Source organism: Mustela erminea, chromosome 8 (genome assembly GCF_009829155.1).
Source record: "Mustela erminea isolate mMusErm1 chromosome 8, mMusErm1.Pri, whole genome shotgun sequence".
Classification (NCBI taxonomy): domain Eukaryota; kingdom Metazoa; phylum Chordata; class Mammalia; order Carnivora; family Mustelidae; genus Mustela; species Mustela erminea.
In genome coordinates, this window is record NC_045621.1 from 78,705,957 (window position 1) to 78,778,045 (window position 72,089).

A 72,089-nucleotide genomic window follows, 5' to 3' on the forward strand; every position below is an offset into this window, starting at 1 on the left:
AATTTATTGGGCGAAAATCTTTTAAATAAATAGATCTCTATATATGTAATATAGAGATAATAATATGATATATGCTATTAGAAATATATAATATAATCCCTTAAACTCCCATTATCTTCCTGCTCAGGCTGGAAATGGACAAATATAAGCAACTTGGCCAATATTTCAGGAAAGAAGAGACTTATCCCATAATATTCTACTTGTATTTATAGGTTTAATGTAGGGAGGTGAACCAGAAACATCTTTGTTACTATGCAAATATAAAGATTCCCTGATTAGAAATAGAAGCTTCCAGAGTCCAATAGATGGTATCAGTCTGTTCTAATGAGCCAACTCTGACCAACTGAGATAGATCCTTTTTTAGCTACTGAAAAGAAGGATGATGATGTTAGTGAATGAATTTCCAGAGCCATCCACATTTCCCTTTTGTTAAGCAAAAGTACTTCTATTATCTCTGATTGGCTACAGGTCTGGAAATGGAACATCGATAAGATCCCACTCAACTCAGTCAGTTAAAAAAACACATGTCTGAAGTGAGAAATTTGCATTATGACTCCCTTCCTAGACTACTTGCAAAAGTTTTGTAAGATATCTGTCCATAACCTAATACCCCTGGCCCCACCCACATCCTTGATTTGGATCTGAGATTCAAATGTTTGACTTACTGGGCACAAGTCAGTTTATCTGTCCTTTGTCCAGCATTATGAGTTCCACAGGAATCCTAGGATCACCATTTTGTAATCAGAAGCAATATCCATGGCAGAAAAGGGCAGACCTAGTACCATCTGACATAGTCAGTATCTAAGTTCATGTCTCTCTCCATGTGTCCCCTTTCTGAACAATATGTTCATCCATCTGCTGAGGTCATATAAACCATCCATTAATAAACTGCAGTCAAAGCAGACATTATATGAACTATTTATTCATTCATGAGATCAAAGTAAGCAAGAAAAATAGATAAATGAACTATTACTCTTTGGAAAAAAGGAAGAAAAAAAGGTTTCTTCTTAAATTTTTCCAACTCCATGACTCTTAAGTATCTAGAAGCTCATCAAGGCAGAGGTCAGTATGGCCAGGTAATTCTTTTTTTTTTTTTTTTTTAATTTTTAGGTTAATAGTGGCTTCCTTATGCATAAAACTAAGATTTTCATTGGTCAGCCCAATCCTTTAATGTGATGTTATTACTATAGAGGCATTGAACAAGGATATAATAAGCTGTAACAGAGAAAACTGCATGAACTTGATTGGTTTTGTTAGTCTGTGGCAGCTTTAGGAAACAAAGTGAGTTCTGGAGAAGAACAGTCGTGATGGTAGCACATTATCAATGCATTTAGGACAACTGATCTGTACATTTGAAAATGCATTAGGTAGCAATTTTTATTTGTGCATGTTATAATTTTTAAAAAATCCTCTGAGATGTTCTCTTTTAGATGTGCTTGCTTCAAATGAATGTATATATTAGCAACATAACATTTAAGCTAATGAGCCCGTTTTGTAATATTTTCTATAGGGAGGTGATCCACATAATTGCATATTTATAATCCATCCATGGCTAGGTCAAAGGCCTACAGCTAGGACATAACATTTAGAACACAGTGCTGATTCATGAATCTGTGTAAAGGTCTATTTCAAATTCTTTCTAAGCTTCAAGAAACACATATCAAATATCCAAAAGCTGAGTTTTACCAGTGACTTATAACCATTAAGAAGAGTGAATGTAACATTCCACTGGATTTGTCCATCTTGGAGGCAAGCTGATTTATCAGTAAGCCATAGGTGTCAAGTTTTGTGGGTGAGGCCCCCAACCAGGCCACTAGTAAGGAAGCAGATAAAACTACCTCTTTGCCTAATAGGTAGACACTCAAAAGTGGCTAAAGTATTTTACTGGGGACATGGGTTGAGATACTAATTGGACATACCATTCTAATTTTTCAGGGAGTTGGAGTTGTCCCATCTCAGAGGATTTTTTAAAAATTATAACATGCACAAATAAAAATTGCTACCTAATGCATTTTCAAATGTACAGATCAGTTGTCCTAAATGCATTGATAATGTGCTACCATCACGACTGTTCTTCTCCAGAACTCACTTTGTTTCCTAAAGCTGCCACTCTATGCCCATCAATAACTCCCCATTTCCCTGAGCCCCTGGCAACTACCTTCTTGCTTTTTGTCTTTATGATTTTGACTGCTACCTTATAAAATCGAAATGATACACTATTATTCTTTTGGTGACTGGTTTATTACATTCAGCTTAATGTCATTGTGGTTCATCTATGTTATAGCATACTTTAGAATTTCCCATTTTTTAGGATGCCTAATATTCCACTGTATGTATAGCCTACATTTTACTTATATTTTTAATCCATTAATAAATGCCTGTGTCCCTTAAACATTTTAGTTGTTTGAATAACGCTGGTCTAAACATGGATGTACAAATATCTCTATGAGAATCTGCTTTCATTTCCTTTGGGTATATACCCAGAATTAGAACTTCTGGTCATGTGGCAGTTTTATTTTCAATGTTTTGAGGAACGAATATAATATTTTCCACAGCTGCTATACCATTTTACATTATAAACAACAGGGCACAATGGTTCCAATTCCTCCATGTCCCTGACAACACTAGTCATTTTCCACTTTCTTGATAGTCACCATCCTAATGGGTATGAGCTTGTAACTCACTGTAGTTTTGATTTATATTTTCATAGTGATTAGTGATGCTGAGCATCTTTTCATGTGTTTATTGGCCATTTATATATCTTCTTTGGAGAAATGTCCATTCAAGTCCTTTGCCTTCTTCTTTAATTGAATTGTTTGTGGTTTTGTTCTTGAATTTTAGTATTCTCCATATTTTGGATGTTAGCCCAGTATTAGACACATGACTTCTAAATATTTTCTTTCATTCTGTGCGTTGTCTTATTACTCCATTGATAGTGTCTTTAGATGTACATTTTTTTAAAAAAATTTTTCATGAAGTCATTTATCTATTTTTTCTTTTGTTGTATATTACCTTTGGTGTCATATCCAAAAAACCATCAGAACATCTGAAGTTGTGAAGTTTTTGTCTTATGTTTTCTTATAAGAGTCTTATACTTTTAGGTCTTATGTTTAAGCCTTTGATCTACTTTAAATTTTTTTAAAATTTAATTTATTTAATTTTTATTATTATGTTCAATTAGCCAGTATATGAGTTAATTTTTATATATGGTGTTAGGTAATGGTATGGTTTAATTCTTTTGCATATGGATATCCACTGTTCCTAGTACCATTTGTTGAAAGGCAGTTGTTTCTACCATTGAATGGTCTTAGTACCCTTATAAAGAATCGTTTGACTATATATGTGGAGGTTTATTCCTAAACTCTCTCTTCTATTCCATTGGTCTATACATCCATAATTATGCCAAAACCACATTTTTTAATTACTGAAGCTTAGTAAGTTTTGAAATCAGGAAGTATTAGTCTTCTAGCTGTAATCTTCTTTTTGAAGATTGCTTTGGCAGTTTGGGGCACCTTGAAATTCTGTGTGAAATTAAGGAAGAGGTTTTATATTTTTGGTTTTATATTTATATTTATATATTTTAGGTTTTATATTTATATATTAGGAAGAGGTTTTTATTTGGTAGAGGTTTCATTGAACCTATAGATGACTTAGTTTACCATCAACTTCCAGTGGAAAGTACAAAATTCCAGAGACCAGTGATATCTATGAAGTCTTTATGCACTGTTCCTGATAACCTGAGTCTTGCACATACATCTGTAATTTCTTGGGGCACAAAGGAGAAAGAATAGTGTAGTACAAAGCTTGATTTACTATATCTGGACTACTTTGAATTTTTTTTGGGGGGGGCTACAGGGGCTTTCCTGTCAACTTTGGCCTTCTCCAATATCAGTTGATTACAATGGCTATTGCAAAATTCTCAGTAGATGTTTTCTTTAAAATAACCTAAAAGGCCCAATAAAATGTTGAGACTCTTTTTGTGAGTGTTTTTTTTTTTTTCTTGTGACCCTAGGACCAGCAATCTATTTCTGAAATTCTTTGGCTTATGGCCCAATTGCCATAAAATCATTACTTGAATGTCAGGGAATATATTTTTGTTTCTTCTCTCATTCAATGCTCATGTTCTTAGTCAGCTATGCTTGGTGGCATGCAAACAACATGAGCCATTGTAAAAAAGATATCCTTGTATCAAAATGCTTGTCTATCCACCACTCACTCACACTGTGCTAGTTTGGTGTTGGACCAAACAATTGATAATATGTTGGTGGCATGACTTGCCAGGTGAAGGCAAATCAATTTTGTGTTTCTTCTCAGAATTATTATAAAATCTATAACATTAGAAATATCCAAGTGTGTAATCCAAATGCAACTTTTGACAGGAGTTTTAGTCATTGCTACAAAATCATGTTCTCAGAGAAAAGGCAGCTACTACATTTATCTAAGCCTTCATTATCCACCCTATGATTCTAAACAGTAGTGCCTTCTGTGGGGCACACAGGCCGTTCTAACTCTGTGGGAGAAAACTCAACAATTTTTATTTTCCTGGTGGGAAAATTATGTCATTTACTCAGTTGTGGTTAGTTTTGTTTGTATATAGACCTTCCCTGCTCATGTTTTATGCTGACTTTCTCTGAATCAGACATTGGACACCATGATTGCATTTAATAAAAGCACTATAAAAATATCTGGGACTTAGTCCTTTTGCCTGTTTATCCCAACTTCATGTTTTTCTAACGTCCAGTCAGAGTCTTTTTATCCACTTTTTCATTATCTTGGCTACTGTTTTGAGGAGGTTCTATAGGTCACAAGTTAGCCAACTTACTTTATCCCTTTAACTTATCAGTCCACCAATTTTGTGGGTTTTTTGTAAACACCCGAGAGCATGACCTCCTTTGTTTTCACTATGAGGAGTCTCATCTTTCTAGGTTCTCACATTTGTACTTCATCTACTCTTTTAATTGTTTGTTTTGGAAAGTAGATGTCAACTTTCTTCTTTCCCAGTGACTTAATTATTTTTGTTTCTCATGGCTGATAGGCTCATAATCTGTTACCCTACTTATTCTAAGATTGAAGGAAAATTTTTTGAGGATCTGATAAAATCTGCCCTCTTGGTCTTAGTTGCCCCTCACATGCATGAGCTTTGAAGAAACACCTTAAGAATTCCTTTGTAGTAGGACCCTGAACTAGTAGACACCAAAACCTCATTGCCCCTATTTTGTTTGTGAACACTTGGCTACTGTCTTACTCATGTTCTCCTACTACGCTTAGCAGTGAAGTTTCTTACTCCCATGGTGGACTAAATAACATTGTCACTATATTAATTATGTGAAATAAAAAAAAAAACAAGACAAGATAGGATCTTTAGCTTTATTGAAACTAATTTTCATATAATGGGTTAAGGCAAAATAATAATGGCATATAGTAAAATATAAATGAGGACTTATTAAGAGGAAAACCTTATAAGCAGAAAGTAGTAAACAACACTCATCCCCTTCTGATGTCTCTTAAATCCAGAACTTAGGCTGGGCAAGGATATGTGTCTAACAGGCAATATTCCAGTAAACAGATGTCTTACCTGTAAGCATTCAGAGTGTTCTAACATTGACCATGTGTACCTTCTTTACTCACTAAGATAAGACTTACAATGCATTTGTTAAATCAAAGTTTTTAAAGTCACCAACTGCACTGTAATTAGCTTTAGTGATTTACCTGTGCTTCTAACTCGTTTCAAATAATTAGCCAATATTAAGGCAAAATAGTGTTGCTAATGTCTTTCAAAGATGTTTGTTTGTTTCCACATAGGTGGAATATATATACATATGTATATGTGTATGTATATATATATATATATATATATATATATCCTTTTAACCTTTTAAGATATCAGGAGCTCTGGAAGCACAAAAAAAGAACAAAATGGGTAAAAATTCTAGAAAGAAAGTATTTCACTTTTATTTAGATTTCATTTAGATTTTATTTAGATTTCAGAAGGTCAACAAAATCTAAGTAGGACTGATAAAAAGAAAACTGCACCTAGTCACTGATAATCACACTATTGAAAATCAAAGACAAAGAAAAATATCTTAAAACTGCTTCAAAAGGATAAATATAAGATCAATGGCTGAATTTTCAATGGCTTCAATGGAAGACAGGAGTGAATTGCATGGCATTTTAAAACTATGAAATTATAATTTTAAAAGCCCATTACATAATATTTCAACCCAGTTGAAATCACCATCAACAATGAAATGAATAAAGAAGACTGGGAAAAAGCTGAAGCTGAGAGAATTAATTTCTAATAAGCAGGCACTGTAGGAAACACTAGATGGGATTTTTTTTTTTTTCAGGCTGAATAAAAATGATACATATAGAAGCACGGAGCTACAAGAAGGAAAGGACGTTAGAATCAGTAAGATGTGAGGAAATACAAAAGACTTCACTGTTTAAAGGAAAAATATTAAAAAACATCTTGAGGGATTTAAATTTATGCAGAAATACCATTTTTCTTTTTGTCCCACTGTTTTCCATTGCTTTTTTCCACTTTCCTATAACCTATCAATTACTGGAAATATTTCAGTATTCTAATTCATGTATTTGCTTTTTTATATATATACCACTTTTCATTATTTTTAATTTCTTACTTTAAAATTTCTATATTCATTTTTATAATTACTCTGTGCCATTTTATGTTAAACATAGGAACCTTGCATTACTGCTCCCATTTTTTATGCTATAGGTGTTATAGGTCATCATTTTTGCTTTAAACAATCCTGGAATTTTAAAGAAATTAAGAGAAAAAATATTATTTTTCAACTTTACCTAGATATTTACCATTTCTGAACCTCTTCATTCCTCTGAACATCTGAGCTTGAATCTGTTATCAATTCAGAAGGAATTCCAATAGAATATCTTATAATGTAGGTTTGTTGACAACAAATCATCTTTGGTCATTTATTGGAAAAAATTTTTTTCACCTTTATTTTTGAAGGATACTTTCATAAGATAAAGATTCTTGAGTTGTTTGGGTGGCTCAGTCAGTTAGGCCTTTGGCTCAGGTCATAATCTCAGGGTCCTGGGATGGAGAGCCCTGCCTAACATTCCCTGCTCAGTGGGGAGTCTCCTTCTCCCTCTCCCTCTGCCCCCTGCCTGCTGCTCATGCTCTCTCTCTCAAATAAATAAATGAAATTTAAAAAAAAGATAAACAATTCTTTTTTTTTTCTTTCAGCATTTTAAAGACATTGTTCCACTGTCATCCAGCCTTCATAGTTTCTGATAAAATTCTCTAGTAATTTTAATTGTAGTTCCCTTGTGGGTAAAAATGTCATTTGTCTCAGGTAGCTTTTAAGAGTTTTGCTTTATCTTGGTTTGTCTACAAACAAAGTTTTGCAAAGTTTGCTTTGCTAGGGTACAGAGTTGACCACCCCTCAAATGGACAGAGGACATTCATGATAATGCAAGTCACACAGCGAGGTTTATTTCCAGCAAGCTGGAGTTCAAGTATCTGCCCAGTGCAGCGAGTTTCAACAAGGACCCCGAGCACTCAAAGCCAAGGGTTTATATAGCATTTTCAAAGCACTTAACACACAGTAATTTTCCATAGCTACATTCATATCAGGCACCCCACTCTGATGGTTTACTTTTGCATCAATCCTTGGTGGTTTAGTGAGATAAGCTCTTTACCAATTCATCTGGTCTGTGACGAATCCGCCCAAATTCTGGTGCTTATTATTGACTTGTTTAAAACTTGTTGTTCAAAACTTGTTTTTCAAGCTTCCCCTAGTATCTCTTCCCTCAACTCAGTAAAATGGCTTCCCGGCCTTTGAGATGGCTGTTCTCATGTTAACCCATTCTTACATTCCTCCCTTTAGCTGTTTATAATGAGGAATCCTGCTCATTGGTAGGGCAGTCATAGGGGCCCTCAGGAGCAGGCAACTCTCATACTGCTGTCTTATGACCAGGAGCTGGATGGTATTAACATGATCTTTTACAAAATTCAGAATGCAAGGGCCAAAAGTTAGAATCAGCACAAGCAAAACAAATGGGCCAACTAAGGTAGAAACCAAGGTGGTGAACCAGGGGGTCCTATTAAACAAGCCTCAAACCAGTTCTCCTGTGCCTCCCTCTCCTTCTTCCTCTTGGCTAACCCTTCTCTCACCTTAGCCATGGATTCTTTTACTACCCCAGTATGGTTGGCATAAAAGCAGCATTCTTCTCCTAATGTGGCACATAGTCCCCCTTGTTGGAGGAACAACAAATCAAACCCCCTTCTATTTTGGAGTACGGACAGGGAGGTGAGAGATTTTTCTAAATGACTTATAAAGGTCTCTATTCCTTCTATATCTTCATCTATGGCCGCTCTCAGGGATGACATCCCTGCTTGTTGAGTGACCAGGGAGGCTATGCCTGTTCCGGCCCCAGCTACTCCCAAACTGAACAGGGTAGCAATGGTGGTGCAGTGAAAGTCTTTCTCTTATTCCTTAGGCTCAGGTCTTGACCCCAGTGGGAATACATGCTTTACTCAGGTTGGTAGATAATGCGGGGCATCACAGTCACCAAGACACAGAACTCCTTAGTGGCATTAAGGATCAAGGTTGAGAGGCATGGGGTGAGGCCAGTCCTAGAACATACCCACCATCCATTACTTTCTGGGGTTTCATGGTCCCTTTTTTTTAAAAATTTTTTATTTTTTATAAACATATATTTTTATCCCCAGGGGTACAGGTCCGTGAATCAGGTCCACAGCACTCACCAAAGCACACCCCCCTTCTACCAAGCCCCCTCCCCCCAAAAACCCTCAGTTTATTTTGTGAGATTAAGAGTCACTTATGGTTTGTCTCCCTCCCAATCCCATCTTGTTTCATTTAATCTTCTCCTACCCACTTAAGCCCCCATGTTGCATCACCACTTCCTCATATCAGGGAGATCATATGATAGTTGTCTTTCTCCGCTTGACTTATTTCACTAAGCATGAAACACTCTAGTTCCATCTGTGTTGTCGCAAATGGCAAGATTTCATTTCTTTTGATGGCTGCATAGTATTCCATTGTGTATATATACCACATCTTCTTGATCCATTCATCTGTTGATGGACATCTAGGTTCTTTCCATAGTTTGGCTATTGTGGACATTGCTGCTATAAACATTCGGGTGCACGTGCCCCTTTGGATCACTACGTTTGTATCCTTAGGGTAAATACCCAATAGTGCAATTGCTGGGTCATAGGGCAGTTCTATTTTCAACACTTTGAGGAACCTCCATGCTGTTTTCCAGAGTGGCTGCACCAGCTTGCATTCCCACCAACAGTGTAGGAGGGTTCCCCTTTCTCCACATCCTCGCCAGCATCTGTCATTTCCTGACTTGTTGATTTTAGCCATTCTGACTGGTGTGAGGTGATATCCCATTGTGGTTTTGATTTGTATTTCCCTGATGCCGAGTGATATGGAGCACTTTTTCATGTGTCTGTTGGCCATCTGGATGTCTTCTTTGCAGAAATGTCTGTTCATGTCCTCTGCCCATTTCTTGATTGGATTATTTGTTCTTTGGGTGTTGAGTTTGCTAAGTTCTTTATAGATTTTGGACACTAGTCCTTTATCTGATATGTCGTTTGCAAATATCTTGTCCCATTCTGTCAGTTGTCTTTTAATTTTGTTAACTGTTTCCTTTGCTGTGCAAAGCTTTTGATCTTGATGAAATCCCAATAGTTCATTTTTGCCCTTGCTTCCCTTGCCTTTGGCGATGTTCCTAGGAAGATGTTGCTGCCGCTGAGGTCGAAGAGGTTGCTGCCTGTGTTCTCCTCAAGGATTTTGATGGTTTCCTTTCACACATTGAAGTCCTTCATCCATTTTGAGTCTATTTTTGTGTGTGGTGTAAGGAAATGATCCAATTTCATTTTTCTGCATGTGGCTGTCCAATTTTCCAACACCATTTATTGAAGAGGCTGTCTTTTTTCCATTGGACATTCTTTCCTGCTTTGTCGAAGATTAGTTGACCATAGGGTTGAGGGTCTATTTCTGGGCTCTCTATTCTGTTCCATTGATCTATGTGTCTGTTTTTGTGCCAGTACCATGCTGTCTTGATGATGACAGCTTTGTAATAGAGCTTGAAGTCCGGAATTGTGATGCCACCAACGTTGGCTTTCTTTTTCAATATCCCTTTGGCTATTCGAGGTCTTTTCTGGTTCCATATAAATTTTAGAATTATTTGTTCCATTTCTTTGAAAAAGATGGATGGTACTTTGATAGGAATTGCATTAAATGTATAGATTGCTTTAGGAAGAGTAGACATTTTCACAATATTTATTCTTCCAATCCAGGAGCATGGAACATTTTTCCATTTCTTTGTGTCTTCCTCAATTTCTTTCATGAGTACTTTATAGTCTTCTGAGTATAGATTCTGTGCCTCTTTGGTTAGGTTTATTCCTAGGTATCTTATGGTTTGGGGTGCAATTGTAAATGGGATTGACTCCTTAATTTCTCTTTCTTCTGTCTTGTTGTTGGTGTAGAGAAATGCACCTGATTTCTGTGCATTGATTTTATATCCTGACACTTTACTGAATTCCTGTACAAGCTCTAGCAGTTTTGGAGTGGAGTCTTTTGGATTTTCCACATATAGTATCATATCATCTGCGAAGAGTGATAATTTGACTTCTTCTTTGCCGATTTGGATGCATTTAATTTCCTTTTGTTGTCTGATTGCTGAGGCTAGGACCTCTAATACTATGCTGAATAGCAGTGGTGATAATGGACATCCCTGCCGTGTTCCTGACCTTAGCGGAAAAGCTTTCAGTTTTTCTCCATTGAGAATGATATTTGCGGTGGGTTTTTCATAGATGGCTTTGATGATATTGAGGTATGTGCCCTCTATCCCTACACTTTGAAGAGTTTTGATCAGGAAGGGATGCTGTACTTTGTCAAATGCCTTTTCAGCATCTATTGAGAGTATCATATGGTTCTGGTTCTTTCTTTTATTGATGTGTTGTATCACATTGACTGATTTGTGGATGTTGAACCAACCTTGCAGCCCTGGAATAAATCCCACTTGGTCGTGGTGAATAATCCTTTTAATGTACTGTTGAATCCTATTGGCTAGTATTTTGGTGAGAATTTTCGCATCTGTGTTCATCAAGGATATTGGTCTATAGCTCTCTTTTTTGATGGGATCCTTGTCTGGTTTTGGGATCAAGGTGATGCTGGCCTCATAAAATGAGTTTGGAAGTTTTCCTTCCATTTCTATTTTTTGGAACAGTTTCAGGAGAATAGGAATTAGTTCTTCTTTAAATGTTTGGTAGAATTCCCCCGGGAAGACGTCTGGCCTTGGGCTTTTGTTTGTTTGGAGATTTTTAATGACTGTTTCAATCTCCTTACTGGTTATGGGTCTGTTCAGGCTTTCTATTTCTTCCTGGTTCAGTTGTGGTAGTTTATATGTTTCTAGGAATGCATCCATTTCTTCCAGATTGTCAAGTTTGTTGGCGTAGAGTTGCTCATAGTATGTTCTTATAATAGTTTGTATTTCTTTGGTGTTAGTTGTGATCTCTCCTCTTTCATTCATGATTTTATTTATTTGGGTCCTTTCTCTTTTCTTTTTGATAAGTCTGGCCAGGGGTTTATCAATTTTATTAATTCTTTCAAAGAGCCAGCTCCTAGTTTTGTTGATTTGTTCTATGTTTTTTTTTTTTTTTTTTGGTTTCTATTTCATTGATTTCTGCTCTGATCTTTATGATTTCTCTTCTCCTGCTGGGCTTAGGGTTTCTTTCTTGTTCTTTCTCTAGCTCCTTTAGGTGTAGGGTTAGGTTGTGTACCTGAGACCTTTCTTGTTTCTTGAGAAAGGCTTGTACCGCTATATATTTTCCTCTCAGGACTGCCTTTGTTGTGTCCCACAGATTTTGAACCGTTGTATTTTCATTATCATTTGTTTCCATGATTTTTTTCAATTCTTCTTTAATTTCCTGGTTGACCCATTCATTCTTTAGAAGGATGCTTTTTAGTGTCCATGTATTTGGGTTCTTTCCAACTTCCTCTTGTGGTTGAGTTCTAGCTTTAGAGCATTGTGGTCTGAAAATATGCAGGGAATGATCCCAATCTTTTGATACCAGCTTAGTCCTGATTTAGGACCGAGGATGTGATCTATTCTGGAGAATGTTCCATGTGCACTAGAGAAGAATGTGTATTCTGTTGCTTTGGGATGAAATGTTCTGAATATATCTGTGATGTCCATCTGGTCCAGTGTGTCATTTAAGGCCTTTATTTCCTTGCTGATCTTTTGCTTGGATGATCTGTCCATTTCAGTGAGGGGAGTGTTAAAGTCCCCTACTATTATTGTATTATTGTTGATGTGTTTCTTTGATTTTTTATCAATTGGTTTATATAGTTGGCTGCTCCCACGCTGCAGGCATAGATATTTAAAATTGTTAGATCTTCTTGTTGGACAGACAAGTATGTTATAGTGTCTGATTGAGTATGATATAGTGAGTATAATATAGTGTCCTTCCTCATCTCTTATTATAGTCTTTGGCTTAAAATCTAATTGATCTGATATAAGGATTGCCACTCCTGCTTTCTTCTGATGTCCATTAGCATGGTAAATTCTTTTCCACCCCCTCACTTTAAATCTGGAGGTGTCTTTGGGCTTAAAATGAGTTTCTTAGAGGCAACATATAGATGGGTTTTGTTTTTTTATCCATTCTGATACCCTGTGTTTTTTGACTGGGGCATTTAGCCCATTAACATTCAGGGTAACTATTGAGAGATATGAATTTAGTGCCATTGTATTGCCTTAAGGTGACTGTTACTGTATATGGTCTCTGTTCCTTTCTGATCTACCACCTGTAGGCTCTCTCTTTGCTTAGAGGACCCCTTTCAATATTTCCTGTAGAGCTGGTTTGGTGTTTGCCAATTCTTTCAGTTTTTGTTTGTCCTGAAGCTTTTAATCTCTCCTTCTATTTTCAGTGATAGCCTAGCTGGATATAGTATTCTTGGCTGCATGTTTTTCTCATTTAGTGCTCTGAAAATATCATGCCAGCTCTTTCTGGCCTGCCAGGTCTCTGTGGATAAGTCAGCTGCCAATCTAATACTTTTACCATTGTATGTTACAGACTTCTTTTCCCGGGCTGCTTTCAGGATTTTCTCTTTGTCACTGAGACTTGTAAATTTTACTATTAGGTGACGGTGTGGGGGCCTATTCTTACTGATTTTGAGGGGCGTTCTCTGAACCTCCTGAATTTTGATGCTTGTTCCCTTTGCCATATTGGGGAAATTCTCCCCAATAATTCTCTCCAGTATACCTTCTGCTCCCCTCTCTCTTTTTTCTTCTTCTGGAATCCCAATTATTCTACTGTTGTTTCGTCTTATGGTGTCACTTATCTCTCGAATTCTCCCCTCTTGGTCCAGTAGCTGTTTGTCCCTCTTTTGCTCAGCTTCTTTATTCTCTGTCATTTGGCCTTCTATATCACTAATTCTTTCTTCTGCCTCATTTATCCTAGCAGTTAGAGCCTCCATTTTTTATTACACCTCATTAATAGCTTTTTTGATTTCAACTTGGTTAGATTTTAGTTCTCTTATTTCTCCAGAAAGGGCTTTTATATCTCCCGAGAGGGTTTCTCTAATATCTTCCATGCCTTTTTCGAGCCCGGCTAGAACCTTGAGAATTGTCATTCTGAACTCTAGATCTAACATATTACCAATGTCTGTATTGATTAGGTCCCTAGCCTTCGGTACTGCCTCTTGTTCTTTTTTTTGTGGTGAATTTTTCTGCCTTGTCATTTTGTCCTGATAAAAGTGTATGAAGGATCAAGTAAAATACTAAAAGGGTGGCAACAACCCCAGGAAAATATGCTTTAGCCAAATCAGAAGATTCCCAAATCGTGAGGGGGGAGAAAGGGGATAAAAAGAGGTTCAAAAAGAAAGAAAGAAGAAAAAAAGAAAGAGAAGAAAAGAATTAAAAAAAGAAAACGAATAAAGAAAAGTATAAAAAAGAAAAAAATATATATTAGATAAACTAGTTAAAAAAACGTTAAAAAAGAAAAGGGTAAAAGTTAAAAAAAAATTAGCAGAAGAAGAGAAAAAAAATGAAAAAGAAAAAAATTAAATTAACTGCAAGACTAAAAAATCACAAGGAGAAAGCCATGAGTTCTGTGCTTTGCTTTCTCCTCCTCTGGAATTCTGCTGCTCTCCTTGGTATTGAAACCGCACTCCTTGGTAGGTGAACTTGGTCTTGGCTGGATTTCTTGTTGATCTTCTGGGGGAGGGGCCTGTTGTAGTGATTCTCAAGTGTCTTTTCCCCAGGCGGAATTGCACCACCCTTACCAGGGGCCGTGCTGAGTAATCCGCTCGGGTTTGCTTTCAGGAGCTTTTGTTCCCTGAGCGCTTTCCGTAGAGTTCTGGAGGACGGGAATACAAATGGTGGCTTCCTGGTCTCCGGCCCGGAGGAGCCAAGAGCCCGGGGCCCCACTCCTCAGTGCACCCTCAGAGAACAATGCCCAGTTACTCCCATCTGCCTGACCTCCGGCCATGCTCCGAGCTCACCGAGCCTGCGACCGGTTCAAGGTAACCCCGAGCTGTGATCTTACTGTTGGCTCCGTCTGTGTAGCCGGCTTTCCCGTTCTAATTCCCGCAAGCTCTGCGACACTCAGACACCCCCGATCCTTTTGTGACCCTGTGGGACCTGAGGCCACGCTGACCCCGCTTGGGCTTCGCCCCGGTTTAGCCTCTGGAGCGATGTCCCTCAGCGGAACAAACTTTTAAAAGTCCTGATTTTGTGCTCTATTGCTCCGCCGCTTGTCGGGAGCCGGCCCCTGCCCCCGGGGTCTATCTTTCAGTCGCTTTGGATTCACTTCTCCACCAGTCCTACCTTTCAGAAAGTGGTTCTTTTTCTGTTTCTAGAATTGCTGTTCTTCTTCTCTTCCATCTGCCGATGGATTTGCAGGTGTTTGCAATCTTTAGATAAGCTATCTAGCTGATCTCCTGCTAGCTGAAGTAGTCTCAGCCTGCTACTTCTCTGCCATCTTGACTCCTCTCACTGTCCCTTTTAAAGTGTCTCTGATACCTGGGTTCTTGATAGGGGCGGGAGGAGCCAATACCTGATTTGGACCCACAGAAGCCATGTTTTTCTGTGCCTCGTGGAAAACCAGTTTAATGTTTAACAGTCTGCTTGGGTAAGGGCTGACGCAGGAGAGCCAGCCCATATCAAGCTGAAAACTCCAAGTCACTCTGGACACCCAGGAGTTTTCCCTTTCTGCCTGCTCCTGGTTAAATTGTACACGCACATGGGGTGCCTTGTTGTCGGGGTCTTTGAAAGTGAAATTAACTAAATCCCGATTCCTGACAGCCCACTTCCGGGCCCATTATTAGAGGTCACACAGCCCCAGCTCTTACAGTAAACTCTCTCTAAGTCACCACAGGTCTTCCAGTTATTTCTTAAATTGCCAGGGCAGGCCCAGAATCCTTGTGCTCATCCTTGAGCGGTGTCAATAAGAGCCTGCTTTTGTCTGATGTTATAATTGTGTTCCCTCTCCCGCATGAGTCCAAAAAATTCCCTGGGGTCGAAATCAGGCTAGGATTGTCCTTAGCAAAACCTCAAGGTGGGTGCAGTTAAGTCCCCAAGGGAGAGCCACTCTGTCTGTTTCAAGGGTTTGTCAGTAGGTAAGGAATTTTAATGATTTTCTTCTGCCTCCGTTTCCCACATCAGCTAAACTTGAGGTGGGATGGCCTTAATTTTCTCGGCCTCCACATTTCCCCCTGAACAATTTCGACCCTTGAATCTTTAAGGTTGTTGAACGTGGAAGGTCTCATCATCTGTAATTTCTTCCTGCTGAATAGGGGCATAGAGTTGTCCCTACCTACTCGGGTCAACACTGGTCAGTTGGGGAATGTGTAGGGGAGTTATGAAAGACAGAGGCAACTGAGTCCAGGGGTTTAAATCAATCATTAAAGGAGAGAAGGACTGTTTAAAGTGCTACCCTGAGAAGGTCAGAACCCAAGAAACAAGATGGCTGCACTTATGTCAGGACTAAACAGACTGTAATGCCTGCAGTGACTGGAGTACAGACTGATCAGTCGTCATTAAGGAGGAGGACCTGATACCCCGTCACTCCGGTGTTTGTCATCCACTGGTCTGGTGGAGTCCAGAAAAGGCCCTCAATAGTGTGAGTTGTGGTCAAGATGAGATTTTGACCCAAAGTCAGTTTACTTGCATCCTTGCCCAGGGAGGCCATGGCAGCAATTATGCGGAAGCAAAGGGGAACCCAGCCGCTACTGGATCTGTTTTGTTGTTGTTGTTGTTGTTTTTGCTAAGATAAGCTACTGGCCTTTGCCAAGGCCCCAGAGTCTGAGTCAAAAATTCCTTTGGCCACCCCTGCCTTTTCATCCACATACAACTGGAAGGGCTTGGTAACATCTGGGAAGGCTAATGCTGGGGCTGACTGACTGGCAAAAGCAAGATGGTCTAAACGAGCTATTGTATAACTTCTTTGAAGTTTACCTCAAGTTGTCTAGCTTAGGTAAATAAGCATTTAAAAACAATTAACTTTAGGATTTAACACCCATAAAGGTGGGTTATTAAAACATAATTTTTATCTCTAAAATAACCGTCATTTCCAGAGACAGTCAAATTAGGACCAACTCATTTGAAAAACAAGTCTAGCTTTAACAAACTTGGCCTAATTATTTACATAAGCTCAGCAAGAACAGTGAGTGTGATCATATAGATCTTTTAGAATCTGCTTTGCTGGAACTTCTTATAAGTAATCTCTAGGTTGAACTTTTAGTAGCCTCTCCAGGCCAGAAGCCAAGTCACGTAGTTGCCATCAGACATGCCTGCAATACCTGTCGGATTTGGGCGAATTCCTCTTCCTGAGGCTCTGCACCTACCAAGGAGCACATTCTTTACTTACCTGGTGAGGCTACTGGGAACTCTGTAAATAAGGTATCAGACCAACAGTTCCAAGGGGCTTTACGGCTCCCGGTTTCATAAAGTCAACCTTAGTTTTGATGAGGGAGCAGGAGGCTGGCTGAGGACAAAGCAAAAGCTGGCGCCTTGCACCCCCTCTTCACCCTTTCCCCTCCATATGTGTAGCATCCCTCAGGCAGCCCTGACTGCCATGAACAATAAGCAAATAGTTAACTTGCAGAGCTCACAATCCTGCTAGACAGGAGTCTCCCTTGGCTTACAAATGTCCTAAATCTCACTAACAAAGAGGATTGGTAGCAGGATTATGACACCCCACCAAAAAGTCTCCCAACTATCTTAATGTTAATGGCTGGTCTAAAGACAACATTGATCCAGCCGCAAGGGCCATGCCTCCGGCAGGCCTGGGACATCCTGGCACCTTGTAGACCCACTTTAGCATATGAAAACTCCACTGAAACCTCCCTTCCCCTCACCTTCCCCCAACCACAGGGTATATAACATGCCTACCCTCACAACCCGGGGCAGCCGCATCTCCGCCTGCCCACAGGCCCTGTCCCCGTGCTCTAATAAATCACCTTTTGCACCAAGGACGTCTTAAGAATTCTTTCTTTAGTCGTCGGCTCTGAACCTCCTCACCCCACCGAACCTGACTTAGGTTCTGGGACTTCATCATTTTCATTAAACTGTCTGGTAAAATCTGAGTCTTTTTAAATATGACATCCCAGTCAAAGCCTTGGTAAAATAACCAGTGTTTCCAATGCTGTCCTGTTACAAGGAGAACAGATTCTTATTGAACTTATGCAAATGACTGATTGCCATGGAAGAAAGAATACTTACTAAGGCCTTTTGGTTTCAGAGGGTTCAGATAGAGAGAAATATTGAATGCCTTGATTTGTTTACAAATGAGCACTTTTACATCTCTATAACTTAAGAAAAAGTTTCCCTAGTCTAGAGGAGTAAACATTACAGAACCAGTAATGTTTAAAATATTAAGAGACACAACATTACAACCTTTCAGTTCATTTAGTCCCATGTTACTAATTCTGGTTTAGTCCGAATGTAGCCCTTACTTCTGTAAATTTTTACCCATTTTAGTTCCCAGGATTTTAACATATCAAAGACCTGTATTTGTCCTGAAATTCTTCCCATATGAATTTCCTTTAAGGAGGAATTCATCTTACAAGAGAATTAAAACAATTACAAATGACAAAATCTCAGAATAGATATGGTTAAATATCAAGTGATGACACTTATCAAAACATTAAACTCTAGTAAATGTATAGAACCTCTAGAGTAGCTACAGCATTTACCCAAATCTAACCCAAAGTTTATCATTGGTTTATCAGTGCTCCCTGAGTAACTTAGCATATCAAGGAAGTCTTATGAGCCAAAGAGGTCTCATTTACAATTCTGGGCAGGCAAAGAGAAAACCATTTACATTTTTTTTTTTTTTTTTTTACCAGTGTCTTTCCTTTTTGTTCTTAAGCATGCAGTCTTAAGATAGTGGATTTACTGGGTTTCCCTCCCTTCCTTATCTCTTTCTTACATATCTCCTACTTTCTTACATACAGAGTTGCTTCCCTTATTTCTATCAGTCTTAGTTATACTTAGCTGAATTTTGTACTCTTAGAAATACCTTAACCTCTGGTGATGACTAAATATAAACCAATTGTGAACTGTTACAACAGAATTCTTCAGATGGCAAATTTATCAATCAGTTAAGCACAAAATATGTTTACCAACGAATTTAAATATTCTTAGTTTCTTTGCATTAAGAAGTCAAAAGTACAAACCTAGTTCCAGTAATCAATGCTTTAGCATTTTATCCCATTTGTTTAAGACCTAGATATCCATAATTTAATTCCATTTGTCATCCAAACAAAACTTTAAAGTTTCAGGTTACCAAAGACTTTTAAAGCTATCTCAGCAATTAGCCACTAAAACTTTGAGACAGACAATTAACCATAAGTTTAGTCATCTCTTTGCTAACAAATTTTAACAAATAACACAAGCTTATTTGACCTTCAGTAAACTTTGAAGTTTCCTGTTTACTGCTGATAACTTAAAAGACATGTATATCTTAATTAAACCAACAAATTTAACTTAGTTAAAATACTGATTTACCTTCCACCTGGGCCCACTCCACTTTGAATGTTTACCTGAGACACACATGGGAAGATCCGAAGTGGGGGTGTTAGGTCCAGGGGGTGCTCTTCTTGCTCCTTGACAGTGAGGAGAGAAGGAGCCATGGTGCATGATCTAGAGGCTAGTCATGCAGGCTGCACGCACATTGATGCAGATACATGATAAGGGGGAGACAGAAGAAACAAAGTGCTGCCAGAAGGCAGAGAAAGGATTCCTGGTTTTAGAGTTTATCAACTCCAACAGAGGAGCAGATTCTATGCTTTCCCACCAGCAAGGGAGAGGGGCTAGGCAGTCCATTTCGGGCCAGAGAGGGCAAGGAACTTCCCCAAAACAAAGGGAGTTTCAGCCGCTGCTTGGAAATATTCCTTAAAGTTTCTGTCTTGAGTTAGACCAACCCCAGTTGGCTAGCCATTAACACAGGAAACGAGTGAGGGAGAAGCCCCCACATCTATTAGGAGGAACATAGAGAGATAAAGTCAGAGAGTACCCTTTACTAGGGATGGCCCAGAAACCTGGGTTTACTAGAGGGCTTATTCTGCAAAAGGCTCTTAGACTGGGGTCCTGGTACAGATCAGTGAAGGCCTAGGTATGAGCAATAAAGGTATAGCTTTAAGTAGTTAGTAGAAGACACTGATAAGAAACAGTAAAGACTGAAATCCATCATGGTCTATGCGACATTCCAACACATGTGGTCCTTACAGCCAACTTCCCTAAGAAACAGTCCCCAGCTGTGTTTTAATTAAACTGGGTACTGGTTTCAGCCGGCTCCCAATGGAGGTCCTGGGACCAGAAGTGGCTAGACCAGGGATGTGGAGGGGATCACATTAGATCAGTCAGGAGGAAACCTCACACAGGAGTCTTAAGATTGGCAGCCGTCCTGGTGACTTAGGTGACCATCTCGTGCCCAAGAGAGACAGCTTTATATAAGAACAGGAACAGAGAGAGGGCATCAAGTTTCTGGGTCTTATCACCATTCTCGGCCCCCTAGAGACACTCATCAGTGGGGATTTTCTCTGTCCCCTGAGGACAAGCAATACAACAGGCAACAAAAAGACAAGACAAAGACAACCAAAGACAATTAACAGGAATACACTCACACAGCCTCAGTCCACACTAAGACAAAGCCCCATACACTTAACAAACCACACAACAGACAAAATTCCCATGCATTTAACAAACAGCACAACTGACAATAAAAACAAGACTCCTGACTGCCTAGGGGACTCTAACCCAAGCCAACAAACACACAAATTCAAACTGAGTTTTCTGACACCCATCAGCTGGTCAGCCACACCACATCCACAGGTGCCGTCCCACTCACACAATAGTCAGGATCCTTATCTAGCCGTCCAAACGGCGTCCACTGTGGACGTCGTTCTGGCACCCTTTCATCAGGGACGTCTCCCGCAACTTCCAGTTATGGAGCCTCCAGCATCGCAACCCTTTCACCCACCCAGATGAGAATTCTCTACCAGATACAGATAGGGACCTTTGTTGGGGACATCTCCCGCGACTTCCAGTCATTCCCTCCAGGCGAGATCTCTACCAGATCCAGATTAGGGACCTTCATCAGATAGTCCCTCCAGGAGAGAACTTTAAGTTCTCCAGACAGAGGTGGCCAATCCTCCTTCCGCGGTTCCTTTAGTTAAACCTCGGTATTGGGGAGTTGTCTGTCTCTTTGAGGAGGGTCTTAAATCTCAGTGGAACCTCCAAATGTTAGGGTACAGATTCGACCACCCCTCAAATGGACAGAGGACACTCACGATAATGCAAGTCATACAGCAAGGTTTATTTCCAGCTAGCTGGGGTCCAAGTATCTGCCCGGTGCAGCAGGTTTCAACAAGGACCCCAAACACTCAAAGCCAAGGGTTTATATAGCATTTTCAAAGCACTTAACACACAGTAATTTTCCATAGCTACATTCATATCAGGCACCCCACTGACGGTTTACTTTTGCATCAGTCCTTGGTGGTTTAGTGAGATAAGCTCTTTACCAATGTATCTGGTCTGTGATGCAGCCGCCCAAATTCTGGTACTTATGATTGACTTGTTCAAAACTTGTTTTTCAAGCTTCCCCTAGTATCTCTTCCCTCAACTCAGTAAAATGGCTTCTGGGTCTTTTAGATGGCCGTTCTCATGCTAACCCATCCTTTCAGCTTCACATTTACCCTGTTTGGGTCTCTATAACCAATAGAGGTTTTAATTTTATATGTTTCACTCTATTTGGGAAATTATCTGCTACTATCTTTTCAATTATTTTTTCTGCTTCATTCTTTCACTTCCTTCTGGAATTTCAAATAATCATATGTCAAACCTTTTGTTATAGGCCCACATGTCACTGAATCCTGATTTTGTTTGTTTGTTTGTTTTAATCTCTTCTCATTCTTCAAATTGAATAGTATAGATCCAGGTGCCAGTTGACCGACTCTTTTCTCTGTCATTTATATTCTGCTACTAAACCCATTGAATGATTGCTTTGTTTCAGAAATTCTACTCTTTACTTTCTATTATGCTGTTAACATGTCTTAAATAATATGTATTAATTATGAGAATGTCCTTCTTTATCTTATTGAGAATAATTATAGTAATAATTTAAACTATTCTTACCTATGAATCCAGCATTTAGGTCATCTTGATGTTGATCTGTGTTGATTATCATACTCTATTATTTGAAGGTTGAGTTATTTGAATGTCAAGTGTCCTGAACATTGTAAATATTATATTTGGGAAGTGAAACTCTGGCTTCTGTTATATTATTTTGAAGAATTTTCATATATTTGTTTGACAGGCAATTAACTTTGTTAGAATCAAATTTCATATTCTGTTTTGTGTATGATAGGTGGTGGTTTAAATCCCATTTCCATTCTTTCAACCCAAAGTTCAGGCTGTTTTAAGTCTGCCTCTACATGCAGGGCTGAGGGGTAAGCCAGAGACTTAGAAAGACTTTATTCACAGAACTGGAGGCACTGTTTCTCTGGCTGTCTTCTTTTTGGTATTTGTCTCCCTTTTTTTCAGTGCCTATTGATGCCCAGGACTCTGGTTTTTCAGTCCAGAAAGATGGTAGAGATTATACAGGAGTTTTAACTGTTCTAGGACTAGTTATAACTATGGCTTGTTTTCAATGTAAATTCATAGAGTATTACTCTTCTTCCCTTTTGAAAGTTTTACATTCTAATTTCCATTATCTGGGACTAACAACTAACAACTAGGTTCTGTTCATAATTACATTTCACTTGAATTTATTTTCTTTAGTTATTTTCTCATTATTTAATGACATTAAAAAGTAATCTGATCGAACAAAACAGTTACATGACAAAAACAAGCCAAATATTTCATCATTATTTTATGCCCTCATCCCTTTTGACCTCTGTTGCCAATTGTTCCAGCTGTCACCATCCAGCCCCCTGCCCCCACATCCAGGTCTTATCAGGAATACTTCAGCCTTGTATTTCTGTAATGTTTTGTTTTGTTTTTACTTAGAACCTCCTTCCCTTCCCTCCCTCCTTCCATCTCTCTCCTTCCTTCTTTCTTCCTTCCATGCCAAGTGTGTGGGTATGGCTTTTATAAGACTACCATATTTTTTATGAGTTAATTTATACATATATTTATGTGTCACTCAATTATCCTGTTTTTTGTTTTTCTATTATAACAGTATTTCCTTATTTAAACTAGTATTCAAAGAAGGTCTTTGGTAAACATTTTGAGTTCATGTGTGCCTTGGAATTCACTTATAATGAACTCTTATGTGATACTTTAGGTATAAAATTCTAGGCCTAAAGCTGTTTTACTTAAGAATTTTTTTATGTTATTTATTTTCTTTTTCTATTCCAGTGTAACTGATCGAAGGTCAGATTCTTATATTTTTATAGATGGTGCACAGTCTCACAAAAAATGTTTTAAAATTTTTGTCTTTTATCTTCTAAATAAAAGGCACTGTAAACTCTATGGATGTAGAATTTTATTTTGCTAATGTAGAATTTTATTTTGCTACTCAGTTTGTAATTCTGTTACCCTTTTAATCTGAAGTCAGTCATTATTCTATTAGTTCTTCCTACCATTTGTCTTTGTTCTCTTTTATCTAGTTATAATTTTGTATTTTTACTTCTTTTCTTGTATTTCTTAATTTTTATCTTGTATTTTCTCTCATCTTATTAATGTGTAGTGGCTGTGTTCCCTAATGAGGGAACTGGGGTAAGCAGTTGATTGGTCCTACCTTCTGACACTCTTCTCTTTCCCAAAATAGAAATTACTATTTTTAGAATGTCTCCTCCACGTCATTCTTGCTGAACTCCTAAATACCTTGTTTTCTAATTATAAATAAGCTCTACTTATCTCTAAGATCCAAGTGAACTATGCTTTTCTTCTGATACATCACTAAAGTGAACTCTAGCTTAATATTTATTCTTTAATAGTTCTTTCAGGTCATTTTGACATGTATGAATGATTCCTTGTTATAGGTCATTAATTATTTGTAATACTTTCAAAATATTATATAGCACACTTATGGCCTAAAAGTAGAAGGCCTCTGGGTTGTTCATAGAGGCTGAGAGACCTACATAGTAATGTGTTTGAGAAGAGACCTCCATTTTCCTATACACTGCAGATTTTTCCTCATAAGAAATTTGGGAAAGGCACAGATTTATTTCGGTTTGTATTCCACACAAGTTTGTTTGTTTGTTTCAGTTTATTTTTAATTCTACTTGGATAGTTTACACAAATTGCTGATGCGGGTAATATGTTAAATCTCTTCTGCTTTCCAGACCTGTGGCCCAAGTAAGGCAGTAAAAAGAGCATGTCTTTTACTCTCGATGGATACAAGTGTCTCAAACCTCACAATAGCATTCATCTTAAAATATTTTATAACCTTTGTGCACAGACACACATTTACCCATCCTGAACAAATGATTAAATGTTATAATATGAATAATATATTTGGATAAAATTAACCTAATAGCTCTAGATGTTTGCAAATTATCTTAAGATTACAGATTTTAGTTTTATTTTGCATTTTTTTCAGACTTAATTTGTTTTATTCAAAATAATTCCAAAGGTTTTCAGAAGTTTTTATTTTGTTACAATTAGATGTGATTCGTTATTGATCTAGATATGAAATCAACCATTGTCTGTGGTGCCCTGGTACCATTTTTAAGTCAAGGACAATTCAAGACTATTATGTGAGGTTTAGGCTTACATAGCATGTACACTATTAATCTTCTCCAGTGCGCATGCACTGTAGTCCAGTGTATTGTTAAAGGCAGTTTACTTTTAACTTACTTTGCACATTTGTCTAGAATACTTTGCATACATTATATTCTATAATCAATGCTATGGGAATAATATTGAAAAAATTAAAGATACTAAGACTTCAATATATTTCACATGTAAACACTTTATTTCCAATGTCTTTCTCTTATGTTTGAAACTTTATTGGTTTTTACATGTAAGCATTTTATTTCCAGTGTTCTTCTGTTATTTCGTGTGGAGTATTTAATCATGAGTGTAGTGCTCATCTGCATTTTTGCATAGAAATATTTCTCTTCACTGCAGACATTTCATAACATTTTATAAGTAGTTACATTTTTCAATTTACCTTATGTCCAAAAACCAGTCCTGTACCTCACCATGTACCTCAGTTTACAGAATCCACTTCTCTTCACATGCTCAACCTTCCTTACCCAGATTTTATAGGGCAGGAATTTTAGGTTACCAAGCGGCCTGTCACATGATATTGGCAAATAATTGGTACTGTGAGCTCAAAACTATCTAAATATTTGGAAAGTTGGTAGGAGGTCAAGGGCAGGAAGTGGTCACGCCATGAGTGATTAAGATTATTAAGTGGCTAATAATGGCATGAGTTTCATAGGTGACATATACTGGAAGATTTCCATTGTTTAAAACGGAATACTGACAATAGTAATATGTAGACTATATAAGAAACTTTAATAATACCAAAAAGAGAACAATTAAAATATTAGGCAAAGTATACAAGCATGTAGTTTATAAAAGAAAGAAGGCTAAATGTAAGAAAATGAATAGGTACTCATAATAATATTTAGTTATCAAAAGTGCTAGATAAAACATCAGGGTCAACTGACTGATATTAAATTATAGAATAGACTAACTAATTTGAAGTCCTGGTAGAGAAGAGGTAAGATTTTAAAGATTAGGAATACTATTAAATGTGGATTAATTTTGAATACAATCTTAGCTAACTAGGATAATGGATAGGAAAAATATAGTAGGTATACACACAAAATAGTTTCCTGTACTTAGAAGTAATGGAATGCCAGTACACATGTGATATGGGTGGATATTTAAGTATCATGTTTTATTATGATAAAATGATATCATTAAAATGCACCAAAACTTAGGAATCTAATAAAATATCTATAAAAGCTCTATAACAGGAACAAAAATCCTTGAGATGACTTAACTATCAGGGTCAATTAACTAGACCTAGGTATATACCATATTTATAGGTTGGAAATAATAATGAAAATGTTAATTAATCTATATGTTAATTGCAATCTCATTTAAAGTCCAAAAGTTTTACCTTATTTTTTTTTTTGTGAAAATTTATAAGCTGATTCCAAAAAGTAGTGTATGGAAATAAAAAAGGCCAGCAATATAAGATAATGTGTAATTATAAGCATAATTTGGAAGATGTACTCTATTAGACGTCAAGATTTTTTTTAAAAGATTTTATTTATTTATTTGTCAGAAAGAGAGAGAAAGCACTAGCAGGGGGAGCAGCAGGCAGGGCAGGCAGAGGGAGAAGCAGGCTTCCAGCTGAGCAAGGAGCAGATGCTGGACTTAATCCCCGGATCCTGGGATCATGACCTGAGACGAAGGCAGCTTCTTAACTGACTGAGCCACCCAGGCATCCCTAGATGTCAAGATTTAATAAAAAGTTATAATAGTTAAAATGATGTGTTATTTCAATGGTCTATACATTGACAATAAAATATTCTAAAAATGGACTTGTAGGTATATGATATCTTCATGTATGATAAATTTGGCACTGCAGTGTTATAGTTTTTTCAATACCCTTAGCTAGATCAGTTGAATAGTCATACAATATATTAGTAAATTTAACTTCCTTCCTCATAACTTTGTACTGTATACAAATAATAATTCCCAAATGTGAAAGGCACATATGTGTGTGCATGCACACATACAAACAGGTGCATACACACATTTTTCATTTTTACCCTCGAAGAAAATATAGTAATCTACCATCTAAACTTTGGTAAGAAAAAAACTTCTTAAATAGGACAGAAAATTTGCCAACCATAAGGGAGCAAATTCATATTTCATACTACACTAAAATTAAGAACACCTGCTACTCTAAAGACATAGTTAAGTCTTAGAAAAATTCAAGTCATAGAAATTGGAGAAAAATAAAATAACTGTAATTCAAACAAAAGAGATGCCTTTTGTGGATGGTAATAAAGGACCATGAATGAAGAGATTGATTAACTAAACCTTCTACACTTGAACACAAAAGATGGAAGGAGGAGTTAGTTATAATCCTTATCAAGTTTAAAGGGAACTTGGAAAAAAAAATATATTAAGTCATACAAATCTAAATCATCATAATATTCACTAACAAACCTTTTTTTTTTTTTTTTTGGATTAGCATTACAGGAACACTAAATTGTCCTGCCTCTGAAACATTTATACCAACAAAACCTGAACAGAAGAATACTTAAGTTTTATTTGATGAGCTGATTTAAAATAGTTGAGTGATTAGTGATTCACTTTAAGAGATGTAAGCTCTCTATTCCAACTCCCATGGCTTCTGTTTGGTTATTAACAAAATAGTGTGTGTGTGTATAATGTATAGTATATAGAAAACCCGAATTTGAATAAAGATAAACTAATAAACATAAAAATAAAATTTCCAGAACTTTATTCATTTATTTATTTAGTTAGGTTTTTAGCTAACATTTATTTAACTTTTACTATAAAAACTGGGTCTTGTTGCTTTTTTAAACATTGTACATTTTCTAATTTAAATCAAATTAAAACTGAAAATATATGTTAAATATATACTATATAACCAGAAGTTTGTTTTGCATGCTGAATTATAAGAAGGTGAAAGACAGCCTTACAGTGAAGGAGTTTATCATATTTTTGAGAAGACGATAGATTAGTGAAAAAACTAGAGAGATGATGTGTATGGGAAATATTTGATAAGTATAAATTTCTTTTTAATTGTCAGTTTGTGGATGTTTTTTTCTTTTTGAATGGGGAGAGAGTTGATGTATAAATGAGCTGGGTGGTGTCCCTCTTCATTTCCATCTGAGAACACTACCTCGTGTGACATTGTTTTTAATGGCTCTTTTATAAATATTCAGAATTTTGCCTTTAAAAACTGAAGAGTAAAAAAATATTACCTTCAGAAGGTGCATTATATGGATACCTCACACATTGTCAAGCGAACGTTTGGTACTTCATTGGCAATTTAGGTTAGAAGGAGAAAAGCAAAAAGCAAAGTATAGGAAAGAAAAGAAGCTTCAAATCCTTTCACTTGAGAAGAGTGGTTTGACTCTCTACAGAAATAAATGCATGTGGAGGGAGATGGGTTGAAACTCAATGCTGTGTCATTTCAAAAATAAAATTTCAGGGATTTGCTGTTTCTTTTATTCAAGTAGATATAAATAGATATTCATGACTATCTTTAACTATTTTATTTGAAAGGACTGTAATTTTACATATATATATATATATGGCATATAAATAATAGGCCTGAGTATTAAATGATTGGTACAGTGGAAAAACAGTTGTTGGATTCTATCCCTTTAAATAGTGGTACAAGTGCAAAAAAATATACATATATGTTTCTACTCAATCAACAGCAAAATTAGTTTCCAACCAGAAGGTATTAAGCAAAGATGCAGCAAGCTGTTTGTCTGAGATTAAAACTCTGGAAAGCCACATCCAGTAAATATGAATGTAAAGAGCACAGCCTTCCTTGCTAGTTTTCAAAATTATATCCGTTTTTTTGCTGTGGCTTTAAGACTTGCTTGGGTGTTTCTAGTTCACCTATTCCCACTAATGACAATTCCACATTGTGTTTTTTTTCTTTGATTCTGTGCTTACTTGGGGGTGTGGTGGGGTTTATAAAATATCCACCATACACTGTAATTCAGAATTAGATTCAATAAATTCACACTTTAAGAAAGAGTTTTAAATAAACACCAAGTCATTGTTCCCTATTTGATGCAGTGAATTGTTCTGTACTTTAAGGTGGTGACTAGAAAGCATATGTGGGAATAATTAAGATTTTCTTTTTCAGTTTCTAAGGGTGTACATACTGGAAGGTTGACTGGAAATTCTGCTTTCGAGTGTTACAATTTTTTTTACAATCCCAGTGTACTTTTTCCTTTTCTTCAAGTGCTCTCATGATAAAAGATCACATGGCAAATGACAGTTACTTTTAAAATTACTTTCAATCATGATATCGAAGGAACTATATTACATTAAGGATGGTTGTCCTACTTTAAAAATTATTGCTTTTTAAAATCCTTTTTTTTTTTTTGCAGATTCTTCTAGTATTCCTATACTCTTTCTGACCATTCTTCTCTGCTTTTTTCTGTGACTGTTTCTCAAGATTTTATTCGTACCAATTTTTTGCTTTATACTTTAGCATCAAGTATAGGAAACATTTAGTTTCTGTCTCAATGAACTTATATCTTCTGTTTTTCCTTGGTACTCCCCTGCCCCCGTTTTCCTACCAGTCTAGAGGAAATTTCTACTTCCATATCTTGCCCTCTGCCCAAGATGACCATATTCCAAAATGAAATCAATATTTATTGTCCAAATTGGTTTTATTCTTCAGTTATATCCACTTAATACATGGACACACTCTCCTTTATTCTTCATTATTAAAAACTACAAATTTTGGTATTCTTTTTTCTTTTCTTTCCTTTCATCCTTTTCACCAAATATTTTTGGGGAAAGTGAAATAATGTTTTACTTTCAACCTCTCTCGGGACTGCATCTTCCTGTCCATTCTTTCTCTTTGCCATCCTAGTTTTCATTTTCATAACTCCATCCTATCATTAGTCTACAAACGTTCTGATAGAAAATTCTTAGGCCAGTTTTTCTAAAACCACTTTTTTCTTAACAGCATTACCTTATCACTTCCTTTCTGAAGATGAATGAACCCTGTTGTCTGGCATTTATGCCTCCACATAAAGTTATGTCTTGGTATTTATTCATTTCATTCTATCCTGTATTGGTGACAATTTATAAGTATAAATTTCTGCATTCATGGGCTATTTGCATTTTTTAAGGTTTAGATATTTTCTTTCTTTGATAGATATTCTTCATTCTCTAAATCCCAGATTATTCTTTAACTTCTTATGAAATATTTCTTGTACACACTGTTCTTTTACCTTTTTGCAATCCTTTTTTCAGTTATAGCCCGTACCAAATTGTATTTCCTTTGTTGTTCCCCATTTCACAATATTTCATCAGATTGATGGCTACATCAAAATAGAAACCATGTAATTTCTTCTTTTGTTTCCCCTATAGCGTATATTATGTGCTGTATGTAGAGACTCTCAAATACTTTTAAGCAAACTAGTAATCTGATTATTGAGCTAGACCCCACCTATATATACCAGCAATCTATGATCTGTAATGGCTTCTTGGAGATTTCAGTACAGAAGGCAGTCAGCAAATATGTCAATGGGAAAATGTATCTTTGGTAGATTTTAAGTGACATTCTTGTTTATATAGTATATTCTCAGGAGAAATATGTCCTTACGAGAGGAAAAATTATGGTGACTACGAGAGATCGAAATGAAGGTCAATGTTCATTTTTCTCTCCACCTCCTTTCAACATAATACATCTTTAAATTATTGTAACATTTTGTTAAGGTAAGGGTCTCCAATGAGCAACAGAGTCTTCCTAATTGTCCTCCTCTGTTGGCTACTGGAGTCCAGAAGGTCGAGGATAGTGTATTTATCAGTAGTTTTTAAAGGTTATAAAGAATAACAATGAATGATTGCTCTAAAAGTGATAAATTTAGTGTATTTTTCCCCAGATCTTCAGTCTAATTATTGAAAGTGGAAGGCAACCAGGTAATAGGACATACAAGGAGAGGGAGATTTCTACCTTAACTTTTCAGGCACAAACATAAAAATAGTCATATTTCCCAATATCGCTCTTTCTTCAGATAATGTCCATTAATTAGTACCTGGTTACAAGCAAGACGAGTCACTGTAGTGGATATTCTCAAGTTAATAGACATATTGGACAAATCTAGACACAAATAAAATTCTCCATTTGACTTTCGGCATCTGACAAAACTGATGTAATTTTTACAGAATCATTTGAATTTTTTACCAGTTGTGGTAAGTTATTCTCAAATCCCCCTAAGTGCTTATCAAGAAGTCTGTCATTTTACAGACACTACCAAGAAGATATTTTGAGAAGGAAATTGTCTGTTACATCTTATTGTGTATGGACTAGAGATAGAGTTTTTGGTGTGTGTGTGTGTGTGTGTGTGTGTTGACTTCTAAAAAATGTTTCTTCTTATACAGGTAAAAATTAGAATTCTAACAACCCAAGCAAAATTGTACAAGAGGTCTTCTCAGCAAAGTGATCCTAGAATATCATTTCCATCCTCACCAGCATTCCAGGCATCTTAGAAGCCCCTGATTATTGTTAGACTACATGAGTAGTAGCTCTGTGTACTATAGACATAGCCAACAATTGTGTTCAAGATGGAACTGCATGGTTTTCCTTATCTGAATTGCTTTAGTGTTGTGCATCTGGCACATTAGTATGTATAAATAAGAGCTACAGGATAACAAAAATATATGTTCATTTTTCCTGTATTGTTATTTTTGATGTGTTTGGAAACATAAATACATGTACACAGCTGGAAACACAATGATTAAATTGTGTGTGTGTGTGTATAATCAATAATGTGTGTGTGTGTATGTATGTGTGTGTGTGTATGTATGTGTGTATGTGTATATATATACATATATATATATATATAATAGTTCCCCACCCACAATCTTTATGACTGTCACTAAAAAGAGAACTAATGCTATTTTATTTTCTGGAAAGGAATCTTTCCATTGCCGGAACTCAACAATCTGCTTAGGCATGAACAAGTGGAGACTCCTAGATTTGCTAGTATTCTTAAATATAAAGCAAGAACTTCAGTGACCATATCAGATTCCACTTATGTCCTAATTCACATTCCCTCAGCTCACCTTTTTACTTGAGGAATGGCTATGGAAAGCAGCTGTATGCAAACAGAACTTAATTACAACTTGCTTAGCTGAATCATGTATCTCTAACTTTCTGCTCTGAGATTATTGTCTACCACCATATGGGATGCCCAAAGGAACCTGCAAGTAATTCTGACATATATGCAAATCTAGAATGGGTAAATGTTAATAATCCCTGGTAAAACCCTTGACTAATAAGTGTTGGCATCTGATAGATTCTCACTTCTTCTGTCCCTGAGGCAGACAATTCTAAGATGATTTGTATAAAGATTCTCAGAGTTTCCCCAGTGGGAACAAACTTAATTTTTCTACAGTGATGGCCAACGTACCTTTGGGTAGTCTTTCTCTTTTTCCTGTTTCAACCTTCCCAGTTACGCATTCAAATCACCCAGTCACCCAGTTCCTCAAAATCACTTCCTGAAAAAGCACAGCTGCATCTAGCTCTTGCCTCAGGCTCAGCATTTAGAGGAAAGAAAGGATATACATTACCAATAAAATGACCCCATTGTGAAGCTACGAATGGATTTAAAATTTCATTTTAGAGAAGAAAAATCTATGACTGTTCCTGGGTGTTGTGTGATTGATCATGAGAAACATTTTTGTTCTTGAACGATCAAAACTAACCCCTAAGTAGCTACTACTGGAGATGGAATAAATGTCTAGAACAAATTATTGATTTTCAAAGGTATATTGACCACTTTAAAATAAGAAAACCTAATGCCACTCTTACTACCCTGTAATGATATATTTTAATGATACAAATAATGACTGATATCATTCTTGTTCCAAGGTTGACTGCTCATTCAGCTCATAATGAATGGAATGTCACTAAATTTGATCTCCTGGGCTCTAGCTCAGGAAACAGCAGGTAGCAAACACTTGTTGAATCAGTTATTATAAATAAACTCAAGATCAATTATAGTTAGGTTAGCCAGAACAACAACAGCAGTGCCAACATCTTTGGTAATCCATCTACTGAACCTGGTAATTTGGTATTCCTAAGAAAAACAGTAGTACTGTCATTTTTTGTTCTTTTAATGAGGGAAATTTGCCATTTATTTAACAAGGTTCTCCAGAATCTTGGTGGGAACTCCAGGAACTAATTTACCTGTTTTGAATATTTAAATTATATTTGGGCTTTCAAATATCAGCTGCCAACTTTAAAAGATTCAAGTTCAAACCCAGAAGGAACACAATTATTTATTTTCAGGAGGATGCATAAGAGAACTTGAAAGACTCTTATTTCACTCTTCCAAGTAGCATGGACATGGTTAGAAGAGGGCTTTTTTGATTTTTAAATTAATTTTGTCATTCTTTAACAACTTTTGTTAGAAAACACACATATGTTTGTAAATCACACAGATATTCTTGCAAGTAACCTTCCCCTTCATTTATTCAAAATTTGTTTAGTGCCTAATTGTATACTGTCATTGTACCAGAAGCTGTGGCATAGAAATGGTAAAATATGCTATTTGCCTTCTAGAGGCCCATTATCTAGAGAGGGATGCTATAAACATACTTACAATAAAAATAATGAATTATTTTTGAGTATAGTTGACACGGAATGTTACATTAGTTTCAGGCATACAACACAGTGATTCTACAAGGCTATGTTATAATACAGTCACCACAAGTGTAACTTCTATCTAGCACCATAAAACACTATCACAACTACCATTGGCTGTATTCTCCATGCCGTACCTTTTATAAAAATGATGAATTAGTTGTATGAAGTGTGCTTTTAGAGCACAGAAGAGGGATAGACATCTTCCCTATAATTTATTATAGTTAATTGAAATTTATTTTACTGTTACTATTTGGAACAGACCTATAATATAGCCTATGAAAACAAAATGCCAAAGCAAAACCTATATACATTATTAGTCTATTTCTTGATTTATTTGCCCTGCTCTTTACATAAATATTCTAGTTTGCTTATCATTGTCATCATCATTACAAACATCATTATTATCTTTAGAATACACTATTTTTTTAAAAGATTTTATTTATTTATTTGACAGACAGAGAGATCACAAGTAGGCAGAGAGGCAGGCAGAGAGAGAGGAGGAAGCAGGCTCCCTTTTTTGGGCAGAAAGCCCTATGCGGGGCTTGATCCCAGGACCCTGAAAACATGACCTGAGCCGAAGGCAGAAGTTTTAACCCACTGAGCCACACAGGTGCCCCTAGAATACACTATTTTTGCTACATATGGTAAACATACTGGGTTTACATGAACCCCAAATGTAAGCATATTTTAGTAGATAGGGCAGTATTAGAACTCAGGAAGCTGTACACTTGTGGCCAGCACAGTACAATGTATACAGAAGTTGAATCATTATGTTGAATGCCTGAAAGCAGTGCAACATTTTATGTCAACTATAAGCAAAGAAAACAAAACAACCCAGGAAGCTCAATTTCTAGTAATGATTATGCAGCGAGCCCTCAAGTCACAATCCCTATAGGTCCAAATTTTCTTCCTCTTTAAAAAAAAAAAAAAAAGATTAGATTTCAATGAATTTGTCAAGATTAAAGAGCTTAGCAGAAATTGTGACCAATTCTATTACAACATTGATAAAAATATAAAGACTTCCTTGTTCTTTGTGAAAACATTCGTCTGGGTCTAAGAATAGCTTATGGGTTACAATTTTTTTTTAAAATCTATAACATGATAGAGACTGTGAACACTCATTGCTTCATTTGGGACTCTAATTCAATCATTGAATAGTTTCTGTATTTGTCTTTAACTTTCTTTCAGAAAGTTTAACTTTCTTTCAGTATTATTCTACTACTTGTTTTGTTTTCTTTTTGTCTTTTTCTTTCAGAGTATCTAAATATCTAAACAGAATAGTGGTTAAGGAATCAGCTATGATGCCCTTTTCAACTAAAATCTTCAAGTGGATTTATTTAGTGAAGTGGCATAATATCTTTAACATAAGAATAAAAAGAACAAGAAATGTATTGATTAGTCATGTTTCAGTCTGTCCACTTCTGTTCAGAATATGAACCAGAATGATCCTTTTATTTTTTAAAATATGCTTCATAAATAACATAAAATAAGAAATTATACCGAGAATTTTAAAGACTTCCTTCAAGATTAATACAAATTTGTTTATCAATTGTCATAAGAAAAATTAACTTCAATAAATATTATACAATATTACATCTTGCTAAATATGCAATAAAGGAATCTGACAATTTTAGCCTTAATTTGAATTCAGACATATCCGGACAAGTTTGGAAAATGTGTTCTTTAAAATAAATATATGGCATTTAGACCTATATTTAGCAGACAAATTCCATTTAGACAAAAATGTACCTTGTGCATTTATGATTGTAATAGTAATCATTTGTTTGGAATCAGTTCTTATATTTTCATGAGGGAAACTGTATAAGCTGGTTATCATTACTTAAACACTTTGAAGATATGAATATGTTTAATCAAATATGAAATTTAGATGAAACATTAAGTTTAGAGAACAGGAAAAGTAATTAATTTAAAAGAAACAGATTAACATAGAATGACAATAGATTCAACAGTGTTTTGTGAAACATTTGTATATCGATGAAATATATACATGTGTAAGTAGAAAATTATGCTTATATTAAGGAAAGTTAAATAACACCCATAGGCTAAGCCTTAGAGTAAGCAGAATAAACTGGAAAATAGTGAAGAGGAGAACATGTATATGCCTTAAGTGCCTCATGACTAACGAAGTGTTTTTCTGTATCATGGATGAACTCCAAGTGCCTGGAATAGTGTCCAGCATACATGAGAAGAGGAATAATTATTTGTTTAAGAACTGAATGAATGTAGGGTGTTGGAGGGCTTTTGAGTAGATTCAGGATAATGGCATATAGGGCTAATTAACTCCTTCGACCAGTTTACTTGTACTGATACAAAACTGGCATTTCATAACTCATACCTTTAGCTGAATTATGACAGAGCTCACACTATGCTTTTAGCATCATTTTCAGCTGTACCTGAACAAAGGCTTGGTATACTGTGCTTTAATGAAGCTCCCTGAAGTCAGCCCATGTGAGACAGTGTTCATCTTGCGTTCCGGAGGTAGATAAGGGGCTCCAATTTTCTTGAGCCACATTAGAGACCTTTAACATGTATTGGTTCTGAATAAAAATATCACCTTTACATAATCAGACCCTTCCAATGCCTAGACTTAGAAATCTAGACTTAGCCTAGACTATTAGAAATCTTGATTGGGCTCACCATCAAGCCCAGATAGTATCAAAGTTGCTGTTTCATTTCTCTTAATCTTGTATCTGCCTTTAATTGGTTTCAAATTCAGGTTTAGATAATTATCACCATCCGAAGACAAGCAGAATGTAAATTAATTCAATGAAATGAAAACATAAGACAGGTTTTCAATTAAAGAATCAATACTGATTATACAACTTAATAGTTATGCTTTATATATCAACTCACAAAGTATGTTCACTTAAATCTTATTTGAATCTTAGAATAAAGTAAGTGTGTGGTTAGACACAAATACATTTCTTATTTCAGAATTATATAGAAAATAAGGAAACTAACTTACAAATAAATACATTCCAGAAGGAAAGTGCAATGCATTTTTAGTAGACAAAGAGTGAAGCCATTCATTCACTGACTGGAAAGACTTAAACTAGAATTGGACAGAACTATTTTTAATTTTGGCTTCATATTTCACAGAAGTGTGACATGAATAATCTGCTCATCAACTTCATCGTCAAAGGAGGAATAAATAATTGTTATCTCATAGGCTTTTGATCAGATTAACTGATAAAATATATAAGGTATGAAATACATAGCTTGTAGTAAATATTCCACAAATAACAGCTAAAGCAATATGGAAGTAGTTTAAATTCCTAGAGATCTTAGGCAAAACAAGGAAAGAAAACTCCTCTAAAGCCTCACAAAGCTCATAGATGAAACATATTTATTGCATATATATGTATAGTTTTCTTTTTCATCAAAATTATTACTATACTGTAAAAAAAATGTTGGAAATTGAATTTGCATGTCCTTTATATCCCAACATTTTATTCGCCATAGCACTGAAAGTGATGCTTAACACAGACTCTTTCTGATCCCTTCTTATGCATAAACTTCTTTGCTAATCCTTGGAGATGTATAAGTACATTCTAAGGTCCCTTTTGTACATCTTTTTCAAACAAGATTCTAACGAAGGTTTATTTATGTAATTCTTCTTTTAATTCTTTGTATACTTTCACAGGGAGAATAACATTTCAATATAAAAAGTATCTTCCATAATTTTAATTATTTCAAATGTATTTAATTTTTCAGTTTATGTATAGAAAGCTCATAAGACAATATCTTTGGTGCTAAGTGAACAAATTTGAGCATTTTTTAAAAATTTTTTATTTTTTATAAACATATATTTTTATCCCCAGGGGTACAGATCTGTGAATCACCAGGTTTACACACTTCACAGCACTCACCAAAGCACATACCCTCCCCAATGTCCATAATCCCACCCTCTTCTCCCAAACCCCCTCCCCCAGCAACCCTCAGTATGTTTTGTGAGATTAAGAGTCACTTATGGTTTGTCTCCCTCCCAATCCCACTTGTTTCATTTACTCTTCTCCTACCCACTTAAGCCCCCATGTTGCATCACTACTTCCTCATATCAGGGAGATCATATGATAGTTGTCTTTCTCTGCTTGACTTATTTCGCTAAGCATGATACGCTCTAGTTCCATCCATGTTGTCACAAATGGCAAGATTTCATTTCTTTTGATGGCTGCATAGTATTCAATTGTGTATATATACCACATCTTCTTGATCCATTCATCTGTTGATGGACATCTAGGTTCTTTCCATAGTTTGGCTATTGTGGACATTGCTGCTATAAACATTCGGGTGCATGTGCCCCTTTGGATCACTACGTTTGTATCCTTAGGGTAAATACTCAATAGTGCAATTGCTGGGTCATAGGGCAGTTCTATTTTCAACATTTTGAGGAACCTCCATGCTGTTTTCCAGAGTGGCTGCACCAACTTGATTTCCAACCAACAGTGTAAGAGGGTTCCCCTTTCTCTGCATCCTCGCCAGCATCTGTCATTTCCTGACTTGTTGATTTTAGCCATTCTGACTGGTGTGAGGTGATACCTCATTGTGGTTTTGATTTGTATTTCCCTGATGCTGAGTGATATGGAGCACTTTTTAATGTGTCTGTTGGCCATTTGGATGTCTTCTTTGCAGAAATGTCTGTTAATGTCCTCTGCCCATTTCTTGATTGGATTATTTATTCTTTGGGTGTTGAGTTTGCTAAGTTCTTTATAGATTTTGGACACTAGTCCTTTATCTGATATGTCGTTTGCAAATATCTTCTCCCATTCTATCAGTTGTCTTTTAATTTTGTTAATTGTTTCCTTTGCTGTGCAAAGCTTTTGATCTTGATGAAATCCCAATAGTTCATTTTTGCCCTTGCTTCCCTTGCTTTGGCGATGTTCCTAGGAAGATGTTGCTGCGGCTGAGGTCGAAGAGGTTGCTGTCTGTGTTCCCCTCAAGGATTTTGATGGATTCCTTTTGCACGTTGAGGTCCTTCATCCATTTTGAGTCTATTTTCGTGTGTGGTGTAAGGAAATGGTCCAATTTCATTTTTCTGCATGTGGCTGTCCAATTTTCCCAGCACCATTTATTGAAGAGGCTGTCTTTTTTCCATTGGACATTCTTTCTTGCTTTGTCGAAGATTAGTTGACCATAGAGTTGAGGGTCTATTTCTGGGCTCTCTATTCTGTTCCATTGATCTATGTGTCTGTTTTTGTGCCAGTACCATGCTGTCTTGATGATGACAGCTTTGTAATAGAGCTTGAGGTCCGGAAATGTGATGCCACCAACTTTGGCTTTCTTTTTCAATATCCCTTTGGCTATTCGAGGTCTTTTCTGGTTCCATATAAATTTTAGGATTATTTGTTCCATTTCTTTGAAAAGGATGGATGGTACTTTGATAGGAGTTGCATTAAATGTGTAGATTGCTTTAGGTAGCATAGACATTTTCACAATATTTATTCTTCCAATCCAGGAGCATGGAACACTTTTCCATTTCTTTGTGTCTTCCTCAATTTCTTTCATGAGTTCTTTATAGTTTTCTGAGTATAGATTCTGTGCCTCTTTGGTTAGGTTTATTCCTAGGTATCTTATGGTTTTGGATGCAATTATAAATGGGATTGACTCCTTAATTTCTCTTTCTTCTGTCTTGTTGTTGGTGTAGAGAAATGCAACTGATTTCTGTGCATTGATTTTATATCCTGACACTTTACTGAATTCCTGTACAAGTTCTAGAAGTTTTGGAGTGGAGTCTTTTGGGTTTTCCACATATAGTATCATATCATCTGCGATGAGTGATAATTTGACTTCTTCTTTGCCGATTTGGATGCCTTTAATGTCCTTTTGTTGTCTGATTGCTGAGGCTAGGACCTCTAGTACTATTTTGAATAGCCATGGTGATAATGGACATCCCTGCCGTGTTCCTGACCTTACGGAAAAGCTTTCAGTTTTTCTCCATTGAGAATGATATTTGCGGTGGGTTTTTCATAGATGGCTTTGATGATATTGAGGTATGTGCCCTCTATCCCTACACTTTGAAGAGTTTTGATCAGGAAGGGATGCTGTACTTTGTCCAATGCTTTTTCAGCATCTATTGAGAGTATCATATGGTTCTTTTTCTTTCTTTTATTGATGTGTTGTATCACATTGACTGATTTGCGGATGTTGAACCAACCTTGCAGCCCTGGAATAAATCCCACTTGGTCGTGGTGAATAATCCTTTTAATTTACTGTTGAATCCTACTGGCTAGTATTTTGGTGAGAATTTTCGCGTCTGTGTTCGTCAACGATATTGGTCTATAGCTCTCTTTTTTGATGGGATCCTTGTCTGGTTTTGGGATCAAGGTGATGCTGGCCTCATAAAATGAGTTTGGAAGTTTTCCTTCCATTTCTATTTTTTTTGAAACAGCTTCAGGAGAATAGGAATTAGTTCTCCTATAAATGTTTGGTAGAAATCCCCCAGGAAGCCGACTGTCCCTGGGCTTTTGTTTGTTTGGAGATTTTTAATGACTGTTTCAATCTCCTTACTGGTTATGGGTCTGTTCAGGCTTTCTACTTCTTTCTGGTTCAGTTGTGGCAGTTTATATGTTTCTAGGAATGCATCCATTTCTTCCAGATTGTCAAATTTGTTGGCGTAGAGTTGCTCATAGTATGTTTTTATAATAGTTTGTATTTCTTTGGTATTAGTTGTGATCTCTCCTCTTTCATTCATGATTTTATTTATTTGGGTCCTTTCTCTTTTCTTTTTGATAAGTCTGGCCAGGGGTTTATCAATTTTATTAATTCTTTCAAAGAACCAGCTCCTAGTTTCGTTGATTTGTTCTATTTTTTTTTTTTTTTGGTTTCTATTTCATTGATTTCTGCTCTGATCTTTATGATTTCTCTTCTCCTGCTGGGCTTAGGGTTTCTTTCTTGTTCTTTCTCTAGCTCCTTTAGGTGTAGGGTTAGGTTGTGTACCTGAGACCTTTCTTGTTTCTTGAGAAAGGCTTGTACCGCTATATATTTTCCTCTCAGGACTTCCTTTGTTGTGTCCCACAGATTTTGAACCATTGTATTTTCATTATCATTTGTTTCCATGACTTTTTTCAATTCTTCTTTAATTTCCCGGTTGACCCATTCATTCTTTAGAAGGATGCTGTTTAGTCTCCATGTATTTGGGTTCTTTCCAAACTTCCTTTTGTGGTTGAGTTCTAGCTTTAGAGCATTGTGGTCTGAAAATATGCAGGGAATGATCCCAATCTTTTGATACTGATTAAGTCCTGATTTAGGACCGAGGATGTGATCTATTCTGGAGAATGTTCTATGTGCACTAGAGAAGAATGTGTATTCTGTTGCTTGGGATGAAATGTTCTGAATATATCTGTGATGTCCATCTGGTCCAGTGTGTCGTTTAAGGCCTTTATTTCCTTGCTGATCTTTTGCTTGGATGATCTGTCCATTTTAGTAGGGGAGTGTTAAAGTCCCCTACTATTATTGTATTATTGTTGATGTCTTTCTTTGATTTTGTTATCAATTGGTTTATATAGTTGGCTGCTCCCAGGTTGGGGACATAGATATTTAAAATTGTTAGATCTTCTTGTTGGACAGACCCTTTGAGTATGATATAATGTCCTTCCTCATCTCTTATTATAGTCTTTGGCTTATAATCTAACTGATCATATATAAGGCTTGCCACTCCTGCTTTCTTCTGATGTCCATTAGCATGGTAAATTCTTTTCCACCCCCTCACTTTAAATCTGGAGGTGTCTTCGGGCTTAAAATGAGTTTCTTGGAGGCAACATATAGATGGGTTTTGTTTTTCTATCCATTCTGATACCCTGTGTCTTTTGACAGGGGCATTTAGCCCATTAACATTCAGGGTAACTATTGAGAGATATGAATTTAGTGCCATTGTATTGCCTGTAAGGTGACTGTTACTGTATATGGTCTCTGTTCCTTTCTGATCTACCACTTGTAGGCTCTCTCTTTGCTTAGAGGACCCCTTTCAATATTTCCTGTAGAGCTGGTTTGGTGTTTGTAAATTCTTTCAGTTTTTGTTTGTCCTGGAAGGTTTTAATCTCTCCTTCTATTTTCAGTGATAGCCTAGCTGGATATAGTATTCTTGGCTGCATGTTTTTCTCATTTAGTGCTCTGAAAATATCATGCCAGCTCTCTCTGGCCTGCCAGGTCTCGGTGGATAAGTCAGCTGCCAATCTAATACTTTTACCATTGTATGTTACAGACTTCTTTTCCCGGGCTGCTTTCAGGATTTTCTCTTTGTCACTGAGCCTTGTAACTTTTACTGTTAGGTGATGGGGTGTGGGCCTATTCTTATTGATTTTGAGGGGCGTTCTCTGAACCTCCTGAATTTTGATGCTCATTCCCTTTGCCATATTGGGGAAATTCTCCCTAATAATTCTCTCCAGTATACCTTCTGCACCCCTCTCTCTTTCTTCTTCTTCTGGAATCCCAATTATTCTAATGTTGTTTCGTCTTATGGTGTCACTTATCTCTCGGATTCTCCCCTCTTGGTCCAGTAGCTGTTTGTTCCTCTTTTGCTCAGCTTCTTTATTCTCTGTCATTTGGTCTTCTATATCACTAATTCTTTCTTCTGCCTCATTTATCCTAGCAGTGAGAGCCTCCATTTCTGATTGCACCTCATTAATAGCTTTTTTTATTTCAACTTGGTTAGATTTAGTTCTTTTATTTCTCCAGAAAGGGCTTTTATATCTCTCGAGAGGGTTTCTCTAATATCTTCCATGCCTTTTTCAAGCCCGGCTAGAACCTTGAGAATTGCCATTCTGAACGCCAGATCTGACATATTACCAATGTCTGTATTGATTAGGTCCCTAGCCTTCGGTACTGCCTCTTGTTCTTTTTTTTGTGGTGTTTTCCGTCTTGTCATTTTGTCCAGATAAGAGTATATGAAGGAGCAATTAAAATACTAAAAGTGTGGCAACAACCCCAGGAAAATATGCTTTAACCATATCAGAAGAGATCCCAAATCGCGAGGGGGGACCAAGGGGATAAAAAGAGGTCAAAAAGGAACAAAGAAAAAAAAAAGAGAAAAAAAGAAAAAAATAGAAAAGAATTAAAAAAAAGAAAACGAATAAAGAAAAATATGAAAAAGAAAAATATATATATATTAGATAAACTAGTTAAAAAACGTTAAAAAAGAAATGGGTAAAAGTTAAAAAAAAATATTTTACCCAAAGGCGAGAAAAAAAAAATGAAAAAGAAAAAAATTAAATTAACTGCAAGACTAAAAAAAATCACAGGGAGAAAGCCATGAGTTCTCTGCTTTCTCCTCCTCTGGAATTCTGCTGCTCTCCTTGGTATTGAAACTGCACTCCTTGGTAGGTGAACTTGGTCTTGGCTGGATTTCTTGTTGATCTTCTGGGGGAGGGGCCTGGTGTAGTGATTCTAAAGTGTCTTTGCCCCAGGTGGAATTGCACCGCCCTTACCAGGGGCCGGGCTGAGTAATCCGCTCGGGTTTGCTTTCAGGATCTTTTGTTCCCTGAGCGCTTTCTGTAGAGTTCTGGAGGACGGGAATACAAATGGTGGCCTCTTGGTCTCCGGCCCAGAGGAGCCAAGATCCCGGGGCCCCACTCCTCAGTGCACCCTCAGAGAACAGCGCCCAGTTACTCCCGCCTGCCTGACCTCCGGCCGCGCTCCGAGCTCACCGAGCCTGGGCTGGTTCAAGGTAACACCGAGCTGTGAGCTTACTGTCGGCTCTGTCTCTGTAGCCGGTTTTCCCGTTCCAATACCCGCAAGCTCTGCGACACTCAGACACCCCCGATCCTTCTGTGACCCTGCGGGACCTGAGGCCACGCTGACCCCGCGTCGGCTTTGCCCCGGTTTAGCCTCTGGAGCGATGTCCCTCAGTGGAACAGACTTTTAAAAGTCCTGATTTTGTGCTCCGTTGCTCCGCCGCTTGCCGGGAGCCAGCCCCTCCCCCCGGGGTCTATCTGCCCTTCGCTTTGGATTCACGTCTCTGCCAGTCCTACCTTTCAGAAAGTGGTTGTTTTTCTGTTTCCAGAATTGCTGTTCTTCTTCTCTTCAATCTGTGATGGATTTGTAGGCGTTTGCAATCTTTCGATAAGCTATTTAGCTGATCTCCTGCTAGCTGAAGTAGTCTCAGCCTGCTACTTCTCCGCCATCTTGACTCCTCAAATTTGAGCATTTTTCTGAACCCAAAAATGTATGCTTATGATTTTCTTCGTATGGTTTTATGTTCACTGAATAGAAAGATCAGTCCCTTTTTATAGCATAAACTTTTTATAAACAGGTTTATAGTATAAACTTGCCTCAGTCAGTCTTTTAGAAAAATTAAGATAATAATTGAAACTAAAATACTTTTATGTTGCTTCTAGTGTAGGAGTTACTTAATGTAACATCAACTTTGATTTTGTTTATGAGAATGGATACTTCATTTGCTGAAACCAAAAGATTACTTCTTACTGTGATTATTATTTCCTTAGATTTATCTTCCTCAGCCCTAATAATAGTATATTAAACATACAATTGAATTTTAATGTAAAAACATAGCAGTATATGAAAGTTAGGAGCTCCATCAGAAAGTTCTGGAATAGAATCCTGCATATGCCACTAGCTCTTTGGAGTTGTCTAAGATGTTTTAAGTCCTTCTAATGGTCATTTTCATCAGCTTTAAAATTAGGGTAATGACATTTGCACAAAAATTTATAATGAAGTAAGAGTGCACATAAAACTCTGTATACAATATTTACTTAAAGTAAGCACCCATTAATTATATTCATATATAACATTTAATGACTTTTTAGAATTCAAAACCTGGAGTCTAATTTTGGAGTATTAGAATTATTAGAAATGTCAAATCTAAGACATCTTGTAACTGGCCTCCAGAGATGCAGTGTAGTAGTGAAGCTTTAACATATTATACTTTTGTGTGAATAAAGTTTGACATTTTGCCATACATTCTGACCAGTTCCACATGATTCCTTTGATCTCTCTAGCACACTCCTACACCATGTAGCTAGCAAATCTAAAAATGGACCTTTAACATTTTTCTTATGCTTACTCATGAAACCACTTGCCTGAACTTCTTTTATACTCTTTATCTGTAATTGTTCCCCACATTCTGAGCTTTTGTCTCTTTCTTTTTTTTTTCTTTTTTTTTTTTTTAATGTCAGTTTTTGCCAACCTCACAGTCCTGACATTTAGGTTCATTTTACCACACATGACCTACTTTCCTCATGGTCTACAATTTAGAATTTTATCTCAGTTCCCCTGACTTCAACTAGCCTGAGGATAATTTTCCCAGTCTTTGGGATGATATACTACTTTTTACCCCCATAAAAGAGGTACTCCTGCAGAGCATCTCTTAGAATTGTGAAAAAATATTAGATATACTTTCATTTTATTTTATAAAACCAGCATTCAAAACCTGAAAATTAGTTTGATGTCTAAGCAGAAATCATTAAACTACAATGACAGACAATACACTAGCAAATACTCAACTTCCAATCTGCACAACTGTACCTGGAAGGCATGACCTTTTGCCCCTAATTATGTTCCCACCCATACTCTAAGCATGGTTCTAGAATCCCTGAAGAGATTATATAATGATCTCTTGCTTCAAGAAATGCTGACCTAGTTACAAAAATCATTCTTATTTCTGTTTCCTGTGCTGGATATCTGGATGTGTGTGATGAGTTTCTCACTACCCAGCCCCTCCTCTTTTTATGGTTCCTTAATCCACATTGCTCATTTTCTCTATATAGATCTTCTTTAGAGAAAATACAGAAATATAATGAGCATGCATCATATATAATATATATTTAATAAGATACTTTCTTAAACATATATAGACATAAAATAAATACACACAAATATCTATCTATCTAGATAGATCTATAATGCATGTCTACTGTATTTCTATGTTATCCTGGAGTAAAAGAAAGAACACTGAATTCACAAACCTTGTAATCAAATCTCTCTTCTTGGATACTTGCTTCTCTCTGTTACTGGATACAAGCCATGAACTATACCTCCTACCATCATCTCTTCATTCATGATCTTCTGCACTTCCACCTAGCGTGCTTACATGGAAAACGACTATCTGTTTGATCTTTCCAGTTTATGCTGCTTCCCTAGATGCTTACTTGATCTGAGTACTTGCAATGGGTCTCTTTGTGTGATTGCACCAACACCCCCAACTCCTTGAATTCAGACACAGTCTTTCCGTTTAGATTTGTGTCATTTCAGCAAAATTCTCATCTGTTAAGGTATCACACACTGTCGGTATCATCAGTAGTCTGTAGACATGCTTGCTTCATCACTTTATTTGGTCAGATTCTTCCCATATTGCTTGATCCTGTTAACATTAATTACCAGATTCAAGAATGCAAACAGTTATTTACAAAATTAAAAAACTGGGGTGAAATATTTACCACCAGAAGATACCACTTTTTCTTTTGACTAAAAATAATGTATTTTTATATAAATACAGATATAGGTATGTTAAAAGAATGATTTAAAACTCAACTTTTTCAATTAGTGATGTTGATAGATAATTTTATATTTTACAATTAATATGATTTCATAGAATTGTATTTCTCATAATGCAATTATGATTAAATAAGCTTTAGACCTGGCATGATAGAATGGGTATTGTTTTACACAGTGAGAAGATTATTCTGAACTGCCTTTTTACTACTGCTTTTTTTTACTTTCTTTTTTTTTTGTTACTGCCTTTTCCTTCATCAAAAAATAGTGTCATCTTTATATTAGTAAGTATACATTAAAACTGAGGATCAACAAATTTCATTTTTATCTAAATTATCTGCATGTCTCTTTAAAGTCTTCTTAGCTGGAAGGTAGCAGAAATACTCCCCACTGCACATTATTAAATAACTTTCAAATTGTATTTGCACATTTTTCTGTATTAGTCAAAGCCATTTTCTGCAGCAGCCTGTAATCAAAGCTTAGCATACTTAGAAAGAAAGCTATAACCACATTATTTCTGTTAAAGCAGGCCTGACTATTGTAAAGAAAAATCTGGCCTGCAGAATTTAATGGAGAGACTTTGCATTTGATTGCACATTGGTCAAATAATGAAATCATCCTCCTACAACCACTAACTTCAGAAAAAGATAAATTGCCAGGTAGATTTTATACAATATGACAACTTTGAAAAAATAAGACTTTGTAATTCAAAATATATTATATTAAGTCATGTCATTTTCCATTGTTGGCTGTTATAGCTTTTTCTCATTCCCGTTGATGAAATAAAGGAAAGCCAGAATCCTGTATATACATTTTCCTTGAATTTTGTGGATGAGCATCTTTTTTTTTTTTTTTTTTTTTCCTTAAGAGAAGGTTAGGGGGAGAGGGAGAGAGAGAATAGCCCAATGCAGGATTTTGTCTCACAACCCTGAGATCATGACCTCAGCTGAAACCAACCCAGATGTTTATTTAACTGACTGAGTCACCCAGGTGCCCCTGCAGATGAGTATCTTATATTTATACATTGAAACAGTGAAATTATACATTTATATAGTGAAACCAAGTGTATTCTTAAGCAATGGACAAATACTTTTTTCTGGAAGTAATTTAGTCAATCATTTTTAAACTTAATAATTGTATGACATTAGTTTCATGTAAAGAAAAGCAAATGTCTTAGTGTATTCATTTATTCATTTATTTTGTGGGAGATGCCAAATAATCACTTGAAACATTGCTGAGTAATCCATCCTCTCTTTCACATTGTTTAGGTTGCAGTTTGTGTCTATAACAATATAGATTTACATGTAACACACTGGGACTAATTCAAAGAAATTTAATTCCATTTACAGTATTTCAAACATTAAAATATGGATGCTAACCAATATGGTGAGATAGATACTGAAAACTCAAAAGATTTTTAAATTTTTAATGAATTTATTTGAAAGAGAGAGCATAAGCGGTGGGGAGGAGCAGAGGGAGAGGGAGAAGCAGATTCCCCCTGAGCGGGGATCGGGACACAGGGCTCAAACCCACTGGCATCAGGATCTGAGCTCAAGGCAGATGCTCAACCCACTGAATCACCCAGGTGTCCTTCAAAATATTTTTAAAAACTAAGTTTTGAAGCATTAGTAGATGTGTAGATATCTGATGGCCGTCACTACCTACTTTTAATCCCAAAATTTTAACATAACACACACACACACACATACACACAAATTCTAATAACCTGAAGAATCAAACAGAACCAAGTTTATTATCTCCTGCATGAAGGAGCACCAACTTGACAGTCTTAGTAGTGTCTTAACAGAATATTAGAGTGAGAAATTTATGGAGATTTGAGATCTAGCCTTATGTGATTTAATATGGGCATTTCACTGTGACAAATATGAACTTGATTGGGCAAATGATATACATTTCAGTTCAGAAGATCTTGAAGCAAATTTCAATATATAAAGAGTTTTTTAATAAACAGATTATTTGTTCAGTTGAGGGAACTAGTGCGATGAAAAGTAGGCTGATTTGAGTTGTCAGTTTTGGAAAATTCAATTTTAGAAAGTTGCAGACACAAACAGTGAAATTGTTAACTGGTTTACAGAAGTATCTGAGTGAAAGTTTTTTGGAGTATATAGTAATCATGTTTATGGAGGTGGTCTTGGCTCTCAGTCCTGATAATGAAGCCAGAAGTTTAATACAGGAAGTTTTATTTCATATGCACCCATTTGGGGCATTATCCGGGCTCAATGGGAAGCTATACCATGCTATCTAGAGACTATCAAAGCACTATGAAAGGCCAGGGGTTTTACCACATTGGCAATTTAACAAGTTAGCCTACTACTGATTCATAGATTGCGGTAGAAGGCACAGACTTCTGGGTCAGAGACAAAGGACTCTATTACTCATGGGGAGAAGAAAAAAATAACTAGAGTGGTTTCCTGAGTTCTCTTGGTTTCCTTCCAGTGTCTGCAGAAAGGACTGGGGCAGGGTGACATAGGTATGCTGGGATACATTCCCATGTAGTGACTTGCATTGCAAGATAGGAACACTTAGCTTGGCAAATATCACTGCTTTTACAGCAAGCGAAATAAAGCTTTGTCCTTTCTTACAAGAATCCATCATTTATCCTGACATGTGTTCAGCAAAACTAAGATTTTTATGAATATGTAAACTTGGTGATCTGAATAATCTCACCAAGAAAGATTAGGACCAAAACCATTTACTTTTTCTCATAAAATATTACATTAAAGACAGTTCAGTACAACTATAAGCATCATCATCAGGCCAAATTGCAGTACTCACCTCAGTATGCCCCCAGGGCTCCAGACTCAGTCAACTGTGAGTAAGTTCCAGGGAGAAACTGCTAGGTCTTATTTCAAAAAACAAGGTAAAATCTAAGGGGAAGGTCTCATCCATTAGGCACTTGCTCAGTCTTCTTTAATCCAATGGATTAAGAAAAGGTTATGAAGATTTTTCTATTCAATATAAATTCAACTTCATTTTTCATTCAAATTAATATATTAATAATTAATAATAATTAGTGGGTTTTGTGAACTTCTATAAAAAATGAGTGAGAAAGGGTGCCTGGGTGGCTCAGTGGGTTAAGCCACTGCCTTCGGCTCAGGTCATGATCTCAGGGTCCTGGGATCGAGTCCCGCATCGGGCTCTCTGCTCAGCAGGGAGCCTGCTTCCTCCTCTCTCTCTGCCTGCCTCTCTGCCTACTTGTGATCTTTCTCTGTCAAGTAAATAAATAAAATCTTAAAAAAAAAATGAGTGAGAAAAACATAGATTTTATGAGATATATTACTAATATGAGTCAAGTTTAGAAATATATATATATATGGTATAATTAACTTCTTTATTTTGTATGCTATAGAAAGAAAAGAAACCTTTTCATAATATATAGTAATAAATGTAATGAGTAGCTAAAGCTGTTAGTTTTTAAATTAGGGGTATGATAGAAAATGGAGTATTCTTTGATAAACCTGTGTGTAGGTATCTGACTCTGGTTTTTTATTTTTACTGATAATTGAATAACTAAGAAATATATATAGCATAAATAATTTAATCAAACATCATAAATGAAATATTCTTATTAATTTGATGAAAAAGATATATAATAACACAAATTAATGATCCAGAATTAACATACAATTAACCATTTTAACATGAACTAATATAATAATTGGCTATTGTTGGAATACGTATTTTATAATCTAATTGGATTAACTAGATATTTCTGTAGGTTTTATTCATTAAGTCTTGAAAAGTATGATATTCTTAAAAATATTCCATTTATATTTTAATATCTCTGTTAACCAATATTGTTTTAGGAAATAGTTTCAAAATTTCAGCTTTGGGATTAATTCTCTATGTAAGCCTCTAAAATAGCCATCTCTCATGGAAGAGCAAAGAGACAGCCCTCCTCATCCTAACCATATAATCTGAAACAAGAATATTCCAACACAGACCATACTATGTTGTGCCAAGTGTCATCCTTCCTTTCTCACTAACATAATTACAAGACAGAAAAGAACAAGATGAGACCCATGCTGTTTTATGGAATTTTGAATAATCCTAAAAATCCAATAAACCTAACACATAGTTTTACCCAAAATATGTGCAATGTTGATAATGTTCTTCTCATTCAGTTCTTTCTTCTGACAATCTAAAAACACTCAAAAGACTCAAATATACAATAAATATCATTATACTAAGTGGGCTGAGAAATCAAGTCAATTGTTGAAAACTGGCCCTGCCATGAAGAATTTTTCAAAAGCACCTTTCATGTGGTGAGTTGTAACAAATAACACAATAACTCAGGAGGCTAGTCCAAAACCAGCAGTTGTATATGCCCCAAAGTTCTTGTCAAACAGTTAATCCTAAATTACATAATATGACATTATTATTTTAATTCTTGATCATAGCTCATACTGTCGATAAAATGTTTAACATATATACATTTCAATAATGTTTTTAATTGAATATGCTACTAATAGCAATCCATTTTCAGGTGGCAAAAAAGCATAAAGTGGTCAATTTAATACTCATAAACTTGCATTTAGTTTTAATTTCCTTACTATACTGAATTTTGAAAATGAGATCAAAATAATGACCTAAACAAGATAGGATTAATGCCATTTCTGTATACACTCCAGCATTTATTCAGTGCCTGTGTTTCTCCTCACTAGCAAAACTTCCAATTTCTTTTAAATATTTTCTCTGAAATTGCTGCTTTTGAGTTTAACATTCTACTGACAAATGTTCTAATCATGAAAAGGCACATAATCACTTATTTTAGGAAGAAATGTTCTCCTGTGAACCCCTAGTATAGACAAATGAAAGTAGAGCAAAAGTTAGTTTTCTAAAAAATCTAGTAAGATAGGAGGTAAATTTATAACGTATCAGGAAGCTCAAAATAGGCAATATACTTTTGTTCCAATATGAGATCCCTAAATGTATCTCCAAGTTTTGAGTCAGATGACTGTCTTTTTATGCTTTACATAGCACTGAATGCATTTTCTATAGGTCTTTCTTTTTGCTTCATGTACCATAAGAATTGGTATTGCTCCCAGCTCTGATTACTTATCTTCTTTTTTACACTCAAGCTATAAAATGTTAAATAATAGGTAGGAAGTACTTTCCTCTCATGTGAAAGGAGGAACAGTATGGTAACCTTCATTTGTTCTATGCCAAATTATTTTTCCTCTCAACTGCAGATCAGCACTCTTAGTGCAGGAGAGTTCACCCAAACACACTCACTGAAATTTCCCCAGTGTACATCATTACCTCTTGGATCTACACCTAATAACCTGAGAGGTTATTTCCTTTCAGCCTTTTCTGAATCTGACTGGGCTCCCTGTCTGCAGCTTCTCAGTGTATATCATTGCTATGGACAAAGTAATCATTGCTGTTTTTGCAAGCGCTTTACTTTTAAATGCTTTGTTTCATTAACAGCTTCTGATTTCTTTTTTCTTTCTTTTTTTTTTTTGAGAGAAAGACAGACTGAGTGCGGGGCAGGAAGGGGCAGAGGGAGAGTGAAGACTGACAGAGGGCTTGATCGCACAGTTGAGATCATAACCTAAGCTAAAATCAAGAGTTGGTGCTTAACCAACTGAGCCATCCAGGCACCCCATCTTTGTAAAACTGTTAAAGAACATAGTTCAGCGGCTCTGTACCTCTATATTTTTTTGTAAGAAGAACCATAGCCATAAATAATTTTATGTCAAATGTTCAAATGTGTCTAATTTTCATTATTTTTTTATTACTTTTTAGAAGGCATTTTTTTCAGGTGACTAATGGTTTAATTATTAGTTTTTTGGCCAGGGATTAGCATAGATAACAGATAATTAACATAGATAATCTTCCTATCCTTAAGTCTGTAAAGGAATCATCTTATTTATTTATTTTTTTATTGATTTATCCAAAAGGCATTCATTTACACTTGTGTCATTCCATGGTAATAAAATTAGTGGATGAAGAAGAAATACAAGAATATATCAAACATAACAAAATTGGAAAAAAATATGATAAAATGACATTTCCACTTTCAAATTAGTTTAGTTTCATTTTTATAATGAAAACTGGGGATGAGAACAAGAAAATTGTGAGATATATATGAATTTCAGAGTTGAATGAGCAACAAAAGGAATTAGTCTATTTTAGAAAAGATAAAAAATGCATAATTCTTTAGAATTTTATCAGATGGAATAGTAAGACATCAGAGAGGAAGATAAACTATGAGAGACTCTTAACCGTGGGAAAGAAACTGAGAGTTGCTGGAGGGGAAGGGAGAGGATTGGGTAACTGGGTGATGGACTTTAAGGAGGGCACATGATGTGAGGAGCCCTGGGTGTTATATGCAACTGATGAACTACTGAACTGTATATCTGAAGTTAATTCATTGTGTTGGTTAATTGAACTTAAAACAAAGGAAGAAAAAAGGGCTTCATCAAAACCATAATGGCTATTTCTCAAAGTAATTTATAATTTAAAAGAATCACCAAGTAATGAACTAACCAAAACTGTCAGATTTGACTATTTTAGAACTCTAGAGTCTAGTTTAAGACTTGCAGTGTCCAGGGGAGTGCTTGATTAAAAAAAGAGGGAGGTGAATTTTGACATTTTGCGTAACAGCTACAATGTTCTGCTCCTGACCCCAAGGCAGGTAGTTGTAGAGATGGTGGCCCATATTACTAGTATAGTTTATTGATGCCAGGTGGGCAATAAGTACCTTCTCCTTCCGAAACTGAGTTGTGTGTTTTAAGGTGACTGGCACTTGAGAAATCAGCGTAGAGGCTGGTTATTGCTGCAACATCTTCAGGTTGAAATAGCTTCCTGGGAAGATTGTGTTGAAAGAATTTAGAGACAAAATGTCTCCCCCCAACCCTGCTTTTCTTTCCTTATTGGATGAATGCAGTCATAATAAAGCATACGGCAGGGGGTATAGTCATTACCAAATAACTTGGAAAAGTCACTGAACAAATCGATAATTACTGTCTTCCTCAACAGCAATCTCTGGGGAGAGGAAGAACCTTATTTTTAGAATTACTGCATAACAATATTAAAAATATAAAGTTCTCAACAAAATACTGTAAAACATACAGAGGAACAGAAAGATATGATCCATTCATAAGAAAAAATAAATCAAAAGAAACCATCCCTGAAGAAGTCCATCGATTGGAGGTGCTAGACAGACTTCACTGCCTTAAATGTGCTCAAAGCTCTGAGGAACAAAAACCTAAATCAGGAGAATGATGGTGAACACATAAGGAATATCAATAAAGAGATACAAAATTACAAAACTTTGCTGAAATGAACATATTTGTTGTGATACACAAGCTATCAGAGCTCTCTTAAAAAGAAATACATTACCTAAATAATCTGTTTATTTAAAAATGAATCTGGAGGCACCTGGGTGGCTCAGTGGGTTAAGCCTCTGCCTTCGGCTCAGATCATGGTCCCAGGGTCCTGAGATGGAGCCCCTTATCAGGCTCTTTGCTCTGCAGGGAGCCTGCTTCCCCCCCCCCAGCCCCACCCCCGTCTGCCTCTCTGCCTATTTGTGATCTCTCTCTGTCAAATGAATGAATAAAATCTTAAAAAAAAGAATATGTATTAAAATATTTCCCATAAAACACCCTAGAGAGAGGTTATTATTTTTTCTAATAAGTTCTACCAAATTTTTAGAGATTAAGTAATAAGAATTACACAATAACCTTCTGAAAAAAAATGAAGAAGAGAGAATACCTCACAAATACTTTTATGAGACCAGTGTTATCAAAATCAAGGACATAAAAATATAAAAGTACTTCGTAATATACCTATGACATAAACCCAAAATTTCTTTACACAAGGTCATGAAAACCAAGTGTTTTTACCCAGTGAGTGTAAGGTTGGTAAATATTTGAAAGTTAATCATTGTAAAGCACTATGTTTCTGTTTTATTTTTTTAATATATTTTTTAAAAAATTTATTTTATTTTATTATTTGAGAGAGAATGAGTGAGAGAGAGCATGAGAGAGGAGACGGTCAGAGGGAGAGCAGACTCCCTAAGGAGCTGGGAGCCCAATGTGGGACTCGATCCTGGAAGTCCAGGATCATGACCTGAGCCAAAGGCAGTCGCTCAACCAACTGAGCCACCCACCATGTTTCCATTTTAAAAGAATAACACACAATCGTCTCAAAGATACAGATAAAATGTTTCAAAAATATCTCAACCATTTATGATAAAAATGCTCAGCACTCTAAGAATGGTAGAGTTGATCCTTGATCTGATAAGAGGATATTTACAAATATCCTATGGTTAAATTATATTTATATAGTGAAATACTGAATTATTCCCACCTACAATTGCAAAAAGGGCAAGGATGTCATTCTCATTACTCCTACTCAATAGAGCAACTCAGTGATTAGGTGTTATGGCATGTGTTTGTTTTATCTGGAAGTTTGGAACATGAGGATAAGGTTTTTGTTGACGATAAAAAGGTTTTCGTACATGTTACTATGAATTGAGGAGCTTACATAATTTTGTGATTTCCAAGTGTTTTGATTTTATCTTGTTGAGTCATAGTAATAGACTAGTCTTGTCTAATTATTGTCATTATACTATGAAAGTTATGTTTATTTGGGAACTTCATAGCCTAACTTCTCAGCTGCCAGTTGTCAAGACAGTCTTCATTTTTTCTTTAAAACAATGTTAAGAATATATGAATACCTCCATAGTGTTCTTTTTTTATGAAATGAAAAGTATATTGTTCAAGTTAAATTTGACAGAAAACTGTCAGTTTTTATTTACAATATTTAGAATGCACAGTATTCATTGCTAGTAACTCACAAAAAGCATAAGCATATAAGACCACAGATATATGAACATCTTTCTGGTCAATCCTTTATATAAAATCTTGAAGACTTAACTTAAAATAACATTTAGGAGCATGACATATGGGCTAACACACCATACATGATATGGAGCATTTAATGTGCTCTTCTTGGGTTCCTTCCATAATATACAAAAATGGCATTTTTCTGTGTACAGGGGGCATATTCTAAAATCATTGTGCTTCTTCACCAATGGTCAACAATAATCATATCATAATGGAACACTTTGTGAGTCTATATTTGTTTTAAAGACTTATAAAATTAATGATCTTTTTTTTGAAGAGGATGAGGAGTTATGTCATTTTAATAAGATGCAAATTTGGGAGCACAGTAATTTTTAAAAGAATATAATGATATGAAATCCATGCTCCTTATACTCAAAGATTATTTTATGTATATCAAGGGAATATACACACACAATTACTAATTTTAAAAAATGCTTGTTGAAATTTGAAACCCATTTACCTAATATTTAAAAGAAATTTATACAATGAGGAGACGGTAAAATATTTTAAGCAATGAATAGTTTAGTTAGATTTGTGATCTGAAAATATAATAATTATAATAGTAGTAGCAAAAGTGATAAAACAACCTAATTCTAATAGCAGTGGATGATGGCTTAGTCATGGCTAAGATATTATGGGATAATTATCAAGAGGCTATTTCACTGAGTCAATAAAAAAGATGCAAAGAATTTAATCAAAGCATAAGTTGAGATGAAGAAGAGGAATGAAATTTGAGAAATATGTAGGCAATAGAGAGAACTTCACAAAGACTGAACCTTGAGGACGTTATGCTAAGTGAAATAATCCAGTGAGAAAAAGACAAATACTATACGCTTCCACTGTTATGTTCTTAAAATAGTCAAATTCATATAGGCGGAAAGTAGAACAATGATTACCAGGGTTTAGAAAAAGAGGCGAGTAAGGAGATAGTGTTTAAGGGTAGAGAGTTTCAATTTTGCAATATGAGAAGATTTCTGGATATGGAGTGGTTGATGGTTATACAACAATATGAAAGTATTTAACATCAAAACTATACACTCAAAATGGTTAAGATGTTAATTTTTTGAGTATTTTACCACAATAAAAATTTTTAAATATAGATGGATAGATAGAATAGATATACTTTATGTGAGGTAGCGAGTTTTAAAAAAATCATTTATCCATTCAGGTATTTCCTGACTACCAAGTAGTTTAGTTTCAGAGGACAACAGTACATTTTTTCCTAAGACCACACATACAGATGGGAAGACATATATAGAGATAAGGAAATGCAAATTAAAGAGCTGCCTCATATACATGCCTTGATCTCTTGAAACCAAAAGGTGAAATTATTTCTTAGGACTGGGACAGGAGAGACTCAGGTTTTAGAATATAGTTACCACTTGAACAACACAGATTTGAACTGCATTTATACAGGGATTTTTGTCAATAAATAGAGTACAGTACTATAAATGTATTTTCTCTTCCTTATGATTTTCTTAATAGCACTTTCTTTTCTTTAGCTTACTTTATGGTAAGAATTCAGTATATAATACATATAACACACAAAATATGTTAATTGACTTTATGTTATTGATAGGCTTCTGAGCAATAGTAGGCTATTAATAGTTATGTTTTAGGTGAACAAAGGTTATACACAGATTGTTGACTGCATGAGGGGTCAGTTCCCCCTTACCCTTGCATTGTCTAAGAGTCAACCTTGTATGAGGAGAAAGGGACTTAAGCATAGAAAATTCTATAAATGCAACTACTTACTTTAGGAAGTAATCATGCATTTTATCAATAAAATAATGAGATGCAGACTAAAAAGTTAAGGTCATCAGTGAACAAACTGCATTATATCTCTTTTTCAGGGGAAAACAGACATTTAAAATGGGAGATTCTGGACCTCTGCCTAGAAGAGTCTTCAGAAAGATGTAGATAAGAAAAGTTTTATGATTGTTCCCATTTGTGAGAACCAGAAAGAAAGAATATAAAGAAAAATAGTTACAGAAGAGGAGAGTAAGTAAGAGATAAATAGATCCCTAAACTGTTCATGGAACACAATGAGTTATGTGACCCTAAATCCATCTCAGAAGCAGTAACTGCAGAAGACTGTAAACAGGGAAAGGAGCAGCAATTTCTCTCTTCCAGTGGCACTTGCTGATAGCAGCATAATAAGGAAACCCATACCAGCTGTGCAGAGCTTTTTGACACAGAGTTTAACAAGCTCTGCCAAGATATTTGTGATGTCTGTCACTCAAGTATGAGGAAAGAGAAGGAAGATTAAGCTTGAGGACTGTGATTTTAAAAGGAGTAAAATGTGGTAGAAACAAATTAAAGGATAGATGTTTTAGGGACATTGATAGTTAGTTTTACATGTCAGCTTGGCTGGGCTCATAACACCCAGTTTCTGGTCAAACATCAGTGTACATGTGTCACCGTGTAGATTTTTTTTAGATGGGATTAATATCTTAATTGTTTGGCTTTGAATATAGAAGATTACCTTTCAATATGGACTGGCCTTATCCAGTCAGTCAAAGGCCTTAAGAGAAAAGACTAAGGTCCCCTGATGAAGAAGGAATTATCTTCTAGACAGCCTCTAGACCAGACACAGCAGCACTACTTTGCCCCTGGGTCTCTAGTCTCCTGGCCTGCCCTGCAAACTTTAGATTTGTCAGTCCTTACAGTCTTCTGAACCAGTTTCTTAAAAATCTCTCTCTTTCTCTCCCTTCCTCTGTGTGTATGTGTGTGTGTGTGCGCATAAACGCATGCAGATGTGCACACACACACACACATATCCTATTGGTTCTGTTCCTCTAGAGAATCTTGACAGTACAAGGACCAAAGATTAAATATTGTTTGAGTCAATGAGGAGGATAAACACTGATCCTAACATTGAAATGTCATTAATTAACCTAAATTACATAGGGCAATATTTACCATTAGAAGTCTCATGAGACATTCCTCAAACAAATAAACAAAAGAAATAAAAAAGACAGAAAAGGAAAAGGAAAAAAAAGGCATTATGGTTTAATAAATTGAAAGATATTGCTTTGAATATCCTCACTGAAGATTCATAGTTCATATTAGAATACTGTAGGTGCAGGAAACCATGCAGTGAAGACAGTTGTTTGATCCTGTTTAACCTAGGACTTCACAAACTCACTTGACTACCGTGTGTGTGTGTGTGTGTGTGTGTGTGCGCGCGCGCGCGCGCGGGCGTGCGGGCGCTTAGTAAATCTGGTAGGGTAGGAAGCATTCAGTGGGACAAAGAAGAAAAGGAGAGTGTGTTTGTCAGTTAGGGCTGCCATAACCAAATGCCACAGACTGGGTGGCTTGAACAACAGAGATTTATTTTCTCACAGTTCTGGAGACTAGAAAGAAGTCCAAGATCAAGGTACCACTAAGGTTGGTTTCCCCTGAGAATTCTCTTCTTGGCTTATAGAAGCCTCCTTCTGTAACTGAACTCAAAGGGTTCACCAGTTGGGGGTGCATCAGACTAAATACAACCCAAGGAAGTATTGAAATTGAAGGTCCTCTTATTTCTTATTATGAGTAAGGACACAGATGTCAAAACACTGTCTTTCCATGAAGTTAGCAGAGGAAGCTTTTATACAGTATTAGGGGGCAGGGGCAGGAAGCTTGTATATGAATTAAGGAATTTATGCATATTCTATTATTTGGGCACTTTGGTTCCATTGTGCATGTCAAGCATATCAACATGCTAGTGTATATATCATATGTTAAAAAATAGTAGGAAACCCCACTATGGGAGAGTTTTTAGTATTTTGAGTTAAAGGTAACTTCAGGACAACGTTGGCAGTGATGTTCAGCACAGGTCCTCAGCTCCAATTTGACTCAAACTGGCTCAAATAAGGGCCTCTCAGGTGAGACACACTTAGCCCATTGTCGCCTTAGCTGAAACTGCACTCCGTTCCTCCTTTTGTCCCTTTCTCAGCTTCCCTTCTACTGACAGCTTTTAGCCCTCTGATTTGGGTAACTTTCTTTGCATCCTGGCAAACATTTCTCTTCATATTCCTGCTTTGCCTTTTCCTCTGTGACTATACACTCCTGCACCTCCCTCTTCTTATAAAGATACCGGACAGATTGAAATAGAGTCTTACCCTTATGTCCTTATTTAACCCTAATTACCTTCTTGCAGGTCCTATCTTCAAATACAGAAACCTTGGGGGTTAGAGCTTTAAACTATAGATTTTGAGGGGACACAATTCAGTCCATAATAAAGAGTGACTTTTCTTTGGTCTGATTTGGTTGTTTATTATTGACTAGACTAAATTTTAGCTGATCAGTTTGTAAGCACTAGCTTGGAAGGACAAATTCCACTTATATAATGTATCTTCAACCATCAAACTCATAGGAACAAAGAGCAAGATGGTGGTTTCCAGGGGCTGGGAGGAGGGTAAAATGTAGAGTTGTTCAGTGAGTACAGAGTTACAGTCACACAAGATGAAAAAGTTCTAGACCTGCTATACAACATTGTACTTATAGTTAACAACACTGCACCATACACTTAGAACTTTGTTGAGAGGGTAGATCTCATGTTTTTACCATAATGAAAAAAAGAATATCTTACTGCATGTAGTGAAAACTGCAAGGTTTATTTATTTATTTATTTATTTATATTATTGTTCCTCTTTGTGATGAAAGAATTTGTCACCAGTAAACCTGCACTATAAAAAATATTTTAAAATGTCCTTCAGTCAGAAAGAAAATAGCAACATATGGAAAATTGTATCTACCTATAGAAGTAAAAAGAACAGAAATGGTAAATATATAGGTAAATCTAAAATATACTTTTCTCTTATAACCTTTGTAAAAGTAAAATTTATTACATGACACATTATACAATTATCCCAGTTAGATCTGTACACATTGGCTTGCAATTATTTCTGCAGAGACCTTTAGTAGTTTACTCCAGAAATAAGCGAATGGTTTAGGGAAATGAATATGTTTTTAATCATGTAACTCCAACACCTAACAGTGGATATATTTTCACATATTCTTAGATATTTGTTGAGTGAAAGGTTAGAGGACTCAATAAGATAGATTTTTTTCTACCTCAAAATGTTTTTTAGTAAATAAAACATTTATTTATTTATTTATTTATTTATTTATTTATTTATTTTCTATTAAAGCCAAGCTCTACACTAAAATCTTGGAGAACTGAAATGTGAATTTGTTAAAAGCTATAAAGTGAGCAATAAGAAAGTAGGATTTAAGAAATGAATTGTTTATACAGTGAAATTATCCTTAGCAATAGTCTCCTTCATTTAATTGATTCACACAATATTTTCAACTAATATATCTTCACATGTACAGTACACAAATCTACAAATCTGTTTAACATGAATTTCTTCTATATTTGTACATTGTCTTTTCCATTTATCTCTCTCTAGTTCTAAAAACAAATATTTAATACTGCAAAGTAATTTTTAATATTTAAAAATATGTGCATTTGAGAGAAATAATAGAGCATGTACTAAGTATTACTATAAGACTCTAAGATGTAGTGGTAACTTGAAACTGAGATGAATTTTAATTTAAATCATTACTTCCACAAGTAATGTTCTAAGTAAAATTGCCTATGAAGTAACATGTAAACTTAATAATGTAGACCATATAAATTCATGTTTTTAAATATTTGCAAGAAGACAGGGAACAATTCAGCACCCTGAAATCAGGTGATAAAGCATCTATATAAATAAATTAAAATAATGACAATTTAATTTCTTTTGTGCATCTCCTTTGTAGGTAAAATAAAATACATATGAAGTTTCTAGGTTGTTTGAACGTATCCTGGGGCAGTGGTGTTGCAATTAAATTTATGCTTGATTGCTGTGCAAACACCTCTAGGAATTTGTAATTTCTAATTAGCAATTTGCTTAACTATTAGGAATTTTGGAATAGTCACCCACCGGCCAGGTTTACTGGCTGATGAACACCATGGCCACTTAAGCAATTTGCAGTTCTCTTTACTGAAAAATGACTCTCTGTATAGTCATTAAGATGACTATGGCATCTTTAGCAGCAAAACTAGACCACGCTATCAGCAATTATATTTTTAATCACCTCTTTTTGTTCTTATTTGTATTAGCTCTCATAATAAATTTGTGTAAAAATGGGGCCCAAAGCATGTGTACATTGAAGAATCCACTCACTTGTAGCACAGATACAGTATTTTAAAATTGTTGGTTCACTAAATTAATATTTGAACAAGATATAATTGTCATAGGCATCTTTGGCAAATTTTATTATTCTGGTAGACCCTCATTCAGTATATATTATTTAAAAAGACACACTCTGGCTTTAAAGAGTTTTCAGTCAGTCTAGTAGGTAAGATACATGTTTTCACAGTAACTAGAACATGATGTAGTAAGGATTTCTGAAATAGACTGTGCAGGGAGCTCTGGGAACCCAAGGAAAATTAACACCTGAGGGCATCAGGGAAGGTTTCGAAAACAATAGTAATTAAGCTGCATTTTGAAAACTGTATGGATATTAGTTGGGCACGGAGTGTGGAAAGGACAGCAAGAGGGATATTTCTGGTGATGGAATAGCTCTGCATCTTGATTGTGTTGGCGGTTACACAAATGTATGTAGGTGATGAATTGCATAGCATATACTTATAAACACACAGACATACAGATGAATACACGGATAAATGGTGAAAGCTGAAAACGATCTGTGATTATATTAATTTTAATTGTAATTTCCTGGTTTTGATATTATAGTATGGCTATGTAAGGTGTTAGTGAGGAAAACTGGGTGACAAATAAGTGGAGCTTCTCTGTACTAGTTTTGCAACTTCCTATACATCTATAATTCTTTCAAAATAAAAATGTTTCCAAGCATCAAAGAGCAAGCAGGTAGCAAAGTTCTTTAGCATTATCAAAGACACGGTGTATGTGAGTCTGATGAAGCCATGTTTAGATTGATTCACTTTCAATAAACACTGACTCAGCACTTGTTGTCTGCCAGACTCTGTAATGTGTTTCACATACATCACTTCTCTTTAATTTCCACAACAAACATATCAATTAAAATGTATTGGAGTTACAGGGACTTTTTGTTAAAAGAGAATGGATTAAATCCTACAGGCAAGCAAGAAGACTTCAGAAGTCTCTACTTCCCAACCACTTCATATCCTGTCCCTGCCAAGACACACACACACACACACACACACACACACACACACACACACACACGAGTTTTCCACTTAGATTTTCATGGTTATCTTAAGGGCACACTATTTTGAATGTCTGGGCTCTTGCTGTTGTGGGCCGAATGGTGTCCTCCCAAATTTATACATTGAACTTCTAAGCCCCAGTCCCTCAGAATGTGACTGTATTTTGAGAGAGGGTCTTTAAGGAGGTAATTAAGTTAAAATAAGGCTACCAAAATGGGCCCTAATCCAATCTGACCGGTGTCTTTCTAGGAAGAGGAAATTGGGGCATACAGAGAGATGGCAGAGGAAAGAAAACCTGAGGACCCAGGAAGGAAGAGCTCATCTGCAAACCATGGACAGAGGCCAAAAAAGAAACTAAACCTGCTGATGTCTGATCTTAACTTCCAGTCTGCAAACTGAAAACAAAAACAAAAACAAACAAAAAAAGCCCTTTCTGTTTTGTAAGCAACCCAATCTGTGATACTTCTTTGTGGCATCCCTAGCAAATTAATGCACTTGCATGTTGACTTTTCTTTTGTCACTTCTTAGCTTTGCTCATTGGCTTCAAATCTTAATGTAAAAATTACTTTTTAAGGCTTTAAACTGAAAAGTATGAATATTTTACTTTATATTTAGAAGAATTTTAACATGAACTTTGAATATATAAAATGTTTTGCAGTCTTCAACAGACCTTGCATTAAATGATTTCTGCCAATCCTCAAGCTATATAATTGTCTTATGGTGTAAGTCATACAGCTATTGAGACAGTCCTATTTTTCTTCAAAATGTGTTATTCCTTTTTATAGTGAATAACATATATGGAAGGTATATATTTAAGACTTATGAGACAAAACTGTTAGCCTTATCTCTAGCCGTTTGCTTTATCTAATAAAAGACTTGATTAAATATTTTGGTTTAAAAGGTATTTTATTACCAGGTGAAGAAGCTATCCTTTGACAATAATGATCTATCCAAACATTCCAGTCTTATACATGAAGAAAAGCTGGATATGCAGATCTTAGAAATACAGTCGACCGCCATTTAAAGGAAATAACTGTATTTCAGTTACAGGTTGGTACCTTGTTCCTTGTTCTCTTCTGTGTTCTCTCATTAACCACCTATACTTCTGACAGTTGGGTAAAATAAGAATCCTCAAAGCTGAGTTTGGAAATAAAAACTTCACTTTCCATCACAAACAAAACAAAAATAAAGATTCATTACCATGTTTTTCATAACTCTTTCTTCTTCTTCCAGGGCCTACAGTGTAATTGCTTTAGCATACTTGATAATGCTGAAATAAAATACAATGTATACCAGGCTTGGGGGTCCTCCAAGGGGACAAAACCATTTAAGCCATGTAAACAAAATAAATCCAGCTTATTTCATAAACATAAATGAAACTTAACTTACTTCTTATAAATGCCTCTGACAATCATTAAAGAAACAAGCCATCTTTCTAAAAGTGGTATAAGATAAATATTTTTAGCCAATTCCTAAGTATTTAGCCAATCCTTAATTATTTTTAATGAAACCCCATTGCAAGCACTCTTCATTGTAAAGTTTAGAAAGCTTCCCCATTTTCACTTTCTAAGCTATCCTGTAATATCTTGCCACTGAGCTTCATATCAGTTTTGGATCTGAAGGCTCCTGGTCTGAGAATCTTTTTTATGTGCCAAATAAACTCTTACTACTTTTTATTGATAGGGTGGTTTTAATCTTGCTATTCTGGATTTTGGGCATTACCTGAAAAAGTTGCCACAACTTTTGCCTTAATGTAAGCAATGATACAAAATTGAGTGTTTAACATATAAAAAGATTCACAAACCACTTAACCGACAATGACATAAACCAAATTGCATTCATATTTTATCATATTCTTTTAGGTCAGCATTAAATTTGGAACTAAATTTTTAAAATTTCTACTTTTGAGAAATGATGAATTGCAACACATTTTCATTTCTATTTAGTTTTTTTCTTTTGTTTCAGTTTCCTTCTCTCGTTGTTCATGCTTCTGTGGCTCTATTCCTATTACTATTTTTAGGAAAGCAGCATGACTGAGAGGGAAATATAAAAGATTAAAAATCAAGAATCTTGAATTTTAGACCTGGTGTGCCACTAACTTCTTAGTGTGACCTGTGAGAATTTAAACACTTTCTCTGAACCAGTTATTTTGCCTATACAATATCTCAGGCTAGATGATTCCTGTTATGGACTGAATTGTGTTCCACAATTTATAGGTTGAAGTTCTTTCCCCTGTTTTGACTGATTTCGAGATAGGGCCATTAGGAGGATAATTATGGTTAAATTAGGGCATAATAGTATGGTTCTAATCCTATAGAACTGGTGTCCTTGCAAGAAAAGGAAGAGACAATAAGAGTTTCTGTGCATAGAGAAAAGGCCATCTACAAGCTAAGGAGAGAGGCCTTAGGAGAAACCAACACATCTGGCAACTTGATCTTGGACTTCTTACCTACCAAACTGTGAGAAAATAAGTTTCTATTGTTCAAGTCACCCAATGTATGGTATTTTGCTATGGTATCTCCAAAAGACTAGTAATGGTCCTTAAGGTGTCTCTACTTAACAAAATATTCCTCTGTCCTCTGGGTGTCCTAAATCTGAGACCATGCAGAGACAGAGTTTAACATATAAGCAGTTTAATACAAAGAGCAAAAGATTGAAATTTTTTTAAAAGCTTTTTATTTATTTATCTGACAGAGATCACAAGTAGGCAGAGAGGCAGGAAGAGAGAGAGAGGAGGAAGCAGGCTCCCCGCTGAGCAGAAAGCCTGATGCAGGGCTCCATCCCAGGACCCTGGGATCATGACCTGAGCTGAAGGCAGAGGCTTAACCGACTGGGCCACCCAGGCACCCCAGAAATATATATATTTTTAAATACTCCAGAGCATCTATTATTCACATTAAAAATGTCTTCAGCAGAAACTATAGAACACTTAGGAAAGAAATTGAAGAGGACACAAATAAATGAAGAAGAATTCTCTACTTACGGTTTGGGAGAGCAAACATTGTTAAAATGTCTATACCACCCAAAACAATCTACAAGTTTAATGCAACCCCTATCAAGATAACTCCAACATTTTTCACAGGGCTAGAACAAACAATACTAAAATTTGTTAAGACAACAAAAGACCCCGAATAGCCAAAGCAACTCCGAAAAAGAAAAACAAAACTGGAGGCATCACATTCTGTATTTTGAACTATATTATAAAGCTGTAATCATCAAGACAGTATGGTACTGTCATAAAAACAAACACAAAGAGCAATAGAACAGGAAAGAAGACCCAAAAATGGACCCACAACTATATGGTCAAATAATCTTTGACAAAGCAGAAAAAAACGTCCAGTGGAAATAAAGGCAGTCTCTTCAACAAGGGTAAATTGGACAGCCACATGCAGAAGAATGAAATATGGACCACTTTCTTTTTTTATTTATTTTTAAGTTTTTGTTTATTTATTTAAGAGGGAGTATTAGAGAGAGAGAGCAAAAGTAGGGGCAGGGGTAGAGGGAGAAGCAGACTCCCTGCTGATCTGAGAGCCCTACATGGGGATTGATCCTGGGACCCTGGGATCATGACCTGACCCAAAGGCAGAAGCTTAACCAACTGAGCCACCCAGGCACCCCAACTGGACCACTTTCTTACACCATACACTAAAATAAACTCAAAATGGATGAAAGATCTAAATGTGAGACAGGAAACCATCAAAATCCTAGAGGAGAACATCAGCAGTAACTTCTTCATCAGCCACAGCAACTTCTTTCAAGACACATCTCCAAACACAAGGAAAAAAAAGCAAAAATGAACTATTAGGATTTCATCAAGATGAAAAGCTCTGCACTGTGAAGGAAAAACCAATAAAACTAAAAGGGAGCTTATGGAATAGAAGAAGATATTTGCAAATGACCTATCTGATAAAGGGTTAGTATCCATAATCTGTAAAGAACTTACCAAACTCAACACTCTAAAAAACAAGTAATACAGTTAAGAAATGGGAAGAGACATGCATAGACACTTTTCCAAAGAAGACATCTAGATAGCTATTGGACAGATGAAAAAAAAATGCTCAACATCACTCATCATCAGTGAAGTACAAATCAAAACCATAATGAGATACCACTTCACACCTGTCAGACCGGCTAAAATTAACAACACAAGTAACAACAGGGGTCGCCAGGATGTGGAAAAAGGAGAACCCTCTTGTACTGTTGGTGGAAATGAAAACTGGTGCAGCCACTCTGGAAAACAGTACAGAGGTTCCTTAAAAGTTAAAAATAGAACTACCCTTCAATTCAACAATTGCACTACTAGGTATTTACCCGAAGAATACAAAAATACCAATTCAAAGAGGTCCATGCACCCTGATGTTTAGAACAGCATTATGAGCAATAGCCAAGCTATGGAGGGAGCCCAAATGTCCATCAACTGATAAATATATAAAGAAGAGGTGGTATATATACATATATGTATGTATATTATATGTATTCACCCATATACATATAATGGAATATTATTCAGCCATAAAAAGAATGAAATCTTGCCATTTGCTTTGACATGGATATAGCTAGAGAACATTATGCTAAGTGAAATAAGACAGTCAGAGAAAGACAAATACCATATGATTTCACTCATATGTGGAATTTAAGAAAGAAAGCAGATGAACATATTAGAAGGGGGAGAAATAAAGGAGAGGGAAACAAACCATAGGAGACTCTTAGCGACAGAGAAAAAACTGAGGGTTGCTGGAGGGAAAGTGGGTGGCGGATAGGCTAGATGATTGACGGATATTAAAGAGGGAACTTGTGATGAGCACTGGGTGTTGTATGTAAGTGATGAATCATTGCATTCTACTCCAGAAACCAATTGCACTATATGTTAACTAACTAAAATTTAAATTAAAAACAAATGAAAAATTAATGTGACATTAATTCAAAATATGTCTTCATCAGAAGATTCACATGTAATTTACTTTTAACTGTGTTTTTAATATTTCAAATATCACTTTTTCTTGACAATTGGAACATTTTAATTTCATCTGTGTTATCCATCATAAGGTGATACAATTATAAACTATCTTAATGGAAATTTCCTTTGGAGCATGTTGGTTTCAAATTACTATAAGAGCAAGATAATTATTGATTCTAAGTTAAAAAGCATATACAGCACATTAAATGCAAACAGAAAAGCAAGAATCAATATTGTTGACTCTGCATGGAGCAAAATAGTTAAAGATATGAAATTACCAAAGAAATATATACTAAAGACATGATCATTTATCTCTGATTGAGATGTAGGGTCTTATGTGAAACTTATCATCATTATCACTACCTCTTTTTTTCTAAGATTTTCATTTAGTGTAACAAAAACCTGAGGGGTGTAAAATCTGAAAGAAGTTACTGTTTCAGCTTCTCCATGCTTAGGTAATGATGACCTAAGTAGAAAAATTTGATTGATTCAGGCCTGCAGACAGTAACGTGTTCAGACTTTCACTCAGCCTGGGTGCCTCTTGACTGTACTAGGAAGCCACAAGTTCAGGCAAGAGGTGGATTTTAAGTGGTTTCAGGTGTCTGCAGAAGTCTGAATGGGCAGACTTTAAGTTGAAGTAACATAGAAAAAAAGTAGTACCATGTGATAAGAAATTCAACATGATCAAATTTCAAACATATGATTACAATCATGTGATTACATATAATCACATGACATATAATCACAATTACATATAATTACAAACATGTGATTACACATGTGTAATCACCTATAAATTTATGTCTATTATTACAAAAGTAAAATTATTCTAAATTCTTTAACTTATGTGAGAGGAAATGCCTATGTTTTCTAGGACATCAAAAAAGAAATCAGTTGTAGACTAAAGTTAACTAAATCAGTTGTAGACTAAAGTTAACACATCTAGAAGGCCAGCCTCCAAATCAGTCTCTTATAAAGGGATGCTGACATCATAGGTAAATAATGGAAGGTAAAATATTTTTTAGGGAATCCTTATTTCTTATTTTATTTAAAATCAAAGGTCAAGTTGGAAAAATGTTTATATTAAACTCAGAGTCAGCACCTCTGCACCCGTCATGATTAATGACCAATCTACTCACTTGATAGTCTTCCCACTGAGATAGTGAAGCATGGAAGCGAAGTGCTGATTATACACCTGCAAGGGCTTTTCATTCAACCTGTGGGGTCCCGCTAGAATGCTTCATGATCATGGCCACTGTAATCACCACCTCCTAGGAGAGGAAAAGTAGAGCAGCTAATGTTTGTAACACACTAGTTACTTCATTCCCATCACTAGGAAGATCCTGTTTATAAAATTCTATTTGATTAACTGTGACATGATTTCATTTTTTTAATAGGTTCCACACTCAGCAAGGAGCCCAACTCAGGGCTTGAATTCAAGTCCCTGGGAGCAAGACCTAAGCTGAGATAAAGAGTCGGACTCAACCAGCTGAACCACCCAGGCGTCCCAGCATAATTTCATTTTTATTAATGACAGCAAGATTTAGATGGATAAAGTTCTTTATAATGTGACAAATATATAAAAGCAAATGTAGGGCATAAAGATTGTTTCACATTTGTACTAATCTTAAAAAGTCTCAAGAACAATCATGCATGTGAATCCTGGAATATATAGGTTTTAATTATAAGATGATGATTGTAAGATGTTAGGTGTTTCAAACTTGCAGTCACATGCTTTATACTTAAGCCACATATTGACATCTGTGTTTAGGAAGAGACAGGGCTGTGATAAGAGGGAGGGGACTGCTTACAGGAAAAAGGGAAGGAGGCCCAGGACACAAAGCAAATAGCGACATGGAAAAAAATTAGAGATATAGGAGGAGATTCATGAAAGGAAAATAAAATACTTATTGTTCACAATAGAGAGACATCCTGTATGCAATGCTTCTCATTTTTTAATGTTTTTTTAAAATCATGACTTGAAGAGTAATTTGGAAAATTGGCCTCTTCCAAGAGTTTGGTAAAATTAACAGCAGACATATTTATAGGTAGGGATTTATGTCTCTGACATTAGTTACCATATATTAGAGGATGGCATATACCATGTAGTGTTCTAAGTTTATTACATGTGCCAATTAATTTACTCATCTTTAAAAAAAATTTACTCATCTTTACTAATTTAGGAAATAAGGTTGTAGTTATTGTTCTTAGATGAGGTCTTTGCTTTTTCTTGCACCAAAATAATGAAAAGGGCGATAGGCATTAACCCACCTGCCAGCTTTCATATGTACATGCTCATATTTCTTACCCATTTCCATTGGTTAACTATCCACACGCCTATAAAAATCAAATTCTTCTGCATATGACTAGGACCTTGCGTCATCCATGCTGTATTCTATCTTCTACAACCTCAACTTCTGCTGTATTGAATCATTTTCAGTGGCATAGAGCCATCTTCTTTCTTTTTTTTTTTTTTTCTTCTCATTTTACTCTTACTACTTAGCAGGTTACTATCCCATTTATATACTTCCGTTTGAAGCAAAATTCAAACTCACAGTATCAAGTCCTTTTTATCCATTCTCTCTGAAACCACATTACTAGCTTCTAAACCCCACTCCACCAAAATATTCTTAGGTATCAGCAATAATCTCCATGTTGTTAAATTTAATGGCCATTTTATTTGGCCTTTGGGCATCATTTGCTGTAGTTGATCTTAGTTGATCACTCTCTCCTTAATGATAGACTTTCTCACTTGGCTTCATCACACCCAGAAACTATCCCCAGAAAAGCGATACTTAAAGGTTGTCTTTCCAACTTTTAAAGGAAAATTTGGAACAGAACATATAGTTTTCATATAATACAAATGGAGTTTTGTAAAAATGAAGGTATTCAGGATCACCTTTAAAATGTATAGTGCAAAAAAAAAAAAAATAAAAAAAAATAAAATGTATAGTGCCTAGGACAACAGTATCAATGGGTACCATTTACCACATGGCCCAATATTTCAAAAATCATAAATAAGTCTTAAAAAACTGTTAAAATATATTCTGCATTTTGTTTTGGCTAATATGCTTCCTTGTAGAATTATTGAGGTAAATAATTGAGATAAAGTTGATGAACTAAAACTGTATATTTTATTGAGATAAAATTGCAAAATTAAAATTGTATATTTTTAAGATATACAATGTGATGCTTTGATGTCCATACACCTTGTAAAATGATTATTACAATTGAAATAATTAACCTACCCATCATCTCACATAGTTAGCCATTTTTGTGTATTATAGGTTGCTGGGAGAACATTTAAGAACTACTCTCGGAAAAAAAAAAACAAAAAAAAAAAAACAAAAAGCTACTCTTGGAATGCCTGGGTTGCTCAGTGGGTTAAAGCCTCTGCCTTTGGCTCAGGTCATGATCCCAGGGTCCTGAGATTGAGCCTCACATGGGCTCTCTGCTCAGCAGGGAGCCTGCTTCCCTTTCTCTCTCTCTGTCTGCCTCTCTGTCTTATTTGTAATCTCTGTCAAATAAATAAATAAAATTAAAAAAAAAGAGAGAGAGAACTACTCTCAGCAAATTTTAAGTACACAATACAGCATTATTAACTATAGTCATTGTGCTATACATTAGGTCCAGAACTTATTCTTCTTTTAACTGAATATTTGTACCTTTTGATACTGACTTATATGCTTTTATAATAACAAAATTTCTTTTATTGATTTATTTTTCTTTCCTAAACTGCTTTTGTTTTTCCTGTGTCTATGATGATCTTGACTTTTACTCATTTGCAATTATCAAACGATTTATAGCAACAGAATATTTAATTGCATTTAAAATGTTAAAATGTGAGGGCTGCCTGGGTGGCTCAGTCAGTTAAGTGTCAGACTCTTGATTTCGGTTCAGGTCATGATCTCTGAGTGGTGAGATCAAGTCTGATTAAGACATCAGGCTCTGTGCTAAATGTGGAGCCTGTTTAAGCTTCTCTCTCTTCCTCTCCCTCTGCCCTTCCCAACCCCCCCCATATCTGCTTTCTCTCTTTCACTCTAAAAATGAATAAATAAATGAATAAATAAATAATTTTAAATAAGTTAAAATACGAGTATGTTTTAATCCAAAACCAAATTGAAGACAATAGAAAGCATTGAAAAAGTAAAATTATTTATTCATTTTGATATCAATTTTTATTGTTTTATAAAACACCCATTACCCATTTATATGACATACTAAAACTAAAAAGTAAAACAAAAATTGTAAGTAATAAGTGTGAAAATTAAAATATTTTCATGAGCCTGGAATTTTAATTTGGAAGGTGGAAATTAATTGTTGGTCATGTATAAAAATATCCAGTATTCAATATTGCCCATTGACTTGTCAACATAGTAAACTATGATTAGTTTTCACATATAATATGTCTAGACCTCCATTTATACAAATATGAGTGATTCAAATTGATATTACAAAATCTTTTTCAGTCATGATGTGTAACTCCTGCAAATATCATGCTAATTCATGACTACTTTAGGACTACAAATTCAGTCATGAACAGAAACAAACAAAAAGATTTTGTCTACTGTTGAAAAACAATGCTTTATTATGCAAGAAATTATTGCATTCTTGCTGAGAAGAATTTGACAAATTAATTAATTTGTCTTTTCATTTACTTATTTCTACTGCTCAAATTATCTCTCCCTATATGCGAGGCTATTATTGCCTGTTTCAACATCAGCAAAGACAAAAGTCACAAACTATCCCAGCAATTGAAACCAGTCACTCTGTTTTCCAAGGATATAAGACAGTTTTGAGTACTATCGTAGTTTTGAGTACTAGATCAGAAGCAACAGAGGTTTCTGTATATTCTTAATAAATTAATTTTTTTATGTTTGCAATATTCAAGACCCTCTCAAGATGCCAGCCCAAGGGACTTCAGTGTATGGATTTATGGTGTAGTTTTGTGAATTATTAATAGTTATTATTGCCTTAGGGTTATTGTTATGTCAACAATGCATCAACCCTGACTATGGAATGCATCCCTGATTTACCAACTATATGTTCTGCAGAGTTCCATAGATGAGACTGTGACAAGAGAAAAAGAGAACTAATTGGGATCCACTCCCAGTTAACAGCATAGCTCTGACTTTATCTAATTTAGAAAAGAGATTTTCCTACTCAGGTTTTTGTTTGTTTGTTTGTTTGTTTTTCATATTTCTGATCAAAACATATTGCTGATCATATTGCTGATCAAAACATCTGGAAAACCGTTGGAATACATCAAAAGAACAATTTGAAAAAAAAAAACTTAATTGAGATTTGTAGGCTGAAGTACATCACAGAAAATGTCAACTATATATTCATATTGTTCATATTATGTGTGTTTTAAATATGGCATTTACTGGGGTGCCTGGTGGCTCAGTTAGTTAAGCATCTGCTTTCAGCTCAGGTCATGATCCCGGCATCAGTTCCGGGCTCTGTGGGTCAGCAGGGAGTCTGCTTCTCCCTCGTCCTTGGCAACTCCCTCCCTCCCTCCCTGTACTCATTCTCTCTCAAATAAATAAATAAGATAATAAATAAATAAAGCATTTACTACTCTAAGTTTTTTGATAATAGACAGTTTTTAATGTTGCAGGTTTGGACTTAAAATTTTAATCACAGTTTTAATAGATAGCATAAAGTATCATTTAATTCCTTATCTCTCAAAGCAGTTGCATCTTTCTGAGCTCTTTGAATTGAATTGAC